Genomic DNA, 72,089 nt, shown 5'->3' on the forward strand with positions numbered 1-72,089 from the left:
TTTTAAAAGATTTTTGTACCTGAAAAAGAAAGGAAAAGTGGGGTGAGGGCAGGTGAGGTGACAGGAAGAGGGAGGTCGTGGGAAGGCCATCAGCCTTGATGGAAAGATTTGCCATCAAATTCTGTGCTGTTCACTTAATTTTTCTGAACCTCAATAATATATTTCACATGGTTGTGAGAATGTTGATATATTAAATATAAAAGTATTTATTCATCAGTCAGTCTCCTGCTATGATAGTCTTGTGAGCACACAAAGCTGTAGGGGTTTGTAGGAATATTTATTGGGTGTTCAGGATCTGATATGCTGGTTCTGGTCTTGGTTGGCTGGCATCATTTGGAAAAGACTGGACTCCAAGGTTTTGATTGGTTCAGACCTACCTAAACGAAAAGAGCAAAAGCTACCTGGGCATACTCTTCTTGTGAGAGAAAGCAGAAGCTCCAAGAAGGTGAGTGGAAACTGCCAAGCCTCCAAAGGTCTTTGCTTCCACCCACATTCTATTGAACAAAGCAAGCCACATGGCAAGACCACAGTCAATGGCAAGACAATGATCTGTAGGCAGATAGTTCAATCTAACACCAGCTGTAAAATGCTTGGTTTTCAATGAGTGCTTAAAAAAAGAAAAGCCACTTCCTAAAAAATGTCACATTTTTATACCTAAAATGTCACAATTTTACACCTAAATTCCAGCAAGTACATACTGTATTTATGTGAAAAGTTGTACATTTTCTTTCAAATTTCCGGTGTTTTTCACTGCACTTGTGTAATTCAGATAAATTCCCTTAATCTCATCTGTTATCTCATGAAATGCTTTTAACATTCAAAAATACACAAATATACGTATATTTATATAATTCTCATATTGTATAATCATATGCATACACATACTTTTTAATTCTGGAAGTTATGTATTTGTGGGAAAACACCAGTGATTTAAACTGTTTCAAAACATTTTTGTTAAATGTGATTTTTTAAAATTACCATTAAAAGTAGACTGCAGAGTTTCTGCCAACTATTTCTTTATGGGTTAGCTAATGATACTTGAGAAAGTTCTCATTTTCCTTATATTAGGATGAAAAGCCTATCTCTGACATTAATTCTGTAGATGAAAGGGTGAACACTTTTCCTTTTATTAATGCCTGTCTTTCAACAGCCCTTCCCCGCACGCCTGGAAGGCAACCTCTAACCCAGGCACATTGAGAAGCACTCCCACAGATCTAGAAAGAAAAGTGATCATCAAAAGATGAAACTGCAGCCAGATTTCTCCTGCCAACCTGTATGTCCTTCAGAGACACTTCTTTAATTTTAAAAGTTTTTTAGCATTACCTGCTATTCTGGATATTCTGGTTTAAAGAAATTAAAATACAGTGTTTCAACCAGGATGGACAGTTTTAAATGAACAAATAGCTCTTTTCAGTTTCACATCTATGGCTCCTGCTGTGATTTACAATGCTGCAAATGCTAACACTACACACACACCAGCTCTTCATAAGAGCTATAAAGGGACTAATGGAAACAAGGAAACCATCAGTAGGTACAAAATACATAGTAGAACAGCAAACAGGTAGAGCCTCATCCTGAAATATAGTTCTTAATGAATATTTGACCTACCTCTCTTTAGGAAACATCATTTCCCTATGAATGTTTAGAAATGATATATTGAAAAGAATGGATGGCTTCAATTGGAATGTATTCTTTTTTCACAGAAATGTTTATGTACGTAAGTTTTAATTTGAATAAATAGCATAGGGTAGTCCTCAAGCTTTTCCACTGAAGAACCATTAATAGTAGTGAGTTGTAGAGAACAGTTATGCCATGCCTGGTTTTCATTTTAAAATTAATCTGAATGGTTTGTCTGCTTATAGTTTGTTTATGACATAAATGTTTGCTTCAATAGGTTTTCCTTCAAAACAAAAAGCTCCAAGTGAAAATCATCTCTCACATAATGTACTTTGTTTATTTTGTGGATTCTAGTTCTCCTGCTTGTAGGCTTGTATGTCCAGCAACATGTATGTATTTTTCTGAGAAATACATATTATTCCAAAATTACAGATTCATTTGATGATTTAACAGTGTAAATAATACAAAGGTCGCATAAACATCCTTTTTTTTTCTCAAGGTGCTCTTTATATTGTTGGAGATTTAACATAAGTACTTGAATAGCCATGATTTATATCATCAAAATTGATAAGATTTCGAGGAAAATGAAGAAATAGATAATGGCTGGCTGGATCAGTGAAAATCCTTGTGGAGAATAATGATTCACTCAGTAAAAAAATGAACAGAAGAGACTTGAAGCAGTGAAAAAAGGTCAAGAAAGGCACAGAAGCATGTAAAGAAATTCTTGAAATTTTGTTTTATTTAAATTTATAGAGGGCAGAAGAATATAACTTAAAATGAATAATATATATGAAGAATATAACTTAAAAATGAATCTGGAATTTAAATGATGAGATCAGTCATATTTAAAATGGATGACAATATGGGTCCTCTGCAAATCTAAAATAAGCTTAAAATAACTACTTTCCTATACATCAGGAAAGAGGTTAAAGAATTTTCAGTTTATGGTATCAATGTGGATCTCAGCATTCATATTTTTAAATTACCTAATTGAAGCATCATAGTGACTCTAGATTTAAAGAGCAAAGACATTTTTTCTCTCTTAACTCTGAAATTTATCCTTTCTGCAGAATAAATTCATAAAGAATTTTATAGTGATGAATATAAGAAATACAAGCTTTTAATATAATCATTTCAACCTTTAAAAATTTGGTCTCTCCCTTGTCATAATCATACAAAAAATCCCAGATGGATCAAAGACCTGATGATAAAATGTAAAATAATAAATCTAGAAGACCATGTATAGGATTTTTCTTCTTAACTTTGGGATAGGCAAGTACTTTTCCAATAGATCACACACATCACTAGCCAAAAGGGAAAGATGGGTAAATTATTAAAATAGGACATTCTGTTCATCAGGAGACATGATTATAAGAGTGAAAAGGCAAGGAAAGGAGAGAAATAAGAAATTAATAAAATACTTTATACCTAAAAAGGACATGTGCCCAGCACTTATAAAAGATGCCTACAAATCTATAAGAAAAAATGTATACAACCCAATTTGTCCACTAAAATTGTTTATGGTATCAATGTGGATCTCAGCATGTATACATAAGTATACATTAGGACCCAGAAGTTTTACTCCTAGCTATATAGCCAATAAAAAAGTGTAAATATGTGCACAAAAACATGTATATGAATGTTTTTATTATTTTTAACAGCCCTATACTGAAAGGAACTCTAATATTCAACAACATAATGCATAAATTGTGCTATGTTCTTCAAAGAAAAAGAAGAAATTACTGCTATATACAATAACATGGATGAATCTTGTTGACATGTTGAATAAAGGTAACAAGACACAAAAAGAGCTAGACAATGCAATTATTCACTGTATGATGCAAAGATTTATGTAAAGATTAAAAACAGGCAAAGCTTATTTTAAATAAGTCAGAATATTGGTTACCTTTGGGGAGGATGCACCTTTATGGAAGGAAGCACAAAAGAAGCTTCTAGGGGATGGTTATGTTGTCTATCTAGATCTGAGCAGTTTCCATGCAGTATTAACTTTGCAAAATTTCAGCAAGTCATATCTTAAGATTTTTGCAGTTTAATGCATGTCACACTTCAATAATAAAGTTTCAATAATTGATTACACACTTGCAGCTAGAGTAGAAAGACTGGGTATGGCATTCATTAAAAGTTTGTCATGATATACATAAACCCATTTATATGCATACTCATATATATGTATATATACATATATATGAACTCTATTTCAGATCTTGAGTCAGAGACAAATAACTGCTTTGGGTAAGAATGGAAACCATGTCCTATGGTAAGTAGAACGGAATACTATATCAACTATGAGAAGAAACTGTGCTACACACTGCCAGAAATATTACAGATTGTTTTTAACATGTGTATAGCCAGTTACTTCTATTTAAAAGTGAAAATTTAAACTGCAGAGTACTTTGATTAAAGCCTATTGAGTATGTAAAGTAGCAAATATAAAGCCTGTAGTTCAGTTCTTATAATACTTAGTACTAAACTCCTATTGAGTTTTTTCTATTTATCTGTTACTGTTTTAAGTAAGTGCTTCATGTATTAACTCATCTTAATATACAATGTGACAAAGTTTGATATAGCTGCTATTGTTATTAAGTTATCATTATTTCCCTGAAAAGAGGAAGGATCCAGGGCTGATAGAGACCAAGTAGCATAATCAAGGTTCCATGACTAATGACATGTCACAGAACCAACTCTGGCATCTTAGTTTAGAATTGCATGCTTTAAAAAGTTGCACTACAGTGATTCCACCTCCCCAAACATGACATGCATTCTATTCTTATATTCCCCAAGGGAGGATGAGTTTACCAACAACGTAGTGATAGAACAGCCTTGACCTGAGACTGAGGTTTGTGGGTCATGAGACTATAAAGTGGATGAAATGTCTGGGGATGAGTATATACATCCTTTTGCAAGCACAGGGTAGAAAAACACATAAAATTTAAAGATTGCACCTAAGTATGCACATGAACAGAAAATGAGAACAGCATAGAGTAAATACGTCATTGCCAGAGAAAGTTATCTTCTTTGTAGAAATGTATCTGTTAAATACTTTGATCTGCAAGTAACTGAATACACTAGTCAATGTGTCTTAAACAATACATTTTGTAACTCTTACAGCTAGAAAAAGGGAGACTAGACTCAGTCTTTCTGCTCAGCCAAGATGCTAAGTGTCTACCCTCAGGCTTGTCCCTCTTCATTGAAGGATAACAGCTGCATCTTTAAATTTCACAAACTTACCAGAACCTGAAGCTATATTTTATCTTGCTGCATCTCTTTGTATCACACACAAAAAAACCCCTTGCTAACCCTCCTCCCTAAGCAGGTTTCTTCCTTTCTCTGTGTAGCCAGGGTTGCATGGGGATGAGTCCCTGGTAGCTAAAATGGATAGTGACCACTGGGTTTGACTAATCAGCATTCACTCACTGGGTTTGACTAATCAGCATTCATCCACTGCGGGTTCAAACTCAGTTTGACAGCGTGTGAGAAGGTGACCACTCCCAGTAACCTGGAGGCTATGGGCTTGGAAGAAAGGGGTGGAAGGCTGGTTGTCAGTTAGTCAATAAACAGTGTCTACCACAAGAAAGTAGTAATGCTAAGAACAACCACAGCTTTACAAGTAACAGACTCAGCCACAAACCAAAGTGCCACTTTTACATGAATTCTGTGTGCAAATGTTCTCTTCTGTCTACATACAGATTCTCAACAAATAAAAATGTAAACAGAATCATCTTTAAATATTCAAGAATATTGTGTTTGATTTTGTTCTTCAAAACGGCATTTCCAGCATATATATCAAATCAACATGACCAGATGCATTATTGAAATACTGATATTTAATATAATGGATGTTTGAATTATTTATTTACATAAAAATAAGACCTGCAGTACCAAACTGGAGGCCAATGAGTCAAGAGATACAAACTTATTTTTCTTGCTTGGAGAGAGGTTTGAAATTAAAACCAAATCTTATTTCCTTTAATGTGAGCCTCTAGGTGTTTGATTTGTATATTGCATGGAAAGGTTTTATAATGGAAATATTCAAGTGTCAATGCATTTGACATCATTTTCTTATCATCTTACTTCCCTTCTTCTCAATTTAAATTCTCTTTGAAAAAATTCAAAATAATGTCACTACTTGTAATGGTTCTCTGTTTGATACTCAGTATACTTTTCAATACCACAATAAAATTGCAGTTTCCAGGAGGGAAAGTCAGTTTTCTGAATCTTGTGCGTGGGAGTTATAAATAACTATTTGAAAAGTACAAAGTTAACAGTCTCTTTGTGCTTAAGCTGCTACAAAAATTGCAAAATTACACCTAGGAAAGTCATATATGCAACAAAACTTTCTACCTTCTGGGCCTTTCCTACAGAAAAGAAGATCTCATGTTCACTAGAGGCTTAGATTTGAGTTTCTAGGTTTGGTAAAGTGTAGTGTGGTGGAAAGAGATAGGTAACAGCTTGGGATGATTTGGGAGTTACTTTCAATATGTTTTACTCCATTTGATTATATATGCTATATATTCTAGCATTTAGAAATAAAGAAAATTGAAATCATCACTCATTACCTAAGGGAAGCAAAGGTAAATGGATTAATAAATGCTTCTTAAAAAAAAAGAACCTACTTGTACAAGAAGCACCACATTCAGTAGGGGTAGCCTTTGTGAATTTAAAATTAATTTTTCTACTCCAGATAATAACACGGACAACAAAAAAAACAGCGGTCTCATTTCACTATCAGTTCTAGGGCTGAGTTTTGAATTCCTGTCAAGGTAGCACTGATAAAATTTAACTTCAAAAATATCTGCATCATTAGGGAAAAAAAATGCTGTGGTCATCTTGGGAAGCAAATGCCACGTATTTTATGGATGAAGTGGGGCTCTCAACTACTAGGCAATCCCAAGTGACAGATCACAAATTGTAGAAACCCCTTCCTCATTTGGCCATCATTAAGATTTAACGGAGCCACAAAGAACAACTTAAGACGGGGTCCTGGAAACAGAAGCGATCCCCTGGAGAAAATGAAAGCTTTTCTCTCCCCGGCCGCACCCCCAGTACCCCTTCTGTGCCTCTGAGATCGCAGGTGTTGACCCCACCCCAACCCCCTCTGCAAACTCACTAGAGCTGCTCCTTTTCTTTAAGAGTTGTTAACGTCATTTCAGTAGCTCATCGGGAAGGAAGCAGATCTGGGAAAGCAGGGGGAGCTGCGAGGGGCGGGAGAGGTTGGGGCCGCCTTGCAAACGCCTCCCACAGGGTCCAGACCTTGCCCGTCCGGTCTCTGAGGCCCACAGCACGCCCACAAAGGCCAGGCGTCCCGGCTTCGCAGGGCCGGGGGAGCAGCTGGCGGCCGGCCGGGGCGGGGTGGAGTTAGAGGTGGGGGTGGGCGAGGAGGGGCGCCCACGTCACGTGCCCGCGCAGGGGCCGCAATAAATGCCCCGCCGTCGGAGCGAGCGGCGGAAGCGCTGGGCGCCCGGCTGTGCGCACTCGGCTGCACCGAGCGGGAGCGCCAGGCCGCCGCCAGCCGTCGCCGCGAGCCGCTCGTGTCCCCGCCCCTTGTTCCTGCGCATCAGGCTCCGAGAAGCGCGGACGCCCACCCCGGCGAGCTAACCGGGGAGCTCCCTTTCCTCCCATCTGCAGGCTCTAACTTTGAAGCGCTTCGCCCGCTCCTTCTCCCAGGTCCGAGAGGAGCCGTCGAGGCCGAGGCTCGCGCCCCTGCGGTCAGCGCCTCGTCGCCGGAGGACGCGCGGTGGCCCGGTCCTTCCCGAAGGACTGCGTGCGTGGCCGCGTGCGGAGGCTGGGGCTGCTGCGCTCGGGTGGGCAGCTGCACACTGGAGAGGTAAGGGCATCTTCAGGGCGCATCGCCGAGTCCAGCTCCCACTTCTTCCTAGCTACCGTTTTCTTTTTAAAATCAACTTAAAAAAAAAAAAGCCAACTTGTTGAGAATGGTCAGACATGGAGTATGGTGGGCTACTCCGACAGCTGCGGCGTGGAGATGTGCCGGAGCTTGGAGGGGACTCGTGGGTTTCACATCTTCCTTCCGAGGCGCGCTTTGCGCTGGGGTTCCCAGAGCAGTCAGTGTGCGCCTGCGGCGTGTGGAAGGAAACCCGCCGGAGCTTGCTGGTGACCTGTTGGCTTTATCGGTGCGGACCACAGGTTAGCGCACACCTTCCAGAAATAATGGTTGAGTCCTTCTTAACCTTTGCCTGGGTAAGAGGAGACTTCCTCCGGGGACCCGAACCCTTCATTCTCACTAGTTCACTGTGCCCTCTAGATGTACTCTGAATTTATGTTATGAATAACATTTTGTACTTTAAAACATTCATCTACATTTCAGAATGTTATGAACATTCTGAATGCCTGTGAATGCCTGTGAACTGGAGATGGGACACTGGGATAAAATGATACCTTAAAGCATAGTAAGGCACATGGACCTCTAGATTGATATAAAACACTTTGCAGGCTGTATGTAATAGTGGTTTAAAGCCTTCTAATTCAGAAATTGTTTTCAAATTTTGACTCTTCTGGGTGTTTTAGCCATTTTTTTTTTGGCCTTATGCATATTATCTTGGAAAATATAGCTATTTTGTGAAAGTGGTGTATTGTAAAAAGTCCTCTGGAGGAAAAACGGGTTGAAGATAAGTTACTTTAAAACCTTTGTGTCCATTTGCTCGTCTTATATAGACAAATCAAACTGGCACACTCCTGTGTAATTATTTTACGTTTGTTATTAGAAAATTAATATTTGCCTAGATTTTCACCTTCATCACACTGCATGTCATTATAGCCAAAAGGAGTGGAAGAACCTGTCTTGGAGATTTTCCTGGGGAAATCCTGAGATCATTCATTATGAAGTGTACTGCGCGGGAGTGGCTCAGAGTAACCACAGTGCTATTCATGGCCAAAGCAGTTCCAGCCATGATAGTTCCTAATGCCACTTTATTGGAGAAGCTTTTGGAAAAGTACACGGATGAGGATGGTGAGTGGTGGACCGCCAAGCAAAGAGGGAAAAGGGCCATCACAGACAATGACATGCAGAGTATCTTGGACCTTCATAATAAATTACGAAGTCAGGTGTACCCAACAGCATCAAATATGCAGTATATGGTAAGGAAATTTTTCAAATGGCATGTATCATGCTTTCTGCCTTCCTGGTAAATTCTCTCATGCTATTATTTAGTCTTTACCACTTGTCCTGTATGAAATTTTTAAAAAAGGTTTTCTTTGGGAGTATCTTCCTTTTCATATTGCTAGTGTTTCTTTCATTCTAAGAGCTCCTTGATTTTAGAGTAGAATTTAATACCTTTAGATGCAGTGTTCCTACTAAGAGCTCTAAATCCTGCTCTGCCCAGGGAGAGTCCTATACTGATAATGCTAAACAGCTGATGTTTTTGCTTTTAAGTGACTTAGTAGAACATTTGCTTCCTAAGTTCTAACTGATAGAATCTTCTTATGAGTGGTGGATATGAAAAATCAGGGACTAATAATTTAAAGGAGCTTTCTGTATTGCTGCTGTAGATCTAGTTTCTAATGGTCTGTTTCTTATGTATATGTAAATGACATACTGTAAAGAGTACATTTCTGTAGTTGCTTTATGTTAAGGAGTGCTTTGGCAATGGCTTGTTTTTTCTTTTGATTTGTGTGCCTGGGCTAAGCGTTAAATAAAAATATTTGACTTATCCTTAATCTTATATTTATTTTTAGAGTAAATTAGCAAGTTTGGGACACAGAATTACCTATTAAAGACTATTTGCATACAATTCGTTAATGTTTATACCCTGAATGTTTAGAAAAATTTTCACAAATCTATTATACTACTTGCATGAATTAGGAATCACACTGGCAAAGACTGATAATAAGTAAGCACTGGTGATAAGCAAAGCTTATTTAATGAACATTGGAAATTGCATTTCTCCTTTGGATACATTGCAGGGTGCCGTTAATTTTACTGCATTCTGGTTTTTCTTTTTCTCTGCATTCACATTAGTTTTGATGGGCTAGGCAACTTTAATGAAACATGGAAGCCCTAAGGCCACATAACCCATTATAAAATATGTCGTTATATTATTTCAACTTTTACTAGAAAAATATTTTACCCTAAAGAAAGAAGGTAGCACTTGAGAACTCATTAGAGATTAAGAATCAGGACCCAAGAGTCAGGCTGACCGGATTTAAATTCTGGCACTGATACCCGCTAGCTGGGTTACTTTGGACAAGTCATGAATTTCTCTCTAGTTAAGTTTGCTCATGTCTAGCATGTGTACTGTCCTCAGAGGGTTGTTGTTAGGATTGCATGGGTAACCTATGTAGTTTATCTCATTATTAGGCATACTGCAAGGTCTCAGTAATGTTATTAAGACATAAGTAGTTTTATGTCTCCTCATACCACTTAAATAGAACATCTAAGGAAATCTTTAGCTTTGTTCAAAGTTCTGTGTGGGATATGGCATCTCTAATGTCTCACACTTCTGCTTTTTGTGTACTTTAAAGTGTTTGTCCAAAGTAAAAAATTCTATGACTTCTTCATTTGTGAGCTTTCTAACAAAGAGTCATTTATGGAGCCTTTCCAAGTAGGCCACTGTATGCTTATTCCATATGGATAGGTATTCTGTTACTTTTTATTTAAAATAAGAACTTGGGAGTTCAAACCCACAAAAAGAAACCAAAGAATATTTGTGTGTTTTAAGTAATATGGAAATAATGAAAGAACAGTTCTGTGATTCGTTTTCATGTCTGACTTCCAAAGAAAATAACTTCCTATTGTGTGATGTCTGATCTGGAGTGTTTATGTAAGTTTCTTTTTGGTTTCACTGGTTTCATTCTATCCGTGAAATGTGGATTCAGAAACCAGCCAGGGTTTATATTGTGTTGCTCTTAGATACTATTGGCCCTGAAACTGTGTCTTGGCCATTAACTGGGCTACAAAGTTCATTGCCCAAATCTAATACTGGAACACATTTTCTAGAATACACATTTAAGGAGAAGTCTAAAAGAATAACACTAGTTTACTTGAAATACTGTTGCCTGTGTATTGTATAACAATGTAAGTACAGATGTTGATCAACCTTGTGAAAACATAATTTAGTCAAATAATTATTTAAAGTATATCTATTTTGAGGAAAAAACTGACTAAAGAACAGTTTTTTTTGTAAAATCTGCCGTTCTGTATAAATGCCACTACTTTTGGTTAGGTTATATGTTTTATTTACACTAGGTGCTGATTTTAGTGTACTCTTCGTCTTTGAACTTATGGCAGCCATGCCACTTCCACATTTGCTAACATCACATTCCTACCCAAACATTTGCTCTCATTTAATTAATAGGGTTAAAAATTGATCCTGTAAAACTACATCTTCCTTTGAAGAGTTTATAGGCTGATTTTGAAGAAAGAATAGACACATTTGAATGTTTTCAAGTAAACAAGGACTCAAAATTCTTTATATGTACAAATAATGCCAAGGGAGCCCAGAATAATGGAATATTCCTAATGGCACATTGATCAATGGGGAAGGTGAGGTATATGTTATTCCTGGTAGGTGGTCAGGACCTTGAACTGTGGCGAAGAGTGGACAGCATGTCTATCCCAGGTAGAGGAAGAGAAACAAAAAGTGTTTGTAGGGAACTAGAAGCAGAGTAGGTTGAAAGCACAGACCTGTGGTAGAATCACGAAGGGGATAAATAAATTATTGATTACAGAGACCTATTGATTACAGTGATCCTAAGAAGATTACTGCATTTAATTTATATTAAATTGAGAAACTGGAGGTTTTCAGTTATCACATGACGCTGTTGCTGAAGAGGCAATGGATTTTAGAGGACAAAATACTAGCTTTGGACCTACAGAGCAGCAGGGCACATTTTGTCTCTACTGTTTACTGGTATGTGAACTCTCATGCCAGCAATCATTCTGGATATTGCTTTTCTCTTGACAAAATCAGTGTAAGAATATAAACTCCACAGACTCTAATAAGATGAGACATTTCATACTATTGCCCTTAGGCTCTTTCTTCAACCTTTTCCTTTCCATGGATTTTAACCCTATCACTTGGTTCGTTTATTTCTCTGGTTATTTCATCAACATGTTGCTGTTTCCTGCTTGTCTCTTAAAACTTTGTTCCCTAAGGCTTACTTTTGGCCTTCTCCCTTCCTGCAAGACCTTATCTATTTCTGTGACTTTAAATACTATCTGCATATTCATGACATTTAGTCCATACCATACATAGTCTGCATCTCCATCTCACAGTCCTCTCTTTCAGCTTCGTTTTCACGTTTCCTACTGCCTACTGGGTCATCTCCATGTAATATTACTCCACAGGGACTTCAAGCTGAAGACGTTTGAAAAGTAAACGACCTTTTCCTCCACCCTTGCCTGGAATCCTCCTTTCGTCGTGGATTCTTTCTCAGTAAATGTCATTGACATCTGCTCAGTCCTCTTTAGGCAAAAAAAGAAAAGAAAAAGAAAAATGGGAAATTGGACACATTCTCAACTCCTGTCTTGCTCCCATTCCTTCTGCCCACTCCGACATAACATACACATGCAAATGGCATTCACTCAATTACTTGCCAAATGCTGTAGATTCTGTCTCAGAAATGTTTTTTGAATCCATCTTTTCCATTTCATCCTAACCTTTGCTTTTAATTTCACCTGGAGATTGGTAGCACAGCTTCCCACCCAGCAGACTCTACTGATTTGTTCCTTTTTTATTTCTACTTTAGTCCACCTTCCTCAGTGTCACAAAATCCATTTTTCCCTTCAAACAGATCTGTGGTGGTTACTCAGCTGCACAAAACTTCTGTTCACTCCTGACTGCCCACAAGTTAAAGCCCACTTTGATTAACTTAGAAAAGGAGGCACGTCCAGTCCAGTCTGTTCCATAGCCCTCAGCTCCTGCATGTATATTATTAGAGCCTGTGTTCCCATTGAACTATTCACTAGTCATAAAAATGGGGCCTACCTCCTCATGCTTCTGTGCCTCTTTGCTCATCAGTATGCTCTGTGCCCAGAATGCCTGGGCTTCCTCTTTCCTCCTGACCATTTCTTATTAAAAACTAAGTGCGAATGTTGTCTTTCCATAAACTTTTCTCCGGTGCACCCATTCCTCTGTTCCACTCTTGTGCTCCTAAAATATTTTATGCAAGCCTATTTATAATATTAGAATTCTGTTGCAATTTAATAGTTACATGTCTGTTGTCCTTTCCAAGACTTTAAATTCCTAGAAGGGTAGGGATCATACTCAGTTTATCTTTATAACCCTATGTCTAATGCATGGAAGTACTCAGTAAATGTTTGTTGATGGAATATTGTTGAATGCTCAAAAAATGTGTTGAATGAAGGGATGGAGGGAAGAATAGGTAAGATTATATATGAGATAAATATGGAGAACTGGTGAGAGGAATTAAAATAATAAAAGTTCAGGAAGGTATAATATCACCAACACCATAGAGATACTGATACGGAAATTGGAAATACTAGAGATAAAGGAACAAATGCTTCAAGTAATTCAGGATTTTTTTTTCCATTTTTAAAAATATTCATTGTATACTAAAATTGTCCTGTTAGTATAGAGCTACTGAGATAATAGTAAATATTCAAATATTCAGGAATCTATTTATTTTTATTAAGGTATCATTGATATACACTCTTATGAAGGTTTCACATGAAAAACATTGTGGTTACTACATTCACCCGTATTATCAAGTCCCTCCCACACCCCATTGAAGTCCCTGTCCATCAGTGTAGTAAGATGCTACAGAGTCACTACTTGTCTTCTCTGTGCTACACTGTCTTCCCGGTGAACTCCCAACACCATGTGTACCAATCATAATATCCCTCAATCCCCTTCTCCCTCCCTCCCCACCAGCCCTCCCACACCCCTCCCCTTTGGTAACCACTAGTCCCTTCTTGGAGTGTGTGTGTCTGCTGCTGTTTTGTTCCTTCAGTTTTGCTTTGTTGTTATACTCCACAAATGAAGGAAATCATTAAATAATCTGGAATTTAAATAATAAAATGAATTAATGTGTATTTACCTCATTACATGTTTTTAACATAGAACTTCTGAAACATTATAGATTGATTAAAATCTAAATGAGTTCACTGTGATACAAAGTGTATCTAAGTCTGGAATGTGCTTTAGCAACTAGGACACTTTACTTGAAAAGGACACATAAGCCAATTGTATAAGCCTTTTTCCACTGTTATAACTGTCTCCAAGTCTTCTAGAAAACTGTCGACAGATTTTCTGCTGGGAGGCTGATGGCTATGCCTACTCGCTCTCCCCTTACATGTGGGTGAGACTATGGGCAGACCTTGGCACAGCATTTTTCCAAATGTAGAACCAAATACCTCTGAGTGCGTCTCCTTTCTCTAGGCAACCAGAGACTGTGAGCCAGACAACCAGTGGTAATCTTGGTCCATGCGGAATGTTGATGCAAACAATGGCTTAGTTCCAGTGGTCATTTATATTCTGTCTAAGGTCAGCTTAACATTGGAAGTCAAGTGGGTTTTTGTTGTCGCTTTGTTTTTTCTTCTGTGCTTCAGTACAGCAGATAGTTCCAAAAGGTGGACGTTGGACAAGCTATTTGGCTGAATACGGTTATACTAGTATGGACTCTGCACTATTTCTGATGTTCTGTTGTCTGAATCTCAGCCTAAAAAAGTTATCTGTAGCTTGTGAGTTGCTCAGTTTACTCTCATAAATCCATATTTTCTGAAGTTATTTGCTTCTAATGACATATGTCCATAATAAATGCAGATAATGAAATGATGGCCTTATAACTCATTTACCCAAAACTCAGTATTTATACATTTCTTATCTTGCTAAAAGTGACAGGATTTCAGTGCAATTAAAGAATTTATTACAACTTTTGATTCCAAAATGATAGTTTTCTCTCTGTATACTGGTGCTTGCCTGGTAATTGTCAAAAACTAAGTGCTTGCATCTTTTATTTATACACAATATAATCTCTATGCACCTAAAAGCAATATATTTCTTAGTTCAAAAAATACTGTCATTATTTAAACTTATTAAAATTTCTTTATTCTATATTGAAAATAGCTTACTTCACTTTACTGAAGTATCTTAATTTTACTTAAAAAATACTGTGTTTATGCAATAAAGTTATGCTTTAAGTATCTTGGTCTATAGAATTTAAAAGTTTACAAAAGTGTAAAGACATGTACACTTTAAATTAATGTTTTTCTTTAGTTTTTCTGTTTTCTGGGAGTTTTTCTGGAGTTCTGGGAGATTAAATTCTTCCTAAAATGTAAACAGCAAATCTAGGGTCTTAGAAAGGCAAGGAAAAAAGAAAAAGTATTTTCAAGAGGAGAATGAAATACCCAGCACCATAAAAATGCCACATAATTATTTAATTTTTATTTATTCCTTCATTCTACAGTTACTACACATTTGCCATATTCCAGGGCCCAGCAGTAAATACAACAAGCATTCTTCCTTGCCTAGAATAGGTGTGAAGACCCTGAGTCTCCACCATCAGCAGGGGAGTCCATGTGGCTGACACAGAGTGAGGGTGGGACATAATGCAGGAAACAAGGTCAGAGAGTTAATTGAGGACAGGTACAGAATATGTAAGGACTCCCTTTCAGTCTGAGTGATAAGCCATTTGAGCCATTTGAACAGAGGAATAGCATGATCTTTCCTATCCTTGTTCAGACTTGTTCTGACTTTGTTGAGAAGAGATGTTAGGTGGTAGGAGGTGGGGCAAAGGTGTGAGTAGGGAGACAAGGCTATTGTAATAATTCATTCAACAGTTGATGGTGGCTAGGAGTAGAGCTGTAGCTATGAGGGTGGTGAGAAGTGGAAAGAGTGTGAATACAGACTTAAAACCTCTTTATAATCATAACATCAATCTTGAAACAAGAAAGCCTTGTTGCAAGAATAGTGAAAGTGATTTGGCCAGCCAGACAGCCAGTAGGCTGTGAGTTCCTCTATCTGGGGCAAAATCGAAATTCACCCAAGCCCTGGTTGGTATTTTGAAAACTGGTGGCAGTTTCATTTTTGGTTTAAATATCAGTGGGGAACGTTCTGGGTCTTTCACCTTGTAGTGACTAACAGAACAGTTATAGAGATTCCAGGAATGACCCGGTACATGGTTACTTGATACCCATTTTGCCAGCCCAACTCCAGGAGATTAGAGGAGGTGGAACCAACCTGTGCCTCACTTCCTGGGGTAAGGCTGCCTGCTGTTCTTGCACATGGTCTGCTGTCTCCTCCCAAAACCAGTCTACTCTATCACTCCCTCCATTAACAGCAAAAGATGAGAACTTTAGCATGAGCAGAGGAATAGGACTGTGGCCCAGGTCCTGTGTAGCAGTCATGAATTGCACTGTCATGGGACATGCTATTGGGATTTTATCTCCTTTGGAGGTAATACAGATTTTGGATGTGGGATGTGGCTGTCCAGTTTTTGAGGAACGGAAAGTATTGGAATTACCATTTTTTAAAAATAGGGAGGAACAGCTTTGGGAGAGAAAGCTGGAATTCAATTTTGGGCATAGCAACCTTAACATTTGGCTTAAATTCCCAAGCAAATTAATCAAGTATGTAATTCAGACATATGTGGTCTAATCTGGAACATAAAGTTAGGATTCATCAGCATTGAGTTGGTAGATGAGGAGAGAGAAGAGACCATTAGGGGAATGAGTATAGAGATGTACAAGAAGTGAGCCCTTGATATATGTTACAGCATAGAGGTAGGGAAGGTGAGGAGGAGCAGAAAAGGGAATTGAGAATTAGGAAGAGATTAGGAAGAGAACCAGGGGAACGTGATGCCTTGGGAACCAAATGGAGGCAGAAGGGATGATCAGCTCTGTTAAATGCTGCTTATAAAGATCAAGTGAAATGAGGACTTTTGAATGTAACAACTTGGGACCACACTGGGACTATCATAAAACAGATTGGGTGGAGTTACAGTGGTCCAATAATGGTTTGAGGAAGAGTGGGACGGGAGCAATGAGCATGCTCATTTGTTCACCTGCTCGTCAAACTTGAACTGCCCCCTGTGGGCCAGGTGGTATCCTTAGCCCTGACTGTTTCATAGCAAAAGTTTTCAGCTTAGTTTTAGAAGAGGCAATTCAGTTAGGGAACCTGGCACAAATTCATAATGATGGACAGGAAAATGCAATTTCTTTGCATGGAATTTTTTTTTTTGCAGTTACCTTTACTAAATGGCTTCATTAAAAACAAAATATTCATTATTAGTTATTTGTAATCACAATTAAGAGTGGCATTTAGTTCAAGAATATTCTTTGCTGTTGTTTGGCTGTGTTTTCTCACATAGTCCTTTCAGGAATGTATGCAAATAATTATACATGATTTAAAATTTAAATTGTCATATTTTCAATGATTTTTACCAATTCAACGAAAGCCATGTGTTTATAAAAATGGAATATGTATATGCTTTATTATATATATTATATACATATGTATAAAGTTTATGTAATATTTAGTTCATTGAAAGAGAATGTGAAAATTCATAAGGTAAAGAACTGTCTGGTGAAGGTATTACAGTCAGTCAGTCTAAGTAACCCTTTATTTTCCTAAATGTTTGTTGCCTTCCTAATTTTAAGATGTTACAGAAAGGCTTTTATAATTGATTAAAACAATTTGTTATTCTCATTGATAAGTTTGTGTTTAAGAAAGAACTTATTTCAACAAATAACAGACAGAGCATTTTTGTGCCAAGTACTGTTCTTGATGTTGGAGAATACATCAGTATATAAAATGTTTCACAAGAGTTAGTGAAAATAAGCAGAGTAAGGTGATAGAGAATGACAGAGGTGAAGCTAATCATATTGGGTAGTTGGGGAAGACAACTTTAAGTTGTTGGCTTTTGATCTGAGAGCTGAATCATCATAATAATTCATCTCAACAAAGATACAGACATCTGGGTAGAAGAAATACCAGGCACAAAGTCTTTACATTAGGAAAGAGGTGGGAGTTTTCAGGGATCACAAAGAAGGCGAGTGTTGCTGAATTTTATTCAAGAATGAGAAATGTGTTAGAAAATGGAGTAGACATAAAAACATGGGGTAGAATTACCTTTGTGCCTTATAGGTAAGGAGATGTGTGGATTTCATTCTGAGTGAAATGAAGAGCCGTTGAAAATTTCTTGCAAGAGATTGGCCTGATCTTATTTCTAGATTCATAAAATCACTCTGACTACATTTTGATGAGTGGTCTGAAAGGCCAAGGCTGCAAGGAGACACACAGTTAGGAAGCCATCACTGTATTCAGAGTGAGAGACGGTGGTGACTGGGACCAGCGTGGTAGTGATAAAAGTAGAACTGAGTTGCCTTAGTGTATTTTTTGATGGCATTGCTGACAATTTGGTGACAGCTTTAATGTGATGGGTTAAGGATAAAGAGAAATCTGTAATGTTCTTAGGTTTTTATTTAACATGTTGGTGTTGGCAGATAGTTGAAGCATTTTCTGAGACAAAGAGGAAAAACAGACAGGAGGAGGTGAAGACAAAATCAGGAGTTCCTTCTCTGGCCAAGCTTAGATGTTATTACATTTCATTTTCAAGTGAGGTTAATAGTCAGTGGGGAGATGGGGCTTGAGGTAAAAATGTGGAAATCATGTGGATGTTATTAGGAACCATCTTAACTTATCTGACTGAAGAGAATCTTCCAAGAAGAAGGTTTTTATGGACAAGTGTTCTCTTGAGCCCTACAGCCGTGCAGTCTGTAGAAGGTGGGCAGGAGGAGCAGCTAGTAAAGGGAGTTGAGAGCAAGAAGTCAGCAAGGTTGGAGGAAAAGACATGGGAGACTGGTGTCCAGAAGCCAGAAGAAGAGTGTTCGCTAAGGGAGAAGTGAGTGCTTCAGTATTGATGAGCGGCACAGTAAGATGAAGAAAAAAGCCAACAATGGTTGCTATCAACATGAAGGTTGCTGGTTACCTTAATAAGAATAATTTCAGTGGCAGAATATGACTGGAATTCTTCTTGAAGTGGGAAGAAGGGAATGGGAAGTAAGGAAATGGAATGTAACTCTAAGTAATTCTTTAAGATGATATTATTGTGAAGGAGATCAGAGCACCAGAATGAGCATTTGCTAGAGAGAAATATGGGCGTTTTTTTTTAAAGAGCATGTTTATAGGTTGATGGGAATGCACAGGTTGAGAAAGCACTTGACCATGGGAGGAAGAAAATATAATGCAAAGTCAGTTAATTTATTTTAACAGGAAAGACAGGCTGTAGGTATAGAAGCAGGTAGTTTAGTGTATTTGATGAAGAAAAGAAGAGAATTTTCTTGTAGATCCTTCTGTTTTTCCCATTGAGCAAGATCATCAGCTGAGATAGACTGGGCAGGAATGAAGTGGTGTGAGGATAGGACATGAAATGTAGTTTTGAAGATATGGCATAAAGACCTTTGTGGAGTCAAAAGTATGGAATGTTCTGAGATGTTTTAAGTTCATGTGGTTCACAATACTTTATGTTAAAACATCTAATTGATATGGAAGACATTAACTATGTGTCAAGGTATTTCCAAAAACAGGGAGATTTAAAGTAATGATTCTTTAAATCTTTCCCTACACTTCATGTGGTGTCACCTTCTCAATCTCTGAAGGCACTTGACTAAGCAGTTCCTGGAGATGAAGAAGAGATGCCTAAAGACATGTTAATGGGGTTAGTGGGGGTTCAATTTTTAAGGTATTCAGATGTTACATAATACAGATTCAAGTGCAAATACAGATGTGGAACAAATAGTGTGTTTGAGGTTCAAATTGCAAACTGAATGCTAAATATACAGATAAGTTGTATGGGAACTCTAAAAATTAAACTATGGGACTGACCCAAATATGTGGCTTGGATTAGTAGGTTAGTCAATTCACCAAATATAAGAACCTGAAACTATAATCTGGTGAATCTTACTTCTTTTTATTTCCTTTTAACTAGTTAACAGAAGTAATAAGGTATGACTAAGTTAACAGAATCAAGAAGGAATGATTAAGTCAACTACTTACAGGTAGCTTATTTGGGAAAAGGCAACATATTTCTATTGTTGACTCATCAATCTCAAAAGCAGAATATGAATATGGAAAAACAATCTAGTAGGCTATGCATGCTTTATATTTTAAGTTTTTAATTAGGAAAACTTTGAAATCAGTCATCAGGGAATTAAGGACTGCAGGTGTTTTTTTCCTGCATAAGAGGTAGGTATGATTTCGAGAATAGAAATAAGGAGTACTTTAGTCCAGTGCTACTCAAACTTTAATGTGCATGTGAATCCCCTGGGAATCTTGTTAAAATATAGATTTTTGACTCAGTGGGTCTGTAGGGACCCACTATTCTGCATTCTTAACAAAATCCCAGGTGATATGGCAGCTGCTGTCTGGGAACCCACTCTGAGAGAAGACTTTAAACTTTCTCAGTAGTTGAAATCTAAATTGACCTAGAATTCAAATTCTTTATTTTTCTCCTCCTTAACTATCACATTCATCTTCTCCTTTTTATAAGGCAGCAGCTGTATTAATGCAAGAAACCAGAAACTCCTTTTCACTCCTTTTCAAATAGTACTTAGAAACCAAAAAGGTGAAGACACTCAAACAATAAGATTCTCCAAGGCCTAATGCTTAAATCATTCTAATTGGAGGAGAAAGTGGGAAGTGAAATGTTAAAATTAGCTAATGACACAGTTCTGCAGGAAAGTGAAAAGTGAAATGCAGTCAATGCCAGGATGTACTTTAAAGGCCATATGAGAAGTTTCACATTTAGCAAGTGTGGGGGCAACAGGATGATAGGATAATGAGCTCTTATATAAGACCCAGGAATGAGCATGAGAGTTACTGTTTATGGACTTTCCCATGTATGTTACTGTTGCATCTTAAACCATACAAACTAATCCCCAACTCAGGAGATAATCTAATAAAGGTGCTGGGAGTAAAACATAAAACTATATTTCCTCAAGACATGGCAAACCCATATCTGAAATACTGAGTGATTGACTGATATGCTCAAAGAAACTACAGTGAGATCCAGTGTTGTTCACAGTGGGGAAACAAGGTGATAGAAGCTTTGGGGAAGGGGTGGCTCTGGAATGAAGAGGGAATAAGTCCCATCTAGAGTAGCAGAAGTCCCATCTAGAAACAAAGGAGCTGTTAACCAGAGTTCTGGGAACACAGTGGGCACAACCTAAACAAATTTAAAAACATGATATTTCAAGAATACCTATGGCATTTCATCTGCTTTGGGTTTTTGATTCTGTACGGATGATCTCATCAAGCCTGCTCGCCCTGGCAGATGTGAGGATGCCTTATGTCCTCTTGCTTGCTCTCTAATGAATTTCTCCTCTTCCTTCAAGACTATCTAAATAATCTGCTTTGCTTTTGTTTAAACCCTCCATACAGAGTTAGGTTCCTGCCTCCGTTCTCTGGCTTCCAGAGCGTTTCATACCTGCCTCTGCCTCTGTTTATTTACCTCCTTTTCTCTTTCTCTAAGCTTTATATTCCTTTGCAGAAAGGGACTGTGATTTAGTAATTTTGTACTTCCCAGCTAAATGGCTGACAGATGCTCTAAATTCAGTTTATGCAAGTTGGAAGAAAAAAAATGGAATGAGAAAATGAAAAGACTAGATTTTCAACAAACATTTTAAAGTGGGCAGAATGAGAAAGGACTTGATTGTTTTGACAAGAAAGTACAGTTAAAAATTGCAAAAGCATTATTTTCAATGAAGGGTTTTGTTTATGTTTTACTTAATTCACATTTTTAAGTTGAGTAGCATTTTGGTTAGGTAAAACCATTCTTTAGTAAGTATGACAGGTGGTTAAATTAGCATTGGGTTTCAGTGACTTTCAGAGTTACATTGGTTTACAGACATCCCTATCTTAAGAAGTAGAGATGGCCAGGCCTTTCAACAAGTAGGAGAGTCTTCCAAGAGATATGATAATCAGAATGTCAATGCTTTTTGCTGGAGAACTTTTAAAAATGTATATCACAATGTGCTAAGATAAAGTGCATGAAAATCTTAAAGAACTTCAGAGTAAAACTATAACCAAGAAAGGCTTCCTACTAAAGGTACATTTTGAAATAGTATTTGATAGATGTTGCAGTCATTGAGTCATAGGGACTGAGGTAGAAAACATTCAGCTAATGAGAACCTTATCAATAAGGTGTTGATATGGAAATAGGGGTGCAGTTGATTGAAATGCAAAGACATGGCAGTCACCATCCATGAGAACTGTGTCAAACCTCTAATATGGAGATATTTGAGGACATATTTTCCCAAATATGAAGAAAATAACTTTATTCGGTCAAGTGTGAATCATGGCATACTTGAGCAGCATAGTCTTATTTTTCTTCTCAACATACATACAAACAGTTCATTTAACATAATGTGGCAGTATTATTTTGACTTTTTAAGTGAAATAGTTATTACAAAAGATTTCCAAACTTTGGATTTATTAATGCTTTTAAAACTATTCCTGTATGTGTACATATGTATGTGTGTGTATATACATATCTTACCTAAATTTGAGGGTTGCTTAGAGGCTTCAATGGAAATATAATCTTGGAAATTTAATACAGAGGTTTTAAGTTAGAGAGTTTATTGTCAATAGACTCAAAGTAAAGCTAGGAGTAACTTTAAACTTTGTTTTATAATTAATACTGTGTTAAATTTGAATTCTAAAAAGATTATTTACTTTTTCATTGGAACTTTAGGTGGCAGTAATTATCTTGTTTTTCAATCATTCAAAATTGTGGACTTCCACTTTTTCATTAGTCCCATTAGCAATGGTTCATAAAAAGGCTATGTGAATCACAGCAAATTAAGCAGGTACTTAAAGGAACAGGAGAGTAGGAATATTTATTAAGATCTAATAGGTAACAGATAATATGTTAAGCAGTTTACTAATGCAAACACTATGAGATTTTTTAATGCTCAAATCTTATTTCTCAGCAGGAATAATATACCACCACCACAGTAAGGATTCAACAGAAGAAAGCTAATGAGGGGTTTGTCTGCAGAGTTGTGGACAGGGCTAAGGTAACCTACAAGAGATGGGGGGCATTTAGGCTTAACTGGTGCTGTCACAGCCTCATGAGGACAGCAGCCTGGAGGGCAGGGCTGTGTGAGAGGACACAGTCACCATCACAGTGAGGCAGAGGATGCAAAGGGAATGAGTGGGGCTGGTGAGGGGACAATGCATGCTCAGATTCACCTCCCACCTTCAGGCTTCTGCCTTTCTCTTCCACTGGCCAAATCCAACTGGAATCTGAGGTCCAAGAGAGCCTGGAGTAACTCACTGTGTAGAGATGAGTCTTTTGGGGCATGGAGAATGGCACTTAGGGGCCAAGAATGGCTATATGGAAATAAATGAATAATATTTAACACAATGTTCTTTCTCAAATTTTCAAATAGGGACTTTTGGAAACCATATTTAAAAAAATCTTCATCTAGTCTTAAGTGTTGAAGAAGACAAAGTTAAAGGCATATTCCTAAGGGATGCTTAAAAATCTGATTGAGAATGTTGTGGTTATTAAACTAGCTTTGAGCTTCCTAGCAGCCAAAGCAAACAGGAAACTGTATTTTACAATAGCTCCCAATGACTGGAAGCATAACAATTTATTCTTGAGGCAGGATTTATTAGTGAAAACCTAACACAAAATTCTCAATATAGGAACAGTGAGCCACTTAATATAGAAGTTTCATTAAATGTGTGAAACATACACATTTGAGTGTTTCTTCTATTGGCCTTTGGTTTAAACTGAAGCTACGGTGTTAAACTGTAGGTGTTAGTTTCTGTGTGTGCATAAACTTTGTTTTTTACTAATTTGTTGAAGAAATTTTTCAATTGTTAACCCATCTCTTTTTCTTTTTGAAAATTAGAAAACCATCCCTAAGTACAATAAATAAAAGCAATTAATATTTTACTTTCAAAACCCAAGTTGTTGTTATTTTGATATTTAAATATAAAATATAAACTAAATATGTAAGTAGACACTATAGCGTAATTTATTATAAGAGCCTATCTTTCCTACCACGTACTTTTTTAGGTTTGAATTTCATATGAGTCTTGCTTCTATTTGAAATTTATGTTATAAATAAACCAAAACACAGGTGTTAATTCTTATAAATTGAACCATTACCTTAGATCAAGACTTAAAGAACCAATAAATGGTGCTTTCTCAATTACTAAAGGATTCTTTTAAATATTGAGATCTCTTCAGACTTCTCAGACATAGTCTTGAAGACTATTAGCTACTCGTATAAATGACAGTAAAAATAATGAAAGTATCATAGCCTTGGATTTTTCACTATTTAATACAAAGATATGACATTTACAAAAATAATCTAGATTCAGTTTTTCAAGGATTTACCTTTTGCTTAAGGTAGGTGCATTATGAACACCCTTCCACCTCAGTTTATATCACATGTATATATTTTAGGCAGAGAATTTAGACACTCATATGTCTGACCCAAGTCACTGTGGGTTCCCAGGCCAGCTGTGAGACGAGAGATTATCAAAGATTACATAATGGCAATATATTATGTGCTATATTTTATATTAGGTGTCATGGAAAAACACATGAAAAGCATGAGACACAGTTTTTTAAATTTAAATTCTAGTTTGGAAATTAAGACCCAAAGTATTAGAGACAGATAGGAAAATGTATAGTCATTGACAAATTGTATGTTTAAGAAGGTTCAGAGAAGGGTGAGATTAAATGAAGGCTATATGGAATGACTTCCAAGAGGAGAAAGAATGTGAACAGGACTTTAGTGAAAGGATAGTCTCAGTAACTGAGGGTAAGAAAGAAAGAACAGTTCCTTTTGGGGAAAATCTCTGATGTTTTCAATGACCAAGAACTATGAATGGACAGGTGCTAAAACTTTGCTATTCAAAGTGTGGTTATTCAATGTGTGGTCCTGGCAATGTTGTAGCTTCGATTTCTCTGCTGACCTACCAAATCAGAATCTGTATTTTAAAAAGGTCTCCTGGGTATTTATGAGCTCTTTAAAGTTCCGGAGAGTTTGCTGAGGAGGGCAGTTGTCGAAGGGAGGTGGGATATAAGCGAGGTTGGTAAGTTATGACCAGAAGGGGAGGCCTTAACAGTGAGATGAGATGAGATAGATCTGTAGACATTCTGTAGAAATGTAAGAATTGTATGGAATTCATGTCTCTGCTGACTCAACAAGGACAGTCTACCCCTCATCATGTATTCAGTCTGCATAATATTGAAACAGTGGACCTAACTGAAATTATCTTGTGAGTTTATCCACACATTAGGTTTTCATTTCAAAATGTACTTTAATTTTAATGAGATGAAGGGGTAATTCCCTAAACTAGTAGGCTGCTACTTTTTTTTAAGGCTTAAGGCCTTGTTTTAAAGTAGATTTTAAGTAAAATACTGCTACAGCTGCCTCACATTTCTAACTTCCAGGAGACCCTAATAAATGCATTGCCCAGAGGTAATGTTACTTTCTCTGTACCTGGTGAGGCTTCTGTACCCGGTTGCCTTTGAATTCTGAGCCTTGTGCATTTCCCTTTAACAAGAAAGTCTTCTCAGAAGAGGTGAAGCACAGTAAACACCGAGGTAGTGTCGAGTTGTGAGGCACGTATTACTACTGTTTTCCTTAGCGCTTTTTATATCAGATGATTTAGAAAAACACCACTCTTCCAGTATAGACTCATTTACTTATTTATTTATTTCACTGATGTCAGTCTTTTTATTTTAGTTCTAATAACACCAACAACAGGGAGAAAAGAAGGTGGGTTTAAAGATTTTATAATGAGGCTTTATATTTGAAATTTACATCTGAAGTCTCATGAACTGTCAAATGTATTCTCTAGAATAATAAATAACAAATATTACCTAGAATGACAAATTCTTTTTTGAAGGTCAAGTTATTGCTATTGAGAGGATCACATCGACAGTTTATCCCATCAGATTTTGGGATTGCATGTTCTGATTTAAACAGGAGAACACAACAGTGATTTGGGGAGGGATTTAGTTTTGACATATGATGGATAATTTATAAACCTGTTTGTCCAGAAGTGGTGGCACAGCAAAAATTATCTTTTACCAGTGGTATTTAGAAAGATAACTCTCTCTCTCTCTCTGATTTTCTTCAACTGCTTCTACATTCATGAGTTGGCTGAAAAAAACCTCATGTTGCTTTTAGCTTTGCATGTAGGAGTCTATGCCCTATTTTAATGATTTTACCTGTGGTTTTTACGCTGAAGAGTGACCTAGTTTAAACTTTTCCTGAGAGTATCTTCTTGTTTTATTGAGTTAAGTTTCAGTTGTATTTATCTGTTTGGGACAATATTAAAACTTTACCAAATAGAAATGTTTCAGAAAAATTGAGCTCTGCTCTAGCCTTACAATTGGAAGATCTGAAATCTTTTTAGTTTTGTAATTCTGAAAATCACAAAACAGCTTTTTTTCATTAGTTAAGAAATGCTGTTAGTTGTCATGAGAAAGATTATTTTACAGTTTGTAAGTTCTAATGGAGATCTATAAGCAATACAGGGCTTTCTATGACACTATAAATACAAAATAATAAAATCTCAAAGTTAAAGAAATTAAAGAGACTTATTCCAGCTTCCTAATGTTGCAGATATGGAAATAGAAACTAAATTTGACACAAAGAGATAAATTTGCAAGTACCCAATTTTAATAGGAAAGAAACTCTTCCAGGGTGCATTATGTATTTTAATTACCCATAGTTTGGGTAATTTTTATCTCTAGATAAGAAAACAAAAAGAAAATTTATCACTAATAACCTCACTTACAAATGTCCAGAAGACATAGCACTAGGGAACAATTATTTTCAATACCATTGAAAGCTAGAGTGCTATTACTACTTAGAACAGAACTGAAGTATGAAGTAGACTTGGAGATATGATGGTGGTATTTGAGTTAAGTGTGCAGATGTATGCGTCTCAAGAGAAGGATGTTCATTTTCAAAATGTATTGCAAATGCTTAGTTTTTAAAAATAATTTCATCATACTATTTCTAGTTTTCAGTGGTAGGAAGGTAAGACCTGTGCTTCCAGCCTAGGCTTAGACTTCCAGCGTAATTGCCTTTTCAACATCACTGTGGTTTCATAATGTTATTACTTTGCCAGAGAGCAATACATATTTTAAAGGTCTGTATTAAATTGCAAGTTGTAGCATGGACTAGTGTTTAATTGTTATTTAATTAGTCTACTTAATAGTATAATATTCAAACACCATTTTTTTTGCATCCATTAAGGCTATCTCAATTTTTCAAAAGGTTTAATGAATTAAAACATTATTTCTGTATCATTTAGATACTCTTTCATATGTTAATTAATTCCTTTTTTCCAACATTAATTCCTCTTTTCCAGTTTTTTTAGAAAAACTTTATCTTAACTATTTAGACATTTTCTCAGCATGTTTTTGAAAAGACCTATTATAGCTTTATCAACATAGATGGAGCTTTCTAGTATGGTGGTAAAATCTGGCAGTCTTGCTTCTACTCAGAATGGCATTTAACAGTATGAAATTGTGTGAGAGTTTCTAGTCAGTAAATTATTGCTCTGTGCATTTAAAGGTACCAGATAATGCTGGTCAGTTTCCTATGAAAACTTCTTTATTCATTGATATATTTTACTCACTGGTGAATCTAATTCTATAAAATAAACTATTTAACAACTTCAGTGTCACTTAGGGACGTCTCTTTGGTAGACAAATTATTCTGGTACCTTTGCTAAAAGGTGCTTACCAGTAGTTCTGCAGACTAATGGTTGTCCACTATCTCTACCCCTACCACCTAACTTTGGGGTAATTTATATCTGAAGAGTCTTAATAACACAAGTTTATATCAAGCAGATAATCTCACAAGTACATATTCTATGGAGTATAAATGATTAATATGTTTTTTTAACATTAGATATTCTGTGAAATTAATGTTTTGATTTTTATTTGAAGCAATCCACCTTTCACTTTGTTGTTGTTGTTGTTGTTGTTGTTTTTGCTAACATTTTGAAGCTTCAGTTACAAGGAAATGCTTGTCTTCAGACAAATTCTTATTACTAATTAACACTGGACTTCAACTCTTTTTTAAGGTACTATAATAATAATTCTGAAGCTTTAAAGATTAAACAGTTTCCAGGGCATGGACTTTTAAATTATGTGAATCTGGATAGAACTGTATATTTACTATGGCTAAGAAGATATATTTGAAAATACTCATTTTTAAGAGAGAATACTATTCTCAGTATCAAAGAGAAAGAAAAAGTAGTATCACTAATGACTAATTTTGCCTAATATACCATTATACAGCTTACTGGTAAGCTAGCAGTATTGACTCTATTAAAAACCACATTCTTGATTGATTTCCAGCTTTTCCAGCTGTCATTGGCTGTCTATTATTAGAGCAGGACAGCAGGTATTGCGGTAGAAATATGAATTGTATACGATCAGTCATGTTTCACAAAGTATAGCAGTCAATGGAACTTTCTGTACATGCTGAGATAGCTGCATAAATTCCAATTTCTACAAGTATGATATTTCAGCGCTAAAATTACTGTAAGCTCTAAGTTTACTTTTGAAAGTCCTTTGTTAATACTTAACAAAGATTCTTTAAGTGTTCTCATACACAGCACAGAGGAAATGGTAGAGCCTTCGTGTTGAACTGGCTTACAAATATCACTGGAGACAAAGAATGTCAATAGGGGTCTACATGTTTCTTTTAGTAATAAAACTTCATCGAACACTATTCTTTAAGAAAGAACAGCTTACAGATGTAGTTGGAAAGTAAAGTGGTTTTCATTTCTACACATCTCAAGTATCCACTTTATAAAGAAATAGTAATTTTAAGTGTGGTTTGGCTTTAAATTAGTGCTGGGTGAATAGTTCAGAGAAAAAAGAAAAAAGAAGCTTGCAGGCCATTTTGATCTTATTTACCTGAACTTAAGTAGAAATGTGTAGAGACGAACCTGCATTTAAGTGGGATGAATATAAATTATTGGCAGTCTTAAAACCTGAAATCTAATGTGGCGGCATAAAAATATACAGTCCATGTGGTTATCTTGGTATGATAGTATTTCCCCAGGAGAACTCTACAGGCACACACCTGATCATCAGCATCAGTAAGTTTTTTTTTAAAGAATCTCTTTGCTTTGTATTATTGAACTTCACCTAAACACATATGCTTGGTTAGATTCTTTAAATAAATAATTACTTTTAAATTCATCAAGTGAATTAATATTTATTAAATATTGACAGTAAATTTTAGTTGCATGCCCTCCTGCCCAGTTCTTATATTAAAATAATCTATGCCCCTATTTTAGCATTATTATGGTTCATCTGATATGCTTTCCCCCTTGTTTTTAATTGATTAAATAGAAGACTTGTGCCTTAAAATCAGCTTATCCATAATAATATTCAATAGTGGAATTTTAGCACTGGTAGGGACCTGAGTTGTCTTCTATTTCAACTGACACATTTTACATATAAGGACACCTAGCCTAAAGTATTTGAATGATAATTTTAGATTTTATTTCAGTTTCTATGTAACAGAAATGTAAACAAACTTTTGAAATATAACATACTGTGAATTTGAAACTGGTTGTGTGTCTACTCTAAAAAGGATTCATCTCCAATTCACAGGAAAAACTGGCGTCTAAGATTATAGAATCATGTGTAAAACAAGGTTGTTAAGTTGACCTTAAGTAAAGGTTTGAAGGTCTCTTCCAAGGGCTGGCTGGGTGGTTCTCACTCCCATCTCTCACAAGTTGGCCGTGACCCGGACCTACCGACCGACAGGCCTCGTGCCTGGGCAAGGAACACTCAGCAAAGGCAGCTCTTCCTGCTTCCCTCTCAGTCTCTGTCTCTCTCCACATTGTCTTTCCAGCTACCTCTCCACAAAGCGGGACTCCTGATTTGTTGGCTCAGGTCTGTCAAGATGTGTTTCTTAAAAGAGAAAGACCTAAATAGAGGCTGCATTTCCTGACCTAGTCTGAGAGGTGTCACAGTAGGTCATATTAGAAGGGAGTCACCGTTCAGCTCAAACTGAAGGCAAGAGAAGGAAATTCAACTCCGCCTTTTGTGGGCAGAGTGTTTTAAAATGATTGCAGTGTTTTAAGGCATTTTTCTGTGTGTGTGCCACCTAGGAACTATTTGCTTTTCTTTTGGTTCCTGCTTCTCTGTAAATAAAAGGTTGCTAGATTTAGAAACCTATAGGTAAGTGTAGTTTTGCTGTGTGTATCACTAAAGTACTATGCAAGAACCCAATTTCCATGTTGAAGAGAAGAATTTTTCTCTTAAGGACAACTTACATTCCAGGGACCTAACTCTACCTGGAAACAGATTGCTTTTGAAAGATGACTCTCTCTCCAACTTTGTGGATACAAAAGGACATCAACATCTTATTTTTTGGGACTTCAGCTGATTCTTTGTTTCTCTAATTTGTTTGGGTAAATAATGACAACAATTTGAAGTATGCCTTAGTGTAATTATATAATTGGATCTAATTTAAATAATGAATTCAATTAATAATATTTTCATATTTGGCAAATAAAGTGCTTCCTTGATAAAAATTTTTTTATAGCACACATTTCTGATGTCCATATCACAAACCAGTCATCCTGAATATTTGATACTAATTCAAAGTAATATTAAAGCTTTTATGACTTTTATGAAAATCAGCTATTTTGGCTGCTCTTAATTTTTCAGTTGCATCTAAATATACTTTGCATTTTAGCTAGAAAATAAAGATGCATAATTCTAATTTTGTATACATTTTACTTTTTAGCTTTGAAAACATGATTTTATAAATTTCAGATCTACAGTCAAATAAAGAATGTTCATTTATAAAAAAGTATACAAATGAATGAAGAAATTTCTCCTCTCCACACACACTTTTTCTTCCTCTCTTTCTGTCTCTCTCTGTCTCTGTCTCTCTCTTTTCTTTTCTTTTCTCTCTCTCTCTCTCTCTCTCTCTCTCTCTCTATTTCTTTCTTTCTTTCTCTGCTTTCTCACTAGTGTCTTTTCCTTTTGACCTGTAGTCATGATTAGGTTTCTTTCATCCTTTAAAGATCAAGCAAACAAATTGTTGCCACAGCCTGGTATCTCATTTTATTAAGCTTCTGCCCATCTCTCTTCTTCCTCTCTCAAGCATTAACAAAACAACCCCCATTTTCTGGTCTCATTTTCCCTACTTCACTAACTCACTGTTTTTTTCTCCCTTTCAATTTTGATAACCCCAGAATTTTCATTCCTTTTTTCACTCCATAACATCTTCCTGAAGAAATTCATCTCTGAGTGAATAACTTCAAAATTCATATCCTCAGAGCAAGTTCTTTGCCCAGAACCCAGCCATCCATTTCTGCCATCTACATTTATCACAGACGCCTTGCACAGCACCCTTGAAATAGGCAGGAAATTCATAGACACACACTTCCATCACAGCCATCGATTGATACCTCTTTCTGTAATTTCCCTCTCCCAATTTTGTGACTCATCAGTCTTCACCTCTCTCCCCTCCCACCACCTACCTTCAGTTATCCATCAACTTCTAGGAATTTAAATTCTGAAACATCATGTCATGTCTGCTCTCACCATAGGTGGTGTCCTTGTGTCCTAATTCAAGGACATGTTTTCTGTCCTCTGAACATGCCCAGAGTCCTGCCCTTGTGCGAAGATTGAACCCAGTTCTACCTAACTCTATTTTTACCATCAGACTTAATATACTGCCTGTTTTACAAACTGGAAAATTGAATAATAACCCATGGCATGCAAATTAAGTTCAGTAATAATTTCATAATCTTAGGTAGTTCTTTATAATTTATTTTTAAAATAAAAATTAGTCATTGAATGTTATAAAAAAATGCATGTATTTTTATAGGAATCAAATTCATTAATCACTTATGTATTCCATAAACATTTATTAATCACTGTGTCTATATGACGGATAAGGAAAATAGGCCCAAAATACCAGCATGAGTTAAATAACTGCCTCTGAGAGACTCAGCATCTCATGAAACAGATAAACATGTAGACAAATAGCAACAGCTTTGAAAGAAAGGACCATTATAAAATTTTAAGAGCCCCGGCCAGCAAATAACTTCCATCTGAAAGAATTGAAAAGGTGTCAATAATGTATTACCTAAAGCTGGATTGTGAAGAGTGGGGTCTGTCTGACATAATAATTGGGAGGAGGATGTTTAGGCAGAGGAAGCAATGCCAACAAGAGTAAGGAATAGCCTGCTTTATGATAGGGAACAGCGGCACCAGGTTCTTGGACTTTATGTATATGGGAATTTGTTGGATGTGTTTAGACAGAGGAATCACAAGTGCCCTTCAGACAGAGTGAATCACAGAGGAAACCTAAGTGCCCACTTAGGGGATTCTGAACACCTGTGGGACAGATTGGAGGGAGAAGAGATGGAGAAAAGAAGATAAGTTAGGAGAGTAGTGCTAACATCTAGGTGAGAGTTGGCGAGAAACCAGACTAAGATACTGACTTTGCAAAGAAGGGATGAAATGTAAGAGCTAAGAAACACTTTATTCAGAAGAAATGTCAAAACTCTACATACACATTATTTGTTTGTGTCTGTATTTTGTTTTTGTTTTAAACTGTAGACATGGGATATAGAACTGGAAAGATCTGCAGAATCCTGGGCTGAGACTTGTATATGGGAACACGGACCTGCAAGCTTGCTTCCATCAATTGGACAGAATTTGGGAGCACACTGGGGAAGGTAGCTTAAAGTGTAACTTTTGGTTCTGAAAATATGTGTTTGAAATGAAATACAAATCATCATTGCATATTTTCAAAGGCTAATGCCTAAAAGGGGTCAAGTAATCATGTCAACACAAATAGTAAAAAATAAATACTATACCAGACTGACCAGCAGTATTTTTAAGTAATTTATATATTAGTAATATAATGGGTATAAATATTTAAGATCAAGAACTTACACAAAAATACCTCTCTACCAAACTTTTTCAATTCTATTTTGCAATATTTAGTTTTTAATTTTCTCCAACTTCACTTGCTGTTTGTGGTTATTTCCTTTCACATAGATATAGGCCCCCAACTTTTCATGTACAAGCATGGTATGATGAAGTGAGAGATTTTAGCTACCCATATGAACATGAATGCAACCCTTATTGTCCATTCAGATGTTCTGGTCCTGTATGTACTCATTATACACAGGTATGTTTTGGGTATATTATATATTATATATTATATATCATGTATATTCCTCTAGATTGAGTTTGTGTAACTATGAGAGAACTTAGGCTACTGAACATGTATGTCATTTGTTATGCCTATTAAAAAAACTTACATAGATATTGATTTGTGTAGAATTGGCTTACAAATTTCTACAATGGAAGTAATTATAAGAAAAAGTCCAAATGTCTACTTAAAAAGATTGTTCCACCAAATTATTCCTCAAATCATTTCAACGATCTTATATATGAAACCTTTTTAATAGGGCCTCCACTAAATGCAAAATGGGGAGAAATTTACCATCTTCAGAATCATTATTTTTCAAAGAAAATAAACATAGTTTTATTTGCCATGACACTCAATGTCTACATGTCTACATAAACAACATTTATTTTTTTTTATATTTAGTGTTCACATTTGGTATTGGATATGTTATAAACTTCCAAATCAAACAACTAAAGGTAGATTCACCTAGATAAAGCTCACCACAGAACTGAGTTTCTAGAATTTCTATGGCTGATTATTAGTGAATATAAAGCAGATTTTTCTGTATGCCTTTGCATGTGACAAGATTAAGATCAGCATTAAACTCCCTAAAAATGAGGAGCATAATGAAAATAATCACCTTTTATAAGAAATTTTTGACCACCTAAATTTTTGTTCCAATACTTTTCTGTTTAAGGTGAAAAATTATGTTCCTTTGTTATGGAAGTTTTTCCATAGGAGCATTAACACAGCATTTAGGTTTGTGCGAATTTAACTTCTGAGGTATTTAGTAAATTTGTATTTGAAGATGCTTATGTTGTATAGCCAGATAGAGTTATTGGTCATAGAACTCTTAACTGAATTAAGCACTTCCCAAAGTCTCAGGAAAATTACCATTTGACACTGATCCATTTCATTTTGAATGATACAGGTTTGTTTCCCAAGTTCAGGTTTTATACATTTTTCCCTAAGATATGTTGTTGTCTTACTTCATCTCAGCTACTTTTTCTAAACCTTTCTCTTCTCTAATGTAGGTGGTTTGGGCAACAAGCAACAGAATAGGCTGTGCCATTAATTTGTGCCATAACATGAACATCTGGGGGCAGATATGGCCCAAGGCTGTCTACCTGGTGTGCAATTATTCCCCAAAGTGAGTAGATAAAACACTGCTTTCGGATGTATATTTTTCTTGACAACGTGAAATAACTATATTCCTGATTATTTCTCATTTTATTAAGTAAAGTTTATTATTTTAACAGTTTACTCAATATTGCAACAACTATGTCTGCCTGATGACTAAAATCAGTGCTTTTAAAAGGAGTACAAAAATTGAAAATATCATCTTTGTGAAGACAGGAATCACATTTTTATGCCTTCAGTTTTACTCATTGTACTATTGTATTGTGTAAATACTTGATAATTTGGGTTTATTAGTGATGAGCAAGTATAGATTAACTGAGAAATGTAGTTTCACCTGTGTAAAAACCATTTGAATTACCATGTTGAAAATATTACCTATCCAAACAACTTAGGGTCAAAACTCTTCATGAAAACAAATGGAACATAGGCAAATATCCTATGGCAGAGTTTGTGTTCTGGAAAAGTTTAATTTTTTAATTTTTAACAATATGCATGGCAAATTACTTAGAATTTTTCAAAAGAATGAATAAACAATCCATATTTAAACTTAGTAAACAAAAGGACACTGTGATGAAAGATATGTATTAAATCTACACACCAAAATCATTATTTTGGAGCTGCTTATATAGTAATAATTTACAGTGTCTTATAATTTATGCTATTAGACTACCTCTTAATAGAGTCACCCATCTCTTTCAGGGGAAACTGGTGGGGCCATGCCCCCTACAAACATGGACGGCCCTGTTCTGCTTGCCCACCTAGTTTTGGAGGAGGCTGTAGAGAAAATCTGTGCTACAAAGGCATGTCCTATTGTATTGTCATATTCAACTTGCTTTTATATTTTAATCCAATATCTGCATTAATTTGTGTTTAGAAAACCAAAAATGCATTTAATTATTACATGGAGAGTTTCCAGAATTCTATTTCAAGCATTTTGAAGAATTCACTTAAATTATTTTAAATATATTTAAAATATGAATAAGTCTACTATACCATAAGTAAAGGAAAATTGCACAATTATTGCTGATAACTGCTTCTAATTCTACTTTGAAAGTATCCCAGGGTGACAACGATATTTACATTTCTTAAAAGCCATCCTGATACATTGTTGACTAGAGTTATCTCCATAAATGTCATTATTTTGGAAAGACTTGGCAACTTAACACAGTTTATTTTTAGCACTTCAAAAGTTTTTGCCAAAACACCTATCCATGAATCTTACTGCATCATGAAGGAATTTTACTCTCTCCTTCTTACTACACAGTATACTCTTTCTCATGATAAAGAAACAAAAAGAAGTTATGATAGTATTGTAAAGCAATTGTAAAATACATATCTCAAATGCATTTGATGTCCTTAAAAGTGAATATAAATATGGTGTTCTGTTTCTAGCACATGAAGATAAAACTCATATGGCAAAGTTTTTAGAAGGTCGCATGCTGTTGGGCATCCAGTTGAGCCCTTTTGTCCCTGGTACTTTTTCTGAATGATGACTCAGTGAAGATTAATGCAGACTAAGTGTTTTAGAATATATGAGTAAATGCAGCCTTTTTCAGGACTTACAAAGAAATGTGTCCTTTTTTTTCCCTTAATGATTTAACTCTCATTAGCTATAATGAACAGACAAGAAGTAACCATATATGTCACTCTGTGAGCCATTTTTAATTTCTGTAAACATTTTTCACTTCTTGTGAGTCTCTTCTCCATCCCCAACCTAGTTGCCTCTTCACCAATGGCCACTATATTTTACTTAAAGATTATTTTCTTCTGAATTCATACGTCCCTTTCCTAGGTTCTGAGTTCTTGGATATAGTGAAAGTATCACATCTTTCCAAAATGTACCACTGTCAAGATGTTAATATAAGCCAACCTGGGGAAAAAATATAAATCCAAAGTTTGCATATTCTCTATTGTTAAGTTTAATTTTCTTCACATTGATTTCCATTCTAAGAGAGAAAAACCTTTCCATGGAAACTATTGTAGTAAATAACAAGGATGTGTTAATCCCTTTTCAGGTTGAATTTCCTTTTGGGAGAATTTTAAATGTGATCCTTTGAAAATTTTAAATGTGATTTTCCTGAAAATATGATTTCATTTGGAAAAACAAATTCAAATTCACTAAGCCTTGACTTCATTAGATGACTGTATATACATCATGTCATGAAAGCCAGTCACTGATACCACTTGGAAACAGAAGCAAATTTAGAATGACTCCATTTAGTACTGGCCAAATAGAAGCATAATTAAATCAATCACTCAAAGGCTTGTCATGTGTTTCATTTGCCCCAGTGCAGTACATAAGATCACCATCTTAAGCCAAAGCTTGTGCCACAAACATTACTGATTTTTCTAGTTTTAAGTGTTAAAACAGGCATATAAAGGTATATCATTATTGGATAAGTCATACATGTTTAAGATGGATTCATATTTCTTAAATCCAATCTCTCTAACAGAAGGATCAGACAGATACTACCCTCCTCAAGAAGAAGAAACAAATGAAATTGAACGGCAGCAGTCACAAATCCATGACACCCGCATTCAGACAAGATCAGATGATAGTAACAGAAATGAAGTCATAAGCACACAGCAAATGTGTAAGATCTCTGCATTACTTAGAAAAATTTTAAAGCTTATGTAGATGACATATACAACTGTATTTTAATTTGAACATTTTTAGAACGGCAAAACGCTTGGCATCAGACTGTATGTGATGAATCATAGCAGCTTTAATATTAACTAAATTATTTTGGCATTTTTTGTTTTTAGCTCAAATTGTTTCTTGCAAAGTAAGATTAAGAGATCAGTGCAAAGGAACAACCTGCAATAGGTAATATTTATTATTATTCCCAAAATTAACTGGAAAATATAAGAAATATTTTCATTTTATACTGACATCCAAGGAAACTAAACTTTGTGCCTGATTTTTGTTCTTTTAGGTATGAATGCCCTGCTGGCTGTTTGGATAGTAAAGCTAAAGTTATTGGCAGTGTACATTATGAAATGGTAAGTAATACAAGTGTAATTTTGAGGGGGAATAGATCCTTTCATATATATTTGATTTTTTAATGTAAAAATTAAAAATTTATATTAGTGTAGATATTCTGTTCAGAAATGTTTAATTTATATTCATATAAATAGTAACTAGTTGTGTCCTATGCAGAGCTCAATATTTTAACATCCTTTCCCCCTCTTTTTCTCCAAGCAATCGAGCATCTGTAGAGCTGCAATTCATTATGGTATAATAGACAATGATGGTGGTTGGGTAGACATTACTAGACAAGGAAGAAAACATTACTTCATCAAATCCAACAGAAATGGTGTTCAAACAATTGGGTAAGTACTGTAATGATCTTTTGGACAAGATGATTTAAATTGCAGCAATCAGTTAACATGTTCTTTCAGAGAAAAGAAGTTAACTTATAAAGAGAGAAGTTGGTAATTTTGAAGGGTCATTTCAGCTATATGATTTCCATAGACTAAAAGAAGGAAAAGTACCTAAAATCAAAGTTGATCTCTTTTGCTTACATAGAGCATGCTGAAACGCCACATTTTCTGGAGTGTCATTAAGAATGTACAAATTTACAGTTATTCCAGATGTGAAGCAATAAATGTTTTAGCTGTGAAAGAAAATACTCCGATGAAGGCTAATTGACATACATATTCTCCCTGCCCTGTTTAGGGAAAATGGTTTATTTCATGCAACAGTAACTTTGTTGATACAATAAATTAGATTTATATGTAAATGAGGATTTTACAAAGTTCTCTAAATATGTAACACAGTATGTCACATTTGTCCATATAAATGTAATTTAACTCAATATCAAAGCATTGGTTGACTTTTAAAATGTTTCTCATACTAAATATACTAAATATATTATAAAGTACAATATATTTTCATATATAGTATAGAAAGTAGAAAAATGTGGGCTTTTGAAATATCTTTGTAATGTCCTTTCTCCTATGTAAAAAAATACTAATCTCATATGGAATATGTTCTCTTAGGGAATATAACATAGTCTCTTTCCTTTGTAACTATACAATTGCATGAAACATCATAGTGGGGAATTTGTATAAAAAACCCTGCAAATTTGGTGGAATGTATAGTTTTGTTGTAAGATTTGATGTGTAGTTTTCAGTCATTAGCAATTAAGTAAAAACTTTATAGAAACATTTCTAGATTAATTTATTCACTCAGCAAATATACATATTAGTTATTAGCTTTAGTAAACTAAACACTGAATGTTGCTTGCATTAAAAGACATCTTCTTTCTTACTTTCTATTTCTTAACTTGGCTTTTGATTATGTTCATTACAGAAACTCTCTTAAAACTTGAAGGATGTGTCACATTAAAACACTATCACAAGCACATTTGGCAATAGATGTTTTTTGAAAGTTTGGGTTAAAATAAACAATTTTTACATATATATATATATAATAATATTCCTATTCTTATAGTCCTGCTTTTTAATAATGCATAGAATGAAGAGGAAGTCAATCACTTATTATAGACATTTTATTTGATACTAGGGGGAACAAAAAGTGAATAATGTACAATTCTTTAATGTAGTAACTGCTTTAGTCTTTTGAAAATACTACTCTGTATTTACCATCATGAAACACTAGTTTGCTTCTGTTGTGACAGGGAATTAGTATGTTGAAAGTTTTTATTTTAATAGGAAACCAATATGTAGATGTAAATGTGTGTTGTTTTATGCTATTATCTGTAAGTTTTTGAGATTGATGTTAAAAAGAGATCATCCTCTGATATCAAGAATGATATTTACTTGGTTTATACTTGAAGGTGATATGTATTTAGCATAAAGAAGGTGATGTATTCTTGTACTACTACTTACTTAGATATTTGAAAAAGAAGGTTTTAAGAAGAAACAAAGTGTCATAGACTAAAAAATACCAGAAATTATGTTGATGATGATGTATCCAAGAAAATTGTTGACATTTTTGTTTTTATCTCCAGCAAATATCAATCTGCTAATTCCTTCACAGTCTCTAAAGTAACAGGTTAGCGCTTTTTAAAATCTTTTTTTCTAACTACTGTGTTACGTGTTATTGTTTCCAAAGAGTTTGCTTAATTTTTTGTATTTTAATTCTTCAGTTCAGGCTGTCACTTGTGAAACAACTGTGGAACAGCTGTGTCCGTTTCATAAACCTGCTTCACATTGCCCAAGGTAGTGTTTTCTAAATTTTCTCATCCTTTTTTACCAGTGAATGTAAATGGGGCTTTTACCCTGTGATGGCTGTTTTGGCCTGAAATTTTGGTGTCTCTCAGATTCCAAAGGTGAATGATCTTGAATTGCTAAGCAGCAGGGAGCAGTGGGACAGCACAGAGTACATGTACCGCGGGCACTCTGAGTGAGCTCTCCTCAAATACCAAAGCACTTTCTTCTGTTCCGTAATAGCAGGGTTTATGCATAAACTCTGAATGTCACATACACTATGAAGAGTTCTGCCTTAGTTGGCTCAGGCTGCTACAACAACATGCCACAGACTGGGTGGCCTAAACAACAGAAACTTATTTTCTCACAGTTCTGGAGGCTAGAAGATCAAGATCAAGATGTAGGCAGATTTGTTTTTTTCTGAAGCCTCTCTCCTCGTTGCAGGTGGAAGCCTTCCCTGTGTGTCAGTAGGGAGGAAGGGAGAGAGAGAGAGAGAGAGAGAGAGAGAGAGAGAGAGAGAGAGAGAGAGAGAGAGAGAGAGAGGAGAGAGAGAGAGAGAGAGAGAGAGAGAGAGAGCGAGCACTTCTCTCCTGGGATCAGAGCCCTCCTGATGATCTCATTTAACCTTAATTACCTCTGTAAAGGCCTGTCTGGTCCAGTCATACAGGGAGTTGGGCCTCCAACATGTGAATTAGGGGGGACACAAACCTTCAGTCTATAACGAATTTTTACTGCTGAAACTACAATGATGTAAGTCATATTTTTAAAGTATTGTCATCCAGTTCCTAAATGAGATAAATCTAATTGCAACTGCTGAGTTAGAAAGCCCATTTTCTGCCTTTCTTTTATTTTTGTTTTATATGCTCTCTTTTAAAAATTATAGTGGATTTTACCTACTATATGCTAATGAAGAAAAGTTTTTTGTTTTGACCACACTAGGGTGAGAACTGTTAGAAGTATTATGGCCACACACTATGAGCAAACATAGGAAAAGTAAACTGTGCCCCTGTGCCTCCAGCATTAGTTCTAGCCACACTACCTACCATTTTAATTCCAGAAACCAGTAATGAGATTTAGAGATACAATTGCAATTGATAAAATAGTTAAAAAAATTTGAGGGAGCTTACTATGAGAAAGTTCATTTACTTTGGAAAAGCATCATCACTTTATTATTTAAAACTGAAACAACTTTTCACTTGAAGAATAAGATTGGTTGCTCATAAGGTAATAAGACTGTGATGGTCATATAAGAAGTAAGAACTTCATTTTCTATCAGTAAGGTGAGGATAAGCAATGTGATGTGATGATAGAAGCAATCAGTTCCTTCACATAGGAATAGCTAACTTGTTCCTTCTAAAAACCATATCTGTCTCTACTTTAATACGAGAATACTGTTGCAATATTTTTGGTCAGTTAATTTGGTACATTCTGATTTGAGAACTTAAAAATTCCTCAGCATGTGTTTTTACTGAAATCATAGGATTATGCATTGTGTAAAATAATTAGAGGATCCCCTACTGTTTGAAGTACATCATATATGTTTCTACCATCTGATCACAGAAATTGAATTATGTAAAATATTTTCATATAAAAGTATAATATCCTTTTACTAAAGCTTCACTAATTATGCCCCTTACAGGGGTATACTTTAATTAAGATTTAATTAAATCATGATTTGTTTCATATGGAAAATTTTGTAGAATATTTTTATCAGATTTTGTAAATACCTGTACTTATAGATTATTTATGGTGGAGACAGGTTGCTAGGTGAAGCTTGTAGATTTTAGCATTGTGATATGGTGAAAGCAAAGCAAGAATTTTAAAATTATACATTTATAAATATTTATTAAATGCTCACTATAAAGAATACTATGCTAGACCCTCTCTCAGCTATGTCACTAGGCTCATGAGGCTCAGATAGTAAGGATAATCTCTGTAGAGCATTCCAGCATTACACCTCTCTTTAGTACATGCTCAATAAGTGGTCATTTTAATATCTATGGAATGAACAATATTATTCCAAAAGAAAAAAAAGTCATTCAGGTAAAATATTAATAAATATTTCTTATTTCTTGGCTAATTCCAGAAAGGGAAATATTCCTAAAAAAAAGAACTTTTTAAAATTTAACTTTCCCTGTCACCAATATAATAAATCCATACAAGTAATGATTTAGACACAATATTGATCTGAAGCAGTCTGATAAGCTAGCTCCCTTCCTGTTTTCTTTTAGAGACATATGAAACAAAGGTTGTCTTTTCTTTCCTCATATGAAATTTTTAATAGTTTCATGAATAATGTTACAATGGTATTTATTATTTGTATCACAGTTCATAACTTTTTGAGCACCATAGGGTTGGTATATCTGTTTTAGAATTTCATATTCTAAATATATTCTGAGAAAAATGTCAAGAGCAAATAAAGGAAAGGGATTTAGCTCAAAATGAGCAAGAAGAAACAAGATATACCTACATAGTTGTTTCCTTTAGAGGTTCCATAGCTGGCAGGACAGTCCCCAAAAAGCTCTCTCTATTATTTAGTGCCATAACCTTGTAAAAATTGTGTGTGTGTTACTGGAAAAATGTTTTTTCCCCAACCTGGGGATGGGTTATGGTGGAGTGGGGTGGGGGAAGGGTGCAGAAATCTTATCCTGATTTACATATACATATATACATATTATATACATATTATATACATATTATATACATATACATATTATTTACATATAAATAATTAGATCTTTAAAATCTATTGAATGCTTAATGTAAAAGCAGTTATCATTAAAATTTGCTAACCTTTTTTTTCAAAGTTTACAAGCAAATTATAGTTAAAGGAATGTTTACTAGGTCACTATCTACATTCTCAGTAGTATGGAACAAGGTGTTAAAACAAGAGATTAGAAACACAAACAAGCAAAAACCCTCCTCTAGTCTTTCTTTGACTTGACCTTATCTAAGTAGAGGCTAACTCAGTTTGAAGCTACTGACCTTGGCCTTCCACAAATAAAGTGCAAAATATGGTCAAGATAGAGCCCACACTATGTGCTCCTAAGGCAGAGCAGATGCTTTTACTACCAGAGAGTGGGCAGTGAATGCCCAGAAGTTCTCAAATATAAGGAGAAAATTTTACAGTCAATGAGGGCACCCTCTTCCTCCCATAGAAATCCCCAACAGCATCTTGTATTCAAAGCAGCTGTTTAGTTTAAAATTGTAAAAATTCAGATTTGTTACTAATGTTTCTTGTTTAGATGTTTTAAGTACTATATTCACTCTATATACAGAGTTATGCAATTTTACAAATAAGAAATATAAGTAAGAAATGTAGCTATCTTAAGGAAGAGCTGCTTCATTTGGTAGAGGTAGTTGCAATTGAAGTATTTTTTAGAATACTTTCAGGAAAATCATTACCTTCATCAAACAATGATTTTCATGAAGCTGTTTTATTGAGACCCTGATTTGCTATGTGAAATAAGATGTTTTTTCCAGTTTTAGTTTTTAATCTTGTAGTGCATGAGTGTGGTTTGTGGGTGTGTGAGAATTCAGAAGAGCCAAATGACAGAAAAAAGTGCCACTTGTTGACAGTTTCTTGAACTCTGGGAGTGGATTTTTAAAAATACCCTAACACTGATAATGATTGAACACTATGTTTCAAGAAAAAGCTTTGGGAAAAGTTTAAAAAATGAGCTAAGCCAATCAGATACTGGTAGGGCAATAGGATACCTGGAGAAAGAACATTCCATGAGGAGATAAAGGTCAAAGGTCCTGAGGAGAAATCTGTTTTGTATGTGTGGGGAATGACCATCAGGCTGTTTGACTGGAGCTGGGTAAGAAAGTGGAAGAGCAGTAGGCTCTAAGGTCAGAGAGATAATGAGGAGACACAATATGCAGGGCTAATGAGCTCTTATGAGGATCTTGTAATTTATTCTGAGTGAGATGGAAAGCCCCTGGAGTATTTGGGGCAGAGGAATATGATTGTATTTGTATATTTTAATATGTGTGTGGAAAAAATAGATTGGAGGGGACAAGGTTGGAAGCAGAGAGATCACAGGAGGGAGAAATTGCAGCAAGCCAGACATTGGATGAGAGAATCCAGAGTTATAGTGACATTGGTGCTTAGGAATGCTCTGATTTTATTTTAATGTATAACAAGTAGAAATTGCTGGTGGATTGAATGGAAAGTGTGAGGTAAGGAGAGGGACTGCGGATAGAATAAAGGTTTTTGGCCTGAGACCTGGAGTAATGTAGTTGTCATTTATTGTAGGAAGTGCCCAGAAACAACAGAATTGGGAACTGGGGGCGGAGATTAGGAATTTTGTTTCAAATATGTAAAGTCTAAGATGTTTATTAGATATAAGCAGAGATACTGAATAAATACTAAGGCATATAAATTTGGAGTTGAGAGATCTAAGAAGTACAGATTCAGAAATCAATAGTTTATAGATCATAATTAAAACTATATTCTGTAGACAAACTGGGTACCGAATTCCTTCCTACATACCGAGAGATACTTCCTGATAATTCTTTCTACTTGGAATACCCAAATTAGAAAGCTTCTGCCAAATAAAGAGAAAAGAAACACATTTGTGCCAAAAGCTGGAAATGGGTAAAGCTAGCAGAAGCAATTTTGTCTAGTGTCTGGCTTGTACAATTGAGCTATTTCAGAAGAAAAGAAAATGAGTAATATTTAGGATGCTGAGTTTACTTTTGTGTATGCATGTCTGGTCTTACTAATAAGGAAGACTGAAGTGACCAGCTACTTCATATATATATACATTTTTTTTCCAGAGTCTACTGTCCTCGTAACTGTATGCAGGCAAATCCACATTATGCTCGTGTAATTGGAAGTCGAGTTTATTCTGATGTAAGTAACCTGATTCATACAGTTCTCAGTATTCATATATATACATATATATGTATATATATATGCATATATACACACTTAAGTGTATGTGTGTACATTTATATACAGAATAGAAGCATGGTGTTTATATATAGTCTCAGAAAAGTTAATCATTGACTCTGAAAAATGAATATCCACATGCAAACAAGAGTTTCATAATAGTTTATTTTGACCAAATTTTTCTTCTTGTCCTGCACAAATATCTTATATCACACACTTAATGAAATAATCTGGGAAGGAAAGTGCATTTTGCTTTTCAATAATCTTTTTGTTTCTTCAGCATTTAAAGCATAAAATGGACAATTAAATTATCAAATGTATGAACAATATCTTCACTGCCAAAGGAGCACATATATAGTAGCATAGAATCAAGAACAGATAATACAATGAAGTATTTGCAAAAGGAAACCGGTTGAGGTGATGTTATAATGGATGACATTCCCCAGGTTGGACAAGGTATATTAGCTGTGAAGGCTTCAGTCAGGATTAGCACTTCTTGAGCCAGGGTTTGGTAAGTGTGGTTTGCTAAGAAGTGTGGTTTGGTAAGGGGAATTAGCGAACATATTCTAGGCGGGAATGGCATCCACCAAGACAGGGAGAGAAAGCAAGGGAGCTGCAAGCAGGCATTAACACGAAGAATAGGTTTGCTTGTCTCTGAACTGGTGGGAATTGAATATAAAAGGGGTTGCAACCAATTCTGTATGAGGGATGGAAGGATCCTGCTCTTGAAATATGTAAACAGATGGTCTGAGTGCTTGTGGAGGAGTTTAGATATTATATGGCAGTCATTTAGAAACCATTACAAATTTCTAAGCCAGAGTTAAAAGACAAATTTAGGAAATATACTTTTGATGCACGTATTTGATAGAATATAATGGAAATATGATTGTGAAAAGAGGTCTGAAGTATATATCTTACCACCTTATTTCTCTTGGTGGGTTTATGGAGGTCCAAGTGTTTTTCAGTTCAGTTTTACCTTTCAAACTCTCCTCTGAGTCTCTGGCAAGCTTCAGCTTCATAGTCTTACCTGCAGCTTGAATGTCCTGCTGGTATCTTAATTTGCTAGTCCTCTTGTTGGTGCTTATCTTCTTGTCTCTGCTTGAAAACATCCTTTTCCTAATTTTTCTGTTGTTAAAATAATGGTCATTCTTCCTAACCTAAATTATTGTCACTTTCTCTGTGAAGTATATTCCTGGATCCCCTAATGCAAGTGTGATGTTGCCTTTCTTTCTACTCCTATATGTTTTGTTTTCTTTTTAGCACTTAGCCAGTTCTGTTAGTTGTTATGATTCTCCCACTTCTATTAATTTTTAGGATCCTTGAGGGCAGCAGCTGGTCAATTCATGCAGCAGGTTTTTCATCCACGACTGGATATGAGCTGAGCTGTGAACACGACAGGCTTACTTTCTGTCTTAACCAAACTGAGGGCAAATACCTTGCACAGAAATATATGTTGAAAAAAATAAAGTAATCAATGTGTATAAACAAGCATATTGAGAGTCATCAGAGATTTCCAAAGCAGTCATTCTTTTCAGATTGTCCCTTTAAGTATCAAAACTTTAAATTTTAGTTATGTCTGGTGAAAATCTAAGTATCCTATACACTTCTGTACCTATGAGCTGTCTCTGCTAGAGTTAAAGTTTTGTTAGAACTTATATCCTGAGATCATTTTATCTATCTACCTCATGAAATGGATAGGCAATTATGTATTATTAGGCAGAGACCCTTTTAAGAGTAAATTGGAAATAAAGATTATTATTAGGGGTCAGTGTGCTACAGATTCAACCATTAACTGCTGATCTTCCCATCATCTACAAAGTACATCATCTCTTTAAATATATAAGATAAGTAAAGATGAGACCCAGTCTACCAATCTCCCTTCTCTCCCCCTCTCCCCACCTTTCTCTTTCTCTCTCTCTCCCTCTTTCCACTAATAGAGTTACAACTTGTACACTCTATTGCCTTGAACTTATATTTCTTATTTCTTACAGATGATGTTAATTTCAGCATTCATTAAAAACATTCCATTGTTTTCACAGATGAATTCTTCTCTTTTCTCATAACATACTAATTCTTATAAAGTGCCAGTATGAAAAGAAAATCTCTTCTGACCTTTGAACTCAGATAGGAATGCCTGCTGACTGCATAGTTATGGATAAAACAATAGTTTCAAAAGACATTAAGTGCTTGGATTTAGTGAATGTTATATCTAAGCACTTTTATTGCCTTGGGAAAAATGCTGATAATACCCTTTTAACAGAGCAAGATAAATACTGAAATATGTACAGAATTATTTTTAATTCCATCTGTTATGAAACTTATTGGATAGAAATATTAACTCAGTAAGGGACTTTAAATGGTGAATAAAATACCTCTCAGAGTAAGGTTATGAGATTTTATAGATGAGTGGTATTTTGTGATACAGCAAAAACATGAAAAGGATTAAACAGCTTGGTATTCGGCTCTCTGATCTAATAAATACTGACTGATGCCACAAAGTTCAGAGCGCAATAATAAAGCAAGGTCATGTAAAATGCACATGCTTATGTGAACTTAAAAAAAACACGTTAAGTCACTCACATGTGCATAGAGATAAGAAAAGAATACACCAGTGGAATCAGAAAAGATGCCTGGGATATAAGGTGTATTGCTTTATACTGCAACAGTTCAAGTGTTTCATTTTATGGGATTTCCTCAGGCTGTACTTAGCTATTGACAAATTTTGGTTAGAACATTTGGATTGAAGCAAAATGTTAAAATCTAGAGAAGACTTTCATGGGCTAAAAGGTAAGTGTTGACTTGTAGAAGTCGGTAGTTTTAAACATTTGAAAGTGTTAGACCTGAAATAATAATTTTCTACTCCATAGAAATCCCATTCAATTCAGGTTATACCACTGGTACAGTATAAACATAGAACTTTCCTAATACTTCATGTCAGACCATTCAAACCAGTGTGAGATATTGCAAATCTAGGTAAGAAACTATTACTGTTCTTGGAGTTATTCTTTTAGACAGTTTCTCTGTCGAGATGATGGAAAACAGGCTATAGAGACACAGAACTGTTTATAAATCAAAGCTGAACATAAATGAGGCACTGGTAATCCAGCGTGTGAATGTTTGGTCAGAGTGACTGCAGTTGGGATTAGCACAGGCTGAAATTTAAAAATGATAAATAGGCCCTTGAAGAGATGAAAGAAGCTAATTTGCATTTTATTACTTCCACAGTAGTTTGGTTAGGCAAGTGTTTGCCAGATTAGATGGTGAAGAGATTTTACCATTGCAGCCACCCTTAAATTAATCTGCCTTCACACTTGCACAGAATTGGCTTTAAATTCATGACTTTTGAAACAGTCTTTTGTGCACAAAACATCATCCTGTACTGCTGAGGATATGCCAGCAACTTCAGTCCAATGGAAGAACAGGCTGGGAAGTTCTGCAGGACTTTCTTAATGGCAGCTTTTTCCTTGTCCCCTCAGCTGTCCAGTATCTGCAGAGCAGCAGTACATGCTGGGGTGGTTCGGAATCATGGTGGTTATGTTGATGTTATGCCTGTGGACAAAAGAAAGACTTATACTGCTTCTTTTCAGAATGGAATCTTCTCGGAAAGGTACGTGAATATACATATATATACACACATACCATCTATCCCTTTATGTTTGCTTTACAACCACCAACTTACTTTAATATGTGCTTGAAGTTAACATGGCTGAGCCATTATGTTTCCTTTGCACATTGTGTAAATAGCCAGTCCTCAAAGGATGGGAGATGCTGCGGTACCAGAGGTGCCTGTCTCCTACAGGCTTATAAAAATCAACATGAAAATCAGATTATGAGTCAGAACCACTATTTTGTTAATTGATCTTATACTAAGTAAATTTCTTGCATCCTCTTTTGGATTCTCTAGATTAGTTTTCTTATGTAATTCTTTCTAGGTAAACAAAGCACTGAATATTTCTCTCATCCAGTTATCTGACAAAGTATTTAACGAAAACAATGATTCTGATTTTCCCCAGAACCAAATTCTCTTTTTGATTGGAAGTGGATGCCTAGTATGGTATAAGTGAACTCTTTGTGGTCATCTCATACTGTTTGATACATTAGGATTATGTATTTTAGTAGTTTGGGAAAATTCATGTTAGTTATTTTATCAAACATTAATAAAAGTTAAGAGAAAAGAACATACGGTGGTTTTCCAAATCATTGGTACTTAGGGAAAGTTAGTACTATATAAAATACTATTATTACCATTGTGCACTTTAAATTTCTTTAGTAAACTTGCAGCCCAGCATACAACCAAGATTTAAAGAATTATGTCATCTTCACTCAAGTGTTCCAGTTCCAGTAACTATAAATTATATAGTAGCCTAAGAAAGTTGACCATCTGGATTCAGAGAGCTGCTTTCTTGACTGTCATAAGAAAGCATGATTTATCTGAAGGATTATATGTGGAGATGACATCAATATACTTTCTGTATTTTTTGCAGTTTACAGAATCCTCCAGGAGGAAAGGCATTCAGAGTATTTGCTGTTGTGTGAAATGGAACACTTGGAAGAGGATCGTAAAGATTATTCCAAATGCCATATTTCTGAAGTTTGTATAAAACTGTAACATTACTGTACAGAAGATAGCAACTATTTTTAGCCCCCTCAAAAGTGCCAAATGCATATAAATCTTGATAGACAAAGTCTGTAAAATAAAACATGGGACAGTATTAGCTTTGGGAAAAGTAATGAATATGTAATGGTTTTAGAAATCCTGTGTTAAATATTGCTATATTTTCTTAGCAGTTATTTCTTCAGTTAATTACATAGTCATGATTGTTCAACATTTCATATGTTTATATTTTATGGTGCTTTGTATATGCCACTAATAAAATGAATCTAAACATTGAATGTGAATGACCCTCAGAAAATCATCTGGTGCATTTAAAAACAATCAACTCTAATAAAATGAAAGAAACTGTATTATCACATATTCCCCAGTTCAATACTATACCATTACCTACTCCAAATAATCTCAAATTATTTTCCACTTAAAACCTGTATAATTTTTCTCTTTTGTTAAGTTTAGGCATATAGAATATTAAGTCCTGGTATTGCACTTCTTATTTTGTATAAAATAATTGCTTAATATCCAAGTGAATCTGTCAAAATGTTTGATTCCTTGGGAATGGTTTTAATAGTAAGTGGAATGAAGTCAATGTAGTGGTATGGAAATATTCCTAGTGATCATATAGTAAATACAGGGATAAACATGGACAGCCAGAGCTTTCTATGTATTGTTCAAACTGAGGTCACACATTTTCTTTTGCATCCTGGCAAATACTCCTGCAGGCCAGGAAGTATAATAGCAAAATGTTTAACAGTATAATGTATTGTATCACCATTGCCACTGATTTTCTTAAAGGTAAATGGCCTTGTGTATAGATGTTGCCATATTATGGTACCTATAATGGTGATATATTTGTTTCTATGAAAAATGTGCTTTGAGACCAAGAATCTGTAAAATGTTAATTTTGGTAATTTTTTGTCTACTGATGAATTTACTCTTTCCTGTAAGCATATTAAAATTAATCATGTTTCAAAATATTATTTTCAGTCCCCTTTGCATCCTTATTTTGATTTAGAAATCAATTTAAATTAACAAAATTTTTGTCTTAAGTCTTTTAAATTTGGGTTATTGACATTAATATAATAACATCCTTAATATCAAAAGTCTACAAAGCCAACCTGATTATTTAGGTATTTGTATATGAAAGAGAAGAGGCACATTTAGAAGCATTTTATATATATATAATAATATATATGCTTAATATAAACATATTTGTATGTTATACATAAAATATATTTATATTACATATATAATTTAGAAGCATTACATCAAGGGAAAATTTGAATAAAATGAGGTTATAAGCTGGAAGAAGAAATTTGAAAGATACAAAATACTTTGCAAATATCTTTAGAAAGTAAATGACAAGCTGTTTAGGAGCAAATAAAAGGGAGATAAATTACATGCTGGGATCAGGGAAAGCAAGAGAGAAGGGTAATACAAACAAAGAAAAGAGGTTCACATAAACAGCTGCTGACAAGTAAATTATAAAGAAAATAACACGATTACTTGTCAAGTACTGGCCAGGAATTAAGTGGTTCATTATATAAGTAATCAAAATTTAACCATTTATACATTAAAAATTTCAAAAGTTAAAGCAGATTTTGTGGGAATATTTTATCTAAAAGACATGTTACACCTTCTCAATAGTGTGATTGAAATTTAAACTTTACCTAGTAGATTCCTCTACTATTCCTCACTGCTCCCCACCAGTAGGGCGGTCCCATGAATTCTTCAGTGTGAGGATTCTCTTATTTGTCCCTAGTTTAGATAATCATTACCAATTTCCTGTCCTACTGCAATGTCTACAACTGGAATCGCCATTCCTTTTCAATGCATCCTTAATATTTTCATTGGAATTACTTTCTTCTATTAAGACTCCATTATTTAAGAAAACAAAACCATATTATAAAAGCAATTAAGTACCTCCAGAGTCTTGTTCCATATTGCTTCATCTGTGCTTGTCTTCACAAGGTGTGGCTTTGAATGTTGTTTAACTTTCTATGCTTCTTTACCTCACCTGAAAAATGGGACAAATAATACTGCTCAGGGATTGCTAAAAGAATTGAGATGTATAATGTACTTAAGAGAACATCAGACACATAGTACATGGTCAATATATGTACATTTTTATTATTAATATAATAATACTCATTCTTGTTATTTACCTTGGGGAAACTATACATCTGTCATGTTACACTACTGATCCTTCAGCACTTAGGGAAGGTCCTTGAGAATAGTAACACTCTTATCTGTATCTCTACTCCGGAGATACAGTGTTTTATACTCTATATAAATGGTGGGTCAGTATTGCAAAATGAATATTCCAACAATTTCTGACTTATTCTTGATGACATATGTGAATATTCTTGCATATTATCACAGCAGAAGATAATATAGCTAATTAAAAAAGCTTACTGATAAACATTCTAAGTAGGGATCTGAAACAGAGATCAATCCTTATAAAATTATATCAGCATCGTAATTTTAGCTTTCAATGTTTACTGGATCATGTGTTAATTATTTCTTTAATGTTCTATAGTTAATAAAAGTAATCTGCACATTTCAAGCAGAGTTCTCCAAAAAATTTTTCTCCTAATCTGTTATATCATTAACATTATAATGTATGTTTTTCTATTCAATATTGTATTTTGAGATCTTGTCTGTTCTCTAGCATTTCTAAAATGTTTTTAAGAGAAATGTGAACCCTTTTGGAGGGAAGAGTGAGGTAAGCAAAAATACAACACTATCAGTTTTGCAAACATACCAGACTTCAGATTTGGAGTTTAAGTTAATTTATAGCATAAAAAATTACATTGTTTAGGTTTATTTAAAACAGTTACCTGAGGTTCAACCCTGGCATCATAATTTTCAGAAGCTGAAGGAACAGTAATTTAGCCAAATAATCTGGTCCTCTTTCACTAATTTGTTGGGATGAAAGGCTAAATTGTATCAATCGAGATTTTTAAAAGGCAAGTGAATTCTTTAGAACTCTGCTATCATGCTTAGCAATTAGATATTCTCTTTCCTCTTATCCTCCAGTCCCTATATCACGTTTCACAAAATAATCAGAGTGTAAAATAATACCAGCAAACACCTTTGCCCTAGACCATTAAACTGTGAAAACTAGTTTTTCAATCATTACTAAAAAATATTTTATAATTAAAACCATAATGGTCAATTGCATGTATAACTACGCAGATAAAGGAGAAAAGTAGAGAGCCTTTACAAGACTGTGTCTGATAAGCTCAATTTTAAAATGAAACATGTACAGAAGACAAGTAGAAATCAAGGATAAATATTTAAAAGCACATGGTTTGAATTAAAATAACAATACAAATGTTAAATCTCAACGTGACTGAGCTCATAACTTACGCTAAAAGAAAGATTTTTTAAAGCTGTATGAGAACAGCTTGGTTAGGAACCATGTAATGAAAAACACAAACAAATAGCCCCTTCTGAAGATTTCTGCTTTCATTAATCCCCAAAGTATCAAATTCCTACAATTTACTCTGCACTGACTGATCACTATAGATATGCTTATAAGCAAAAATGCCCTCACATTAGAATCTAGAGAACAAGACAGCTATTAATTAAATAATCACACAAATAATATGATTACAATCCATGAATGTTGTAGAACTGCATAGTTACAAAGAAAATGTTTGTAGTACCATGGGAGTATTTAAAAGTGGGATTTGACCTAGTGGAGGACAGAAAAGATGACTTTCCTAAGAAATTGACATTAAAGCTTAGATCTTAAGGATGAGTAGGATTCACTAGGGATGGAAGAATTCCTTGCAGAGAATGGAGTGTGCAAATGCCTTACTGCAGAAACATTCTAGAAATAACAGCAACAAAAAGCCAAAGGTCAGTGGGTCTTGAGGGCAAAGAACAAGAGATGTACAGTCTGAGGTTAGAGAAGTAAGTGGAAGGCAAAGCAGGCTGGACAGGATCTCTTTAAGGTTAAAATGCACTGCTAGAGTTTAAAGAGATGCCCAAATTGAATAATACAATGACATGACACATATTAACATTCTCAAAAGACACTCAGGTATTCAGAGTTTGAGCAGAGAAGCAAAAAGTACTGAATACATTCTATAATATCAATCTTAGAGTTTTATTACAATGAAAGTTATTTTACAATAAAGTACTTTACTATTCTTCAGATCTAAAAACAGTTTTAGTCTTACATCATGAACATGTCTAAAGCAATGGATTGCAGATGATTGTACAAGAGGGGGAGAGGGGATGACTTGTACTGAGCACCAGCTATGTGTTAGAAACAGAGCTTTACATTTCATGTTATTTGATGCTCACAACCAACTTACGAGAAGATTATTTTCCCAAACTTACATTTTAGAATGCAAATTCTAAAAGGTTAAGCAACACAGACTAGGAGCTTGAGGTTAAACAGTGTAATTTAAGACTCCATCTAATTCCAAAGACAATATTCTTCCTACTAGATCACCTCTGCTAGAAATTTCCGTGGAGACTGAATAACTTAAGTAATTCCTCCTACACCAGTTTGAGAAGTACTCTTGTGAAAAATGTTATAATCCTTGAATGTGTCACAAATTTGTTAGTTGTTGGAAGATCTGCAGAAGAGAAATAGAGATTTGGTTTTCTTTAGAAGTGGCTAATAACATAAAAGAAAAAAAAAGAATATTGGTACAGGAAATGCCAGAAACAAATAAGGTTTGCATTGCATAGATTTTTGAACTAGTAGACTAATTTTTCAAGACAATCAATTAAATCACTTCTTTCCAGACCCCCAATTCATTGCATAAATGATAACTTCCATTCAAGTGGCCATCCTGGCTTTCTCACCACTTGCCCACATGTCCCCAAATGAGTCCAGCTAATCAATATACCACTACACACAAAGAACTTTAAGTCAGACTTTCCTTATTCAGGCCACAGGATGACAATAAGGGATACCTGTGTTAATCCTGTTCTGCTGTGTATATGAACAAAAAGGATCATCAAACTTATGGGAAGATAAGCAAACATCAAATCAACTGACACCAGAAAAAGCATGCATTTCAGAGAAAAGAAATGTACTCCTAAAAATATTATCATTAATATCCTCAAGTGGAATTTAGAAGATACCCATATAACAAGATACCCATATACTGATAAAATAAGAACAGGATAGTGAAGAAAGAAACAGAGAAAAAAAGCATCAAATCTGGGAAGAGATTAGAAAACCTAAGAAATAGCTATTGGACTCTGAGAAGTGAAAAAGAAGATATGCTTCAAAGTTGTGATATGGACTAAAAGTAGGAACTTTAAAAGATGTATAGAAGTGGAAAACAGTTTGTTGTTAAAATGGTATAGCTGTCCACATGCGTTATAATATTCGATACTATTGACAATCACATAAAATTAGATATAAACTTGATATAATATTGAATTCCTAGTGAGGAATTTTGGGTTTCCATACCAGCTTTGCCTCTTTCTAGCTGGATGATTACATGTCTCTTAGCCCTAGTTTGCTCTTACATAATACAAAAATTATAACTTTCTTACAGCATTGATGTGAGAATTCCATATGGATGCATAAATATGTGTCTCTCAGGGGTTACATGGATTTTTTTCCAAATACTAATGAACTAGATTCAATCATTTTAAATAAAATTTATTGAGGTATAATTTACATATAATAAAATGTATGCATTCATTATCTAGTTTGATGAGTTGCATTAGTTTCCTAGGCCTGCTGTAATGAAGTACCATAAACTGAGTGGCTTAAAAATGAAATTGATTTGCTCATGATTTTGGAGGCTACATGTCTGAGATAGAGGTGCTGGCAGGGCCATGCTCCCTCTGATGACAGTAGGGAATGTTCCATGCCTCTCTCCTATCTTATGTGTTTTGCTGACATTTTTTTGTACATGCCTTGGCTTGTGGCATAAATCCAATATTCACATGACATTCTCATGGGTGTGTTTATTCCAAATTTCCCTTTTTGTAAGGACATAAGTGATATTTAATTAGGGGCTCATCTTACCCCAGTATGACCTTATTTACTGTTTACATCAACTGTGACACTATTTCCAAATAAGGTGGCATTCTTAGGTACTCAGGATTAAGATTGAAACATGAATTTTGGAGGACACAATTTAACCCATGAGTATTCACAAATTTATACATTTGTATATTCTTACATCATAATTAAGATACAAAAACATTTTTATAGGCCCCAAAAGTTGTGTCACTTATTTCCAGCCAGTCCCCCAAATGCTTCCAGGTTCAGGCAATCATTGTACTTTTTGTTACTATTAGACTTATTTTTTCTAGGGTTTCATATAAATATATATGTACTGTTTTGTGTCTTGTTTCCTTTGCTCAACAGAATGTCTTTAAGATTTATTCACATAATTACATCTCTGAGTAATTTTTCCTTCTCATCATTGAATAGTACACCATTGTATATAAATCCACCGGTATACCTATCCATTCACCTATTGACAGATACTAAATTGTTCCATGTTTTAACTAATATGAATAAAGCTGTTATGAATATTCATGGACAAGGCTTTGTCTATACGTATATTTTCATTTCTTTCAGGTAAATTAGTAGAAGAATTATTGCTGGGTTATATGGAAAATACATGTTTAACTTTAATAGACTTTTATCCAACTTTTTGTCAGAGTGCTGTGCCCTTTACATTCCAACAAGTAATGATTGAGAGCTTTTAGTTGCTCCACTTGTTGGGCAAACTTGGTATTTTTAACCTTTGTAGTTTTAGCTATTTAACATGTATGTAATAAGGTCTCATGGTGGTTTTTCTTTTTGGCATTTATCTGCTGAATAATACTGTTGAGCATCTTTTCATGTGCCATTTGTATATCTACTCTGTGAAGTATCTATTCAAATTTTTGCCTATTTTTAAAATAGACTGGTTATGTTTTCATTATAGAATTATGAAATTTTCTACATATCCTGGATACAAGGCCTCTGTCATATATATATGTATATGAACATACACACATATGTATGTATATATACCTCAAGATATATATATACCTTGAAATAGAAATGTATATTTTAAGTGGCATATATAAATAGGTATTTGGGTTTTTTAAATTGGTGTCTTTTGAAGAACAGAAGCTTTAAATTTGATGTAGTCCAACTTACCAGTTCTTTTTGTTTTGTTTTGTGGTATATATTTTTTGTGTCCTATCTAAGAAATTTTGGCTATATCAGTTACGGTTTCTGCTAAGAGTTTTATAGTTTAAGTTTATGATCCATTTCAGTTAATTTTTGTGCATTATGGTAAGGTTAGGATGGAGTTCTTTTTCTTTTCCATAGGGGAATTCAATTTTCCAAGTATCATTTATTGAAAAAATTTTGTTCAGGAGGCTAGTTTGATATTAATATTACCACTCCAGGATTCTTATTATAGTTCTTGAATTATAGATTTCAATCCATCTTTTTATTGTTTTTAAATTCACTTAAGTTTATTATTACAGGCATTCCTTAAAAGTTTTTATTTTGCTTTCATTTTTGGAAGCATTTTCAATGGATATAGAATTCTATGTTGACAGTGGTTTGTCTTTGGCATTTTAAAGATGTCTTTTCATTGACTTCCAGCATATGTGTTATCTGAAGAGACCTCTGCGATCATTTGGTTTGTATTCCTCTTAACATATGTCTTCTCTTTCATCTTTGGCAGCTTTTAAGATTTTCTCTTTTAGAAGTAGTTAAGCTCATACTAAAGTCTGGTGTATCTGGGGTCTTTACTCAGAATTCCCAGTAATAAACAAAGAATGTCCATTCCTACTGATGAGAGTAATTCTGGGTGAGCTCTGGAAATGGTTCAATTTATTCTTCTCTGATTGCTTTTTTTCAGTCTCTTGGACTTTTACTTTATGTATGAATAGACTGGTATTAGGCAAAAAGTCCAAGTGACTCCATGAAAATTTCTGAAGTTGGGCAGGCGTAGCCCAGCAGGCCATCTTCCTGGGGCCACTGGTTCCTCCATTGCATTCCTGATGCAGCACGGGAAAGGTTGTGAGTCAGAGCCCTTGAGGCCCTGTGCAGGTAAGACACATAGGGCCTCTGTAGGAGTCAGATCTCCCAGGTATCTCTAGCAGGCGTACTTCCCAGCACTGCTCAGGATGGCAAGACTAACAATTTTCCGTGAAATCTGAAGAAGTTTCAGGGGAATAGGTATCTCTGTTTTGGAGCCGGTTGGAAATTGGCAGGGTGGTGTGTCCCCCTTTAGCTCCAGCCTGTTGCCCCACTTATCCCTGCAAGGCCCAGTCCAGGCCTACCCCCGGGCACTTGGATGCTGAGTCCGGGAGAACACGCACACTCAGTGACTTCCCGCGCGCAGTCCTCAGCTCAGACCCTCCTGGCTTGCAGAATACGGGCTGCCCTTTTTCACCAGGAAATCTTCCTGAAGATGGCGGTTCCCTGCAACCTCCCATTGATTGTAAAGGCGGCGCTGTCATACCCCATACAGTCCTGCTCAACTTACAGGATCTGTAGCACGTCTGGCAAACCTGACTTCAGATGCCTCCCATCTCATCTCTCAGTGGTCAGCTCCAGAAAGGCTTCCGAGATCCCAGGAAATTTGGCTCCGAGATCTCACCAGATTTCCCTTCAGCTGTAACTTCTCTGGAGAGGAATGGTCCTTGGCAACCCGGAGTATTTCCGGAAAAGTCCCTGCCTGTGCCCCATACCCAGAAACCCATCCCAGGGAGCCCAGAAGCCAAGTCAGCATGATGGAGGCATGCACTGTTCCTCTCCCTTCCCAGCCCTCAGGTGTGCAGGAACTCGAGGCCTGTGTTGACAGGGGCCAACAGGGCCCAGCAGGCCATCTTCCTGGGGCCAGGAATTCCCACTAGTGCACTCCTGCGCAGCGGAGCAGACACCTTGTGCTGGAAAGACACACAGGGCCTGCGTGGGAGTCAGCACTAGGAAGGCTCTCTGATCAGCGAATTCTGCTTGGCTCTGGGGAGTGAGACTGAGAAGTTCCCGTGACATCGGCTTCAGGAGAACAGGAATCTGTTTTGAGGCGGCTGGGCCTCAGCAGCGTGCTGTGTTCCCCAGAAGTCCCAGCCTGTGCCTGATCTGTCCCTCCACTGTCCTGGGCAGTGGCTGGGCAGCAGGGGGGAACTTGCAATAATACAAACAAGCCAAAACTGTATTTGAACCCAGCTGAAAAGGTGAGTGTTCATTTATAGCTGTTAAATACAAATAGCCTTTATTTTGAGTTAAAGGATTCCACCAGAAGTCTTTACTTGACTTTAATTATCATACATCAGAAGAAGAAAAGATTGGAGACTTGTTACTGCTTAATAAGATTTTTGCTCCTACTTGGCTTATGGTTCTGGCACTGCTGAGACGTTCAATGGAAGGAAATAATTACAATAATATTATATGGAACAGATGTGCTGGAAAATGTTCCATAACTTTGATATGGTTTTAATGACAAAAAAAAAATGCTCCTTTAGGAACTATAGTACAATCTCTGCCTATGTTGTATGTGTTTATGTATGTGTATAAATTTACAGTATTCACAGATTGGTGGTGTGTTAGATAAATGTCTTAGTGTTCATCTAACTACTATTCATTTTCTCAGTTTGCAGATGGTAAAAAACTGAATATGCACTGACTTGGCCAAAGTCACATAAAGCTGTGCCTAATTTTAAATAAGTTCTTCAGGTTTCCAATTATATTTTCTGTATTTCCCTGACATAAAGCCAGGAATAAGAACACAAACCAAATGTTAGTGTCCTGATACCTGAATACTTTGAATACATCCTCACAAACTTCAGAAAGTATTAAAAGTCAGTAATTATGTCACAAGTACTACATGGAAGGGTGAGCACCACACTAACAAGAAATAAACATAATTAGATAGTTGTGTCGATTTAAAATATTGCATCAGAACTTACATCTTAAAAAGTAAAAACCATCTTTTACATCATACTTTCTCTAAGACATTAAAAAATTACCAGACAACTGGTATTTCTGTATGAAATACTCAGAAGTCTCTCAAATGCTTTTTAGTACCAATAATAGCTGTTTTCATAACTGCGCTTATTTATGCCAGGCATTGCCCTAAGCAGTTTATACATAAACTCACACAATGCACTCTCTAATCCAGTGAGGAGAATACTGTTATTATCACGTTCGTTTTATGGATGATAAGAGTTGTTCAGTAATTTCTTCAAGATCATCCAGAAAAATAAATAAATATAGCCAGGATTTCAGCCCTTCAAATATAAATATGTCTCTGGTTTCTGTGCTTTTATTATTTCCTCTCCCAATTCCATACTAATCTTTGTATGCATATATACTTTTCAGAATAGGTACAAAATGTGAAGATTTTTGTCATAGTTGGATGCGCTGAAGAAGTCATCTTCTGCAGAGGAAGCTTCCAGTAATCCCAAGACAAGCTCCCACTATGCTGCTCCGGGACATCACCAAGGCAGGTAAGTATTCTGTGTGATCCTCTGACCCCTTGGGTATATTCACTTGTCTTTCTCCCTGACACCTTAGCTTCTAATCAGTCTCATATTGTAAGGGACATCCCCCGCATGGAAAGCTGCAGAGCCTTGCCCAACAGAGTGTGTGTGTGCGCCCGCCACCATGTAGTTATGCATTTTTCCTTGATAAGCTATGGAATTCCTTTAGCCTCTATACTTGATACATATTTCCCATTTGCTCATCTGATTTTTATTCCTTTATTCCTCCTTTCTTCTTTTGGATGAATCAGGTACAATGTAAGTACTCCATTATTCCTTTCTCCATTTGCTTTTTAGCTCTGTAGTCTTTTGTTTTTCTTACAGGGGTAATTTCTAGAGACTGTAATATAAATTTTTAAAAATATATTGCTGTTGATTTTAGCACATTTGTCACTTCTCAATGCAAGCACCTTCCACAGTTTAACAGCATTCACTCCATGCCCACCTTTTGTGCTTGTTACCATAAATTATACTTATACATTTGTGATCCCCCCTCACAAGACATTTTTGTTCACTGACATAGTCAATATTCATTTGTATTTACCTTTCCCAATGTTTGCCTTTTTAACTAAAGTTCTGTGTTTCCCTATCGTGTCATATTTACTTAATATGAGGAACTATCTTAGTGAGTCTTACTAATTATGTATTTGCTTTTATTTGTCTAACATCTTTTTTAACCATTTTTGAGGGATATTTTTACTAGAGAGGGAATTTTAGGTGAACTGTCCCTTTCTTTTTGATCACTTTAAAGATATGTCACTGTCCTCTGCCTTCCATAGTGATGATAACCATTAGGCTGTAAGTTTTCTTTTTGCTGCTTTGAAAGCAAAGTGTGATCTTCTTTGGCTGCTCTTAAAATTTTCTCTTTCTCTTTCTCTTTGTTTTTTGACAATTTGACTGATAATTGACTGGTAACTGAAATATCTCAATCACTGGTAGATTTGTCTTTTTCTTTAATTTTTGGCCATTTGTTTCTTTTCTGTTCTTATGCCTCATGTATTTGGATTGGATCAAAGTTGTAGAGATTCTAAATGATGTTACCTTTCTTCAGGTGGCTGAATTTTATTTTGGAAAACAGCCAGAGTATGAGTGGGTTACCTTGGTCCTACTAAGGCTTGGTTTTAGTTTTTGTTATGGCTAGTTGTTTTATTTTTGTCTTTATACCCCAGGTGTGACCCTTACTATTAGAACATAGCCTTTTTGGGGTCCCAGCTTCAAGCTTTGGTTACTTAGTAAAGTCACCCCACCTTGGCAGGATTTAAGTTAAACTTTTCTCCCAATACCGTGTGGCTACAGTCAACTCTACTGTAGCATTTTAATCTTCCAAATGCTATTTATACTAAGATTAAAACAATTTTTTGAGTCTTACCTTATGAGTATGCAGTTTAGAAGTCAGCCAGTGATTTCTGGGACATTTATATACTAATTTTTGAACGCTGTCTCTGCGGCGCCTCCTCCTTTGGTGTTTCTTCTTTAAAACCCAGCCAGTATGGCAGCTCCACAATCTGCTCTCAGTCCTCTCAGTCCAGTAGGGCTTGTACTTTCTGCTTATGCTCTATTTCCCTTGTCTGATATTTGGAAAATGAATTGAGTGAAAAGAATAGAAAGAATGTGAATCTTACATTACACACTTCCCTTCTTCCAAAGATTTTATCCCCTTAAGCCCTGTCTGTATTGGATGCTCTCCAAAACCTTCAGATCCATGTTTTATAAATTTTCCCAGCTTTTATAGTTGTTTTGTGCTGGATGGTTAGTCCAAAAACAAGCTATTTCTACTATGTCTGAAACCAGAAGGCTATAAATGTTTATTTTTATATATTGTATTTTATTCAGAAAACCCCTGACAATAACAAAAAATCCAGAAGGTAAAAGATATATGTTGAAAAGTAAATTTCTTTTACCCCCAGTTTCCCTTCATAGATTGAACTAAGCTTTGTATACATTTACAATCACAAATATATATGTCTTTATATGTACTTATGAATTTGTACATACATGCATGTGGACTCTTAACCTTTGTGCTACTCTATAAAATTAAGAAATTAACACTTCCTTGTTAATTTAAAACACTTTTACCAGTCATTTTTCATTTTTAAACTTTGTATTTCTGTGTTCTTAAATTCATCAAATCTTTCCTTTAATGATTACTGAATTTTGTGTCATCATGCTTGACGAGCCATTCTTACTCCAAGCACACGTTTAAAAAAAACTTCAACGTTTTCTTCAAGCACTTTAAGGTTTTCATTTATTATGTTTAAATGTTGGATCAGTCTAAAATTTATTTTGGTATAGGAACTGAGGAAGGAGAAATACAACTATATTTTTCCAAATGGCTATCCATTTTTCCTAACACTGTTTTTTGAATAATTTATCTTTCCTGCATGAATTTGAAAACACTGCCTTATTTGAACTTAATTTCTATAAATACATTATAATTATTGGCTCTGTCTTCTGATCTATTGATCTATCAGTCAGTACTAACATGTCATTAATTTGCTCTGTTATGTATTTTAACTTTGATGTGGCTTACTATTCATGTTTTAAAAGAATTTTCTCAGCTAGTTTCACATGTTTATATTTTCATAGGAAGTGTAAAATGTCTTTTTTTTTGTCTGTTAAATAGTCCAGTTTGAGAAATATAGGTATAATATTGGATATGCTGTGCTTCTGCTTTTGGTTATAGTTACAGTTCCTGCTACTATATACATTTTAATTAACTGGGTCAGTGAATCATATTCCTAGAGCCTATGACCTAAAGTCATATGTCATATCTACCCTTTGGTATAGTGGCATGTCTCTCTACCCATACATATCCTCAGTGCATGGCAGAGTCCCTTGGAGAAAGGTTATCCTTTTCTCTTTCTCTCTTCTGTTCCAAAACTAACCCTAATCCACTGAAGTAGAACTTAGATGACATAAATGTGTAAAACATATCCCAAGTTGATGTAAATAGGCAACAACTTGTAGTGAACACCAAAAAGAATTACATAACAAAATATGTGTCTCAGCATTAAGCTGTGCAGTGAACTCAGGTAATGTCTTCACTTAGTTTGCTAGCTCTTATTCTATCTGCTACAAATATTTCACTGCATTGTTGTAAATGGCAATTTTTATACAATGCAGGATATACACAAATTCTAAAACTATGCAACTTACATATCTTTTAAATTTATTCCAACTATATTTTATGAAAGCAATAAATACTATAAAATTCATTTAATAGTAACACAGGTTTCTTTTACATCTTTTAATAGATGAAAATTTTATTTAATTTTTGTTTTTCTGATGAAAATGTCACCTAATCCTTAAAATTCCAAGTCTTAGAATTTACAGACTTTTCATATATAGAATTTGATTTAAGTTTGACAAAAACTCCATGAAGTAGATTTTTGCATTCCCATTTACAACTGGGAAAACAAAATAAAGCGATTAAATGACTTTAGACTCAAATTTTATTTTGCTTTTGGTGCACTGAAAATGATTTGAAAATAAAATTAGATACTTTTGTTTAAATATGAGTACTACTGATTTTTATTAAAAATTTACTAAGAATGTATGGAGGGAATTTGAAAATTCTCCATTTATCTAAACATTGAAACTATTGAAATAATAAAATGATATACACATTTTTAAACCTGTTATTAATATTAGAATATTTTATTATCATAGTAGTTTTTTTTCACACTACAGAAAAAAATTTTTCCCACAATGAGATTTTTTACACCAAAAGAATAAACCAGTAATAGTCATGAAGACATAGAAGGGTATTAGAATCATACATTCCAAAAGGGGAAACTAAATATTTCTGTCATTTATTACTTTATTTGAAATGTCAAACAACTTAATAAAGACATATTTCTAACATAAGTTTTAAAAACTAATACTGAACTTTGGAGAAGATTTCTAGTGTTGACTTATATACCTAACAAATATTATGGAGCTTAAGGATCTATACTGGATCCTAGTTTAAAATTTATGCTTATTGTATCATCTAAAATCATTAGAAATGACTCACCAAAAATGGATAAATGAAATACTGTGAATAAAAAATGATCAGAAACAACTTTGAAGAAAGAATTATAAGAGCTAACTTTTGTAAATGATTAGAAGACAAAGGACTCTTGGTATATTTGTTATTTTCTCAGAGTTAATTGTCGGTTTAGTTGAGACTATTTTAAATATCGATGTGTTGGGGGATAATCCTCCATTTGTTTGGTTTATGCCAAACTGAATCACTGGTCTATTGCAGTCACACAGATAGGGCAGACTCTTAGGACCAAAAATTAATGTGTAATCGTTTTGTTGACAGCAAAGAGTTGAAAGCTAATAAGCTTTCATAATTTCAGGGCACTGGGAGAATCCAAGATCTGGAAGATCAAAAAATGGTGGGGATCAGTTCCTGGTTGATAAATTAGAATGGAGTCTGGAATACCAAAAATTAATAAAGCAGTATAAATATAATAGAAAAGTAAAAACAATGAGAATACAGAAGAGATTAAGAGCCTGGACAGGTTTATTTTTTGTGATGTCAGAAAAGAAATGTGTTTGTAGGTGCCCTGGAGGCTTGTGTAGGATAGACACAACAATGGTAAAGGTGTATTTTGTGTATATTATTCTAGGAGAGTTTATCACCCTACCTTTCTTTTGTGAAATAATACAATCAAATGAAATTCCTAACCTTTTAGTTGCCTCATATAAAAAAAAGGTAATGTATGTGATTTGGTGTGCTAAAATAATCCAAGTGGATGTTAGTCCATTGCAATGCAAGCTCTACTTTGAATGTGTTACAGGCTTTAAGAGACTTGTATTATAAATTAGGGTTTCTTTGATACTGCCATATTTAATCATATAAAAATATTTTTATTCATATTATAGTATTTATAAATAATTGCATATTTTTAAATTTATTTACAAGAATACACACAACATATATATATTAAGAACCATCTATGTGTGATCACAAGACAAATAACTTACTTCTGATATATGTATTATTTCTTTTTATCTGTACATATTCTATTCCCTCACAATACCACAGATGATAAAGTGTTAAAATTGTAGCATTTGGCATGTAATACAGTCAATATGAGGGTTTTACAAACATTTGAAAACCAGAATATGAATTAGGAAGTCCCTTCTGTATTCTTTACAGACAGGTATTACCAAATACACTTTATTGTATCTGTTGAATTGTCCTTGCTTTTTTAGATGAGTCATCTTGTTTAAACCATTTAAACATTTTCCTCATGTCAATTGAATAAATATAACAAAATCCTGAAAGGAAAAGGAGAATGTTCCTCCACACTAAAAAAAAATTAGACCTACTCACAGATAATTTCTGTTGGTTCTAATGGCTCTTCCCCAGCTGTTTTGGTCAATATGATGTTCTGTTTGACAGTAGCCTTCAGTGTAGCACTGCCAGAGAAAGCTAGCCTGGGCCTGCATGCCTCGGCCAAATATTCCTCTGTGTCCTCACACACTGAGTAAATCTTTGCTTACTGGCAGCCTTGCCCACTGGTTGGAGCACTTGACTGGAAAGGAGAAACAGATATAGATGTGAAAACTTGCGTTACTGTGAAAGAGGAGAAATGGGAAGTTCAGGAAAAAAACAAGGGAAAAGGATTTGAGAATTCTTTTCCTTAAAAACAACAAAAAATTAAGATTTTTAGAAGGATGAATCAAAGTAAAAAATGTTATATAAAATTCCCATCTAATTCACCCATTGCTCCCATGGGTTTTGAAAAAAAAATACAATACAGTAAAAAAGTATTAGATAAAGCTATTAACAGTATTGACTTTTTACAAATTCTTTTTAATTAGAAGAAACACAATTCTTGCAAGAGCAAGATGAAGATTTACTTCCAGGGAAACATGCCATTATAATAGACAAGGAAGTACTGTCTTTGTTCTCATTTTTTTAAATTGAAAAATAGTCGATGTACAGTATTATATTGGTTTCAGGTGTGTAACATAGTAATTTGGTCATTATTTATGTGACTAAATGCTCACCACAAAAAGTGTAGTTGCCATCTGTCAACATACAAACATATTACAATACTATTGACTATATTACCTCGGCTGTACTTTTATCCCCATGCCTAATTTATTTTATAATTGGATGTTTGTAACTCTTTATCCCTTTCACAATTTCACCCATCCCACTAATTCCATCTCCTCTGGGAACCACCAGTCTGTTCTCTGTGTTTATAAGTCTATTGGTTTTATTTGTTTTTATTTTTTAGATTCTACATATAAGTGAAATCATATGGTATTTGTCTCTCTGTGACTTATTTCACCCATAAAACCATCTAGGTCCATCTATGTTGTTGCAGATGTCAAGATTTCCTTCTTTTCTATGGCTGTGGAATATCCAATTGTATCTTTATACCACATCTTTTTTATCTGCTTTATCCATTCATCTATTAATGGACACTGAACTTGCTCCCATAACTTGGCTATTGTAAGTAAATACGTGATAAACATAGGGGTGCATATGTCTTTTTGAATCACTGATCCTGTTTTCTTCGGGGAAATTCCTAGGAGTAGAATGACTGGCTAAAATGGTATTTCTATTTTTAGTTTTTTGAGGAACCTCCATATTGTTTTCCACAAAGGTTGAATTAATTTACATTCCCAGCAACAGTGCAGGAGGGTTCCCTTTTCTCTGCATCCTCGCCAGTTTGTTCCTTGTCTTTTTGATGTTGGTCATCCTAACTGGTGTGAGGTGATATCACATTGTGGTTTTAATGTACGTTTCCCTGATGATTAGTAATGTGGAGCATCTTTCCATGTGCCTGTTGGCCATTTGAATTTCTTCTTTGGAGAAGTGTCCATTCAGCTCCTTTGCCCATTTTTTAATCAGGTTAATTGCTTTTTGGTTGTTGAGGTGTGTCAGTTCCTATAATTTTGGAATTTAACCCCTTATCAGATAAGTTGTTTACAAATATATCCTTCCATATTGTTGGATGCCCATTGTTTTGCTGATGGTGTCCTTTGCTGATGGTGTCCTTCGCTGACGGTGTCCTTTGCTGTACAAAAACTTTTTAGTTTGATGTAGTCCCATTTGTTCATTTTTGCTTCTTTTTCCCTTGCCCAAGGAGATGTGTTCAGGAAAAAATTGCTCATGTTTATATTCAAAAGATTTTTGCCTATGTTTTCTTCTAGAGTTTTATGGCTTCATGAGTTATATTCAGGTCTGTGATCCATTTCAAGTTTACTTTTGTGTATGGAGTTAGACAACAATCCACTTTCATTCTCTTACATGTAGCTGTCCAGTTTTGCTAACACCAGTTGTTGAAGAGGCTGTCATTTCCTCATTGTATATGCACGGCTCCTTTATCGTATATTAATTGACCATATATGCTAGAGTTTATATCTGAACTCTCTATTCTATTCCATTGATCTGTGGGTCTGTTCATGTGTCAGTACCAAATTAATTTGATTACTGTGGTTTTGTGGAGCTTGAAGTTAGGGAGAGGAATCCCCCCCAGCTTTGTTCTCCCTCCTCAGGATTGCTTTTCTATTCAGGGTCTTTTGTGGTTCCATATGAATTTTAGAACTATTTGTTCTAGTTCATTGAAGAATACTGTTGATATTTTGATAGGGATTGCATTGAATCTATAGATTGCTTTAGGCAGGATGGCCATTTTCACAATATTAATTTTTCCTATCCATGAACACGGGATGTATTTCCATTTTTTGGTGTCTTCTTTAATTATAAGTGTCTTGTAGTTTTTAGAGTACAGGTCTTTCACCTCCTTGGTTAGATTTATTTCTAGATGTTTTATTCTTTTAGATGTAATTGTAAATGGAATTGTTTTCCTGATTTCTCTTTTTGCTAGTTCATTTTTAGTATATAGGAATGCAACAGATTTCTGTGCATTAATTTTGTATCTTGCAACTTTGCTGAATTTGGTTATTAGTTCTAGTAGTTTTTTGATGGATTCTTTAGGGTTTTCTATGTGCAATATCATGTAATCTTCAAACGGTGACAGTTTTAACTTCTTTCTTACCAATCTGGATGCCTTTTATTTATTTGTGTTGTCTGATTGCCATGGCTAGGACCTCCAGTAGTGTGATGAATAAAAGTGGTGAGAGAGCACACTTGTCATATTCTTGATCTTAGAAGAAAAGCTTTCAGCTTTTTGCTGTTAAGTATGATGTTTGCTGTGGGTTTGTCATTTTATATATGGCCTTTATTATGTTGAGGTACTTGCCTTGTTTACCCATTTTGTTGAGAGTTTTTATCATGAATGGATGTTGAATTTTGTCAAATGCTTTTTCAGCATGTTTGGAGATGATCATGTGATTTTTGACCTTTTTGTTGAGGTGGTGTATGATGTTGATGAATTTTCAAATGTATCATCCTTGCAACCCTGGAATAAATCCCAACTAGTCATGATGGATGATCTTTCTGATATATTTTTGAATTCAGTTTGCTAATATATTGCTGAGAATTTTTGCATCTGTATATGTCAAGGCTATTGGTCTGTAATTTTCTTTTTTTGTGGTGTCTTTGCCTGGTTTTGCTATTAGGGTGATGCTGGCTTCATAGAATGTGTTTGGAAGTCTTCCATCCTCTTCTACTTTTTGAAATACTTTAAGGAGGATGGGTATTAGTTCTTCTTAAATGTTTGATAAAATTCAGCAGTGAAGCCATCTTCAGGGCTTTTGTTCTTAGGTAGTTTTTTGATTACCAATTCAATTTCATTGCTGGTAATTGGTCTCTTCAGATTTTCTGTTTATTCCTGGGTCAGTCTTGGAAGGTTGTATTTTTCTAGAAAGTTGTCCATTTATCCTAGGTTGTCCAATTTTTCATTATGTAATTTGTCATAGTGTTCTCTAGTAATACTTTGTATTTCCCTGGTGTCCATAGTGATTTTTATTTTCTCATTTCTGATTTTTTTATGTGTGTACACTCTCTTTTTTTCCTTATAAGTCTGGCTAGGGGTTTTATCTATTTTGTTTATTTTCTTGAATAACCAGCTCCCCTCTTTTCATTGATTCTTTCTGTTGTTTTATTCTTCTCAATTTTATTTTATTTTTACTCTGAACTTTATTATGTTGGTCCTTCTTCTGACTTTCGGCCTCATTTGTTCTTTGTCTAATTTCATTAATTGTGAGTTTAGACTGTTCATTTGGGATTGTTCTTCTTTCTTAAGGTAAGCCTGTATTGCTATATAATTTCCTCTTAGAGCTGTCTTTGTTGTATCCCACAGGTTTTGGACTGTTGAGTTGTTTTCGTTTGTCTCCAAGTATTGCTTGATCTTTATTTTAATCTGGTTATTGATACATTGATTATTTAGGAGCATGTTGTTAAGTCTCCATGTGTTTGGGGACTTTTTGTGTTTTCCTTTGCATAATTTATTTCTAGTTGCATACCTTTGTGGTCTGAGAAGCCGGTTGGCACAATTTCAGTCTCTTTTAATTTACTGAGGCTCTTTTTTGTGGCCTAGTATGTGATCTATTTTGGAAAATGTTCCATTTACATGTGAGAAGAATGTGTAGCTTGCTGCTTTGGAGTGGAGTTTTCTGTAGATGTCTGTTAGGTTCATCTGTTCTAATGAATTGCTCAGTGCCTCCTTCTCCTTGCTTCTTTTCTGTCTGTTTGATCTGTCTTTTGGTGTGAGAGGTGTGTTAAAGTCTCCTATGATGAATGTATTGTATTCTGTTTCCCCCTTTAATTCTGTTAGTATTTGTTTCACATACTTAGTTGCTCCTGTGTTAGGTGCATAGATACTTATAATGGTTATATCCTCTTGTTGGACTGACCCCTTTATCATTATGTAATGTCCTTCTTTGTCTCTTATTAGTTGCTTTGTTTTGAAATGTTTTGTCTTATATAAGTACTGCTACTCCTTTTTTCTCCCAATTGTTTGCATGAAATATCTTTTTCCATCCCTTCACTTTTAGTTTGTATATGTCTTTGGGTTTGAAATGAGTCTTTTTTAGGCTGCATATAAATGATTCTTGATTTTTTTTATCTATTTCATAACTCTGTTTTTTGATTGGTGCATCAGTCCAGTTACATTTAGGGTGATTATCAATAGATATGTACTTATTGCCATTGTAGGCTCTAGATTTGTGGTTACCTTAGTATCTTAACAGTCTGTCTTATCTTGCTTATTGTGGTTTTTCAAGCACAATCAAAAGGTTCTTTTTTCCCCTCACCTTCTTCTTCTTATTCCTCCTTTACTCTTTATATATTAGGTGTCATATTTTGTGTTCTTCGTTTATTTCTTAACTAACTTTGTTAGTAGTTGATTTAATTTTTTATTTGTGTAGTTATTAATTGGTCTACTTCCTTTACTGTGGTCTTATTTTCTCTGTTGACAGTGATTTAGCCTTAGGAGCACTTCCATCTAAAGCAGTATCTTTAAGATACACTGTGGAGATGGTTTATATATGGTAAATTCCCTCAGCTTTTGCTTATTTGGAAATTGTTTAAACCCTGCTTCAAATTTAAATGATAATCTTGCTGTGTTCAGTATTCTTGGTTGGAGACCCTTCTTCTTCATTGCATTAAATATATCATGTCACTCCCTTCTGGCCTGTAAGGTTTCTGCTGAGAAATCTGATAGCCTGATGGTCTTTCCTTTGTATGTGATCTTTTTTCTCTCTCTGGCTGCTTTTAATACTCTGTCCTTGTCCTTTATCTTTGCCATTTTAATTATTATATGTCTCAGTGTTGTCTTCCTTGAGTCCCTTGTGTTGTGAGATCTGTGCACTTCCATGGCCTGAGAGACTATTTCCTTCCCTATATTGGGTAAGTTTTCAGCAATTATTTCCTTAAAGACACTTTCTATCCCCTTTTCTCTCTTCTTCTTCTGGTACCCCTATAATATGAATATTGTTCCATTTAGATTGGTCACACAGTTCTGTTAATATCCTTTCATTCCTAGAGATCCTTTTTCCTCTCTTTGCCTCATGTTCTTTGTATTCCTGTTCTCCAATTTCTATTTCATTTACCATCTCCTCTAACTCATCTAGTCTGCTTTTATGTTACACAGTATACGTCCATTGTATGTTTCATTTCAGATACTGTACTTTTTTAAAGTTTCTATCTCTTTCTTGAATTCCTCCCTGAGGTCTTGAATATTTTTCTGTAGCTCCATGAGCATGCCTATGAATTCCTTCTGAAATCTTTTCAGGAAGATTGGTGATTTCAGTTTCACTTTGCCCCTTTTCTGGTGTTTGTGGGATTTTGGTTTGTACTGGGTTTCTTTGCCATCTCAATGTTTGTATTGATATCTCTGGAATAATAACTTTGTGTATGCAGTGCCCTCTCATGCCCATAAGCTCTACTTTGGAGCTGTCCAGCACCTGGAGCGCTGGTGGGGGTCTCAGGTAAGCAGCACCACTCCATGTTGGGAGGAAAGAGCTCTTTCCTGGCTGCTCCTCAGCCAGGGCCAGTGGGCTGAGCACCCAGGGAGGACCCTCTTCATTATGCCCCTGTAGCTGCCACAGGTAGAACAGACCTCTGGCTGGTGTGGGTGCAAAGGCAGGTGCAGCAGGTTTGTGAATTGGTGCCGGCTGGAAGGAAGGAGCAGCAGGCTATGTATCGCCAGGGGCACCTTGGTGTACATTGTTGGGAATGGAGCACCTGAAGCTCCTGAGAGTTCCTAACTTGCTGGGCTGAGTGTGTTGGGACAATTTTGTCCACTCTTCAGTTCTCCTGAGCAGCAAGCTCTGTATAATCCTTACCCCTTTATCAGCCCTCTTGCTGTTGAGAAGTCTTTGAATGTACCTGCCTTTCTTTTGTCTCAGATTGGCTAGTTAGGGGTACCTGTTCTCCACAAGTGGCTGGAATTCAGTATTCCACCTGTCTTTGCTTTCCAACCCCACTAATGTCTGTAGCACTATGTAAGTGGGTTCTTGCTTCCAGAGAAAATCTCCAGGGTTGGGTGTTCAGCAATCCTAGACTTGTACCCCCTGCCTGGTCTATTTCTCTTCCACCGGCTGGTGAGCTGGGGTCAGGGGAGGGCTTGAGTCCTGCCAGATTATAGCTTTGCTACTTTACCCTTTTCCGTGAAGTGTTCTCATTACTCCAGATGTAGACAGTCTGTCGCAGTCTTCTTTCTGGTCTCCCTTTCAGGATTCATTGTATTTGTTGTATTTTTATATAATATGTGGTTTGGGGAGGAGGTTTTTGTCTCACTTCTCATGCCACCATCTTTAAGCTAGTCAAGAGAGCTCATCTAATCTACTTTTAAATCTTTCCATTGTGTTTTTCATTTCAGATACTGCATTTTTCAAAGTTTCTATCTCTTTGTCAATGTCCTCCCTGAGATCTTGAATATTTTTCTGTAGGTCCATGAGCATGTTTATGACTTTCATTTTGAAATTTTTAACTAGAAGATTGGTGATTTCAGTTTCACTAAGCCCTCTTTCTGGAGCTTTTTCTTGAATTTTTGTTTGGACAAAATTTTCTTTCCATATGTTTTTTAGTGTTCCTTATAGGATAATAGATTTGTGTATGAGGTACCCTCTAGTGCCCAGAAACTCTGCTCTCTCTAGCTGCTGAGCCACTGCAGTAATGGCTGGGTTTGCAGACATGCAGAACCGTGCCCTCCAGGGGGAAAAAGCTCTTTCCTGCCTTCCTGGATGTGAGGCCTGCCTCTACTGCCAGGGTCAGTGGGCTGAGCAGGCATGGAAGAGCCTCTGTGCTATGCCCCTGTAGCTGCCATAGACGGGTCCACACCCCTCCCCCCATTTGTCCTGGCACTATGGCAGGGGCAGCAGATATGCCAGTCCGGTGCCCGCGGGGAGGAAGGAGTGGCAGGCTGCCTGTCGCATTGGGGGTTATCGGGGCTGTGTTGCCAGCCAGGGGTATGAAATGTCTGAGGCTCCTGAGAGTTCCCAACCTACTGGGCTGAGTGTGCTGGGACGATTTTGTCCACCTGCACTTTCTCCTGAGCAGAGCGCTCTGTGTAATCTTTGCCTCTTTAGCACCCCTTTCGTTGCTGGGAAGTCTTTCAAACTGCCTGCCTTTCTTTTGTCCCAGG

General features: G+C 35.4%; 1 protein-coding gene across 2 annotated transcripts; it reads left to right on the forward strand.

Annotated features, from left to right (window-relative positions):
- Window positions 1-6,994: 6,994 nt before the first annotated feature.
- Window positions 6,995-49,583, forward strand: CRISPLD1 (cysteine rich secretory protein LCCL domain containing 1). Of its 2 annotated transcripts, XM_017639663.3 has the most exons (15): window positions 6,995-7,462; window positions 8,411-8,730; window positions 32,200-32,318; window positions 32,644-32,776; window positions 33,814-33,929; window positions 34,619-34,719; window positions 36,373-36,513; window positions 36,686-36,746; window positions 36,856-36,922; window positions 37,122-37,252; window positions 38,896-38,939; window positions 39,034-39,106; window positions 43,877-43,952; window positions 47,468-47,598; window positions 48,476-49,583. In XM_017639663.3, the coding sequence occupies exons 2-15, from the start codon at window positions 8,473-8,475 to the stop codon at window positions 48,525-48,527; spliced, it is 1,503 nt and encodes a 500-aa protein (XP_017495152.2). In that variant the 5' UTR covers window positions 6,995-7,462; window positions 8,411-8,472; the 3' UTR covers window positions 48,528-49,583. The 2 variants fall into 2 exon arrangements, with proteins under 2 accessions (XP_017495152.2, XP_073085820.1); XM_073229719.1 differs by lacking the exon at window positions 6,995-7,462 and having other exon boundaries at window positions 8,491-8,602.
- The last annotated feature ends 22,506 nt before the right edge of the window (window positions 49,584-72,089 follow it).

Source organism: Manis javanica, chromosome 2 (assembly GCF_040802235.1).
Source record: "Manis javanica isolate MJ-LG chromosome 2, MJ_LKY, whole genome shotgun sequence".
Taxonomy (NCBI): Eukaryota; Metazoa; Chordata; class Mammalia; order Pholidota; family Manidae; genus Manis; species Manis javanica.

Bases quoted from the DNA above. Each gene is read 5' to 3' on its own strand.
- CRISPLD1 (XM_017639663.3), top strand. From the start codon at position 8,473: ATGAAGTGTACTGCGCGGGAGTGGCTCAGAGTAACCACAGTGCTATTC. The intron at 32,319-32,643 runs GTAGCTTAAAGT...CCTTTCACATAG, and splicing joins TTGGGAGCACACTGGGGAAG to ATATAGGCCCCCAACTTTTC. The intron at 36,514-36,685 runs GTAAGATCTCTG...TTTTGTTTTTAG, and splicing joins CATAAGCACACAGCAAATGT to CTCAAATTGTTTCTTGCAAA.